Raw genomic sequence first — 72089 nt, 5'->3', positions numbered from 1 at the left:
ATTTTGTTTCAAAGGCACCTGTCAAGGGGATGGGATATATTAGGCAGCAAGTGAACAGTCGGTTCTTGAAGTTGACATGTTAGAAGCGGGTGAAAAGGCAGCAAGCATAGGGATCTTAGCGACACTAACAAGGGCTAAATTGTGCTAGCTAGGCGACTGGGTCAGAACATCTCAAAAACTATAGGTTTTGTGTAGTGCAGTGGTTAGTACCTACCAAAATTGGGTGACAAAGACTCATTGATGCACTTAAGAAGTGAAAGATAGCCTGTCTGGTTAAATCCCACAGTAGAGCTACTGTAACACAAATTGTTGAAAAAGTTAATGATAGAAAGGTGTCAGAACACACAGCGCATCACAGCTTGCTGCTTATTGGTTTAAGTAGCCGCAGAGCAGTCAGAGTGCCCATGATGACCCCTGTTCACAGCCAAAAGAGTCTACAATGGGCACATGCTTACCTGCAATTAACAGGGTATTTAAATATGTTTTCAACATTCAGCCTTTACTTGATTATTGTTCTCTGTTCCAACCTGAAACATTACCACACAGCAGTAGCAGAAAAGAAAAGTAGTGCAAGATAAAATTATCCTTCGGCCCTTCCACCCACCCTTATGTTGGATTGACAAAATATGACGAGTCGACAAGATAATGACATCCCAGGTCTTAGACCTTTCCTAAACCATATCCCTAGCCCTATAACAATACTGTCTACATTTGAATAGTAGCACTGGAGACTTTGGCACTGGAGACTGGAGAGTGACAAGAACGAGGCTACCTCTCCTGAGTCTGTGTGAGCAATGGCACTGAGCAATGACAATGGAGACTGGAGAGTGGCAAGAACAATGCTACCCCTCATGCGTCTGTGTGAGCAATGGCACCAGATCTCCTGGGGAGGGAGATACGACAAAACCTGCGAGAGTTAGCGCATCTGTAATTTTAAACAAAAGCCTCGAGCAACCCTTCTCTTCAACATTGAGAAGCTTTTTGCTCTAGTATCTGTTTTAGATGCGGACATTTAAGGATATGCAATGCTACAGTACATTGTCCTCTGTGTAACCCCCTTTCTACATGTGTAAGTAGTGCACAACTGGAGCTTGGTGCTTTAATTTAATGCCCCAAATTAGTGCTATTTTGTAACAGTGCACTTAGTTTCGGGGTACCTCTAGGTTTGCACAGTCTCTTTGCATCGCTGGGCTCTGTGAGTTTACGTTAGAGATGGTGGAATCACTCAAATTGGTTTAAAATTCTATCAAATCTGGCTGATGTGAGGGCCTCAAGCTGGTTTGATCTGCTTTGACTGCTGCTTTCCCCTCAAACATGAACTCAGTTTAGCTATTACAGTTCTTAAATATGTTAAACTGTAAAATGTTACTTGTTCTAGGATAAATGACTACATTTTATAGTATTTATTACAGTTTTTTAATTCAACCAATAAACATTACTGAGTTTGACAGTCTGCATGGAAAACTGTTAAAAAAAACAATGTAGCCATTAAACTTGACCATGTATTATCGAGAGTATCTTGTTCGAATTTCACATTTTTGAGGTAATAGTTCAAGAGTTTCCTGCAAATGTAGAACCATTATCTTACAGTTTCAGTATCTCTAGTTGGGATATGGAAAGGGCCTATGCACATGAAAAGTTCATGAACCATCTGAATTTGGGCCATCACAGGTTTGATAATACATCACTGCTGTTATAAAAATGGAGATAGACCATCTGTAAAATAAGTCCGCTCTTTTATTGAGAACCCCCAGGACAACCTTCAAATCTACAGTGTTTTAATGATGTTACACAGGAGCTGACACTCCACAGATTGGGAATAATGACTTGTGTTGTCTACATAATTAGGATTAATACTATTATTTTATATTGCTCTGTACTTAACAGAATATCAAAGTGTAAATGTAGTTCATTGCTAAATTTTTGGGTATTTAAAATGGAAATAAGATACATACAGTATACAGCAAACTATCACTGTTTAAAGTATATATAATGGGGACATTTTATTCACTAAGTTAATAAAAGGAAACAAAAGAAAGAAAGAAATGTGAGATCAGGAAGAATAAGAGGAGATGAAAAGGTATTGGATTCCTTTCTTTCCTGGAAAACCTAAAATATCCTCTTCTATTCCAGGGACATTACCACTGTCTCTATTCCAGTTGCAACTGACTGAAACTGATCTGCTGCTATGTTATCTTGGAAATTGTTGAGCAGTTTTTTTTGCTGATGTACTTTACAAATTCAATTCAGAGGTTGATGTTTGTGTGCTAAAACAATTAAAAAGAAATCCAAATTCAATGTAAAACTGTTTTCCTGAGGTGGCGTAAAATATCTATTCATGTATATTTTTGTACTATATCCTGTCTTTATTTTATAATGGGCTTGTATAAAATGTCCATCCCTCACCTCGAGTTTATCGTCACTATAAAAGCAATAATGGGCTATCACCCACCCGTGTATGGGTTATTTAATAGCTTAAACGTGTGTGTGTGTATTACTGCAAAAACTGCACCTGATATGTCAGTTGATTCTCCCACTGAATATCGGTAGTGCCGTTTTTGCAGTAATCCTGCACTTAATAGTATGTGATCATGTGGTATGTAGGTAGTTTGCCTCACCTGCAGCACTTTCACATGGTGGCCTCCATCTCACCCACACCTCCAGACCTGAAGGCAGACAAGGAGGTGGGGTTGGACTACTTCTCTCCCCACAGTGCACATATACAGTTCTACCAAATGTCCCATCACTCACGTTCACATCTTTTGAAGTACATGCTATTCGCATTTTTAATCCATTCTCCCTACATGTTGCGGTGATCTATCGTCCCCCTGGAGCACACCAACAATTTATTGAGGATTTCTCTGCATGGCTCCCTCACTTCTTATCTTCAGACATCCCCACCATCATCATGGGTGACTTCAACATCCCCATTGATAACCCACCTTCCAAAGCTGCTTCCAAACTACTCTCTCTAACATCCTCACTTGACCTCTCCCAGTGGATTGAATCATCTACTCATAAGGATGGCCACTGCCTTGATCTTGTTTTCTCTAGACTATGCTCAGTTTCTAATTTTATTAATACACCCTTCCCCCTCTCGGATCATCACCTTATCAGCTACACTCTCACCCCCACTGCTCTAACCTCTCTACTGTCTAACTCAACCAAGCCTCCTCATACTCGTAGAAATCTTAATTCTATTAATCTTCAACAATTTTCCACCTCTCTCCAACACCTTCTCTCCCCTATCTCTACATTCTCATCCCCTGAGATGGCAGTACCTCATTTTCACCTAACCTTAGCAACGGCCCTTGATCAAGTGGCTCCAGCGACACTTCATACTACACGTCGACTTCGATGTCAACCGTGGCACACCAAAGCAACACGAAATCTTCAAAAACTGTCCCGTAAAGCAGAACGTCACTGGCGTAAATCTCGAAGCTCTAATGACTTCTTCACATATACTTCTGTCTACCACTCCTATCGAAATGCTCTGGACACTGCAAAACAAACATACTTTCAATCTCTTATCTATGCTCAGGCTTCTAACCCCAAACGCCTTTTCAATACATTTAATCATCTTCTCAATCCTCCCACCCCGAACCCTCCATCTACTATCAGTGCTCAGGATCTTGCTTCCTACTTCAAGGACAAGATTGACAAGATCAGACTAGAAATGATATCCTCTTCCTCAACAAGCCATCAGCTCATTTCCTTCCCTCTACCCTCTGACACCCTTTCTTCATTTGACCCCACAAATGAAGAGGAAATTTCTACGCTCTTCTTATCTTCCTACTCTACCTCCTGTCCTCTTGATCCTATTCCCTCGCAAATTGGTAGATCCCTGTCTTCTGTGCTCATTTCACCTCTAACTCAAATCTGTAATCTCTCACTCTCTACTGGCATCTTTCCATCACTATACAAGCATGCAGTGATTACTCCTATTCTAAAAAAACAAAACTCCGACCCAAACTCTCTCTCAAATTACCGTCCCATCTCTCAGCTCCCTTGCCCCTCCAAGCTTCTAGAGAGACTTGCCTACACTCGCCTCACACGCTTTCTTTCCGCAAACAACCTGTTGGATCCTCTTCAGTCTGGCTTTCGTTCTCAACACTCCACAGAGACTGCGCTGACCAAGGTTGTTAATGATCTGATCACTGCTAAGACTGAACGCCATTACTCTCTCCTAATTCTCCTTGATCTCTCGGCTGCATTTGACACCGTTGACCACTCTCTTCTCATACAAACGCTGCAATCCCTAGGTCTTCAAGACACAGTTCTATCCTGGTTCTCATCTTACCTCTCTAATCGCTCTTTCACTGTTAATTTCTCTGGAGGCACCTCTGCTCCGCTTCCCCTATCAGTTGGAGTACCACAAGGCTCGGTGCTAGGTCCTCTGCTGTTCTCTATCTATACCGCTTCTCTTGGAAATCTAATAAGTTCCTTTGGCTTTCAGTATCATCTCTATGCGGATGATACCCAAATCTATCTATCCTCTCCTGACATCTCGACATCTGTGTTGTCCCGTGTAACTGACTGTCTTTCTGCCATTTCATCTTGGATGTCCTCTCGTCAACTCAAACTTAATCTTTCTAAAACAGAGTTAATAATATTCCCACCCGCCAACAAGAGCATACCTGACATTTCTATCTCTGTTGATAACATGACCATAAATCCCACCCCACAAGCTCGCTGCCTAGGTGTAATCCTTGATTCACGCCTATCCTTTGTTCCCCACATTGACTCTATATCTAAATCATGTTACATACATCTAAAGAACATTTCCAGAATCCGCACATATCTCACACAAGACACTGCTAAAACCTTAATTCATGCACTAATCATCTCCCGCATTGACTATTGCAATTCCCTCCTTACTGGTCTTCCCAAAAACAGACTCAAACCCCTAAAATCTATTTTGCATGCTTCGGCAAGACTGATTTTCCTTGCAAATAGCTATTCCTCTGTTGAATCACTCTGTATGTCTCTACACTGGCTGCCTGTCTTCTACCGAATCCAATATAAAATACTTTTACTAACCTACAAGGCCATCAACAAAGCTGCACCAACATACATCTCCTCTCTTGTCTCAAAATATCTCCCAACTCGGCAACTCCGTTCTGCAAAAGATCTGCGTCTCTCATCCACCCTCATTACATCCTCCCATTCCCGGTTACAGGACTTTTTTCGGGCTGCACCCACTCTATGGAACTCTCTCCCTCGCACAATAAGACTCTCCTCTGTTTTACAAACTTTCAAGCATTCTCTGAAAACCTACCTATTCAGACAAGCTTATAATATTCCTCAACCACCATCTTAACCTCACTACCTTTAGCCTGTTACAAAATTTCACACAAGACAACTACCCCCGGTCCAACATTGTTGTGTGACAGGATCATTTAGCTTATGAGTCACCCTACCTTTGCAGTCTGGCTGGGCCAAGATGCAAAATGTATACTTAACCTCATGTGTCAATCTCCCATTGTCCCCTAGATTGTAAGCTTGCGAGCAGGGCCTTCTCACCTCTTTGTCTGTTTTACCCAGTTTGTTTATTAGTTTATTATGTTTGTCCCCAATTGTAAAGCACTACGGAATATGTTGGCGCTATATAAATAAATGATGATGATGATGATGATACTGTCAAACTTCATTTTTACACCAGAAATTGAAACATTTGTTATGGAAAGAGAATGTATGATTATTACAGACATTTACACTTGATAAGTAGGCTTATTTTTTCAATATTATAGGAAATCTTTAAAAACCCGGTAAAAAAGATTAGAAATGACAGAGAAATCGAAACAATCAAATATGTTGAGACATTGTACTCCAGAGATCATTTCAATTCTATTAGTGAGAAGGCATGGGGAATTAGCTCAAATGGTAGAGCGCTTGCTTTGCATGTAAGAGGTAGCGAGATCGATGCTCACATTCTCCAAACAATCTTTTGTCTGTCTATTCAAGAACTTTTCTTTGATATTAAGACTGGTGACATTTACAATCAGGTTTATTGATTATACCAAAGGCCTTTAAAATCTCAGCTGGTAGGCAGATGACCACCGCAGCAAAATAACCAAGCCTAGGTTGAGGATTTGATATAGCTTTGAACATATCATTTATTTACTTTGAAAGTAAGGGAGAAAATCTCGATTAACATTGAACACTTTTCAGAGGTTTGATTTGTATGATATAATAGTGGTTTTACTGCATCCTTCAATTCAACACTTTTCCCATTTATAAGTCAATTATGTCACTCTTTATTTGAAGTTCTACCTGGAAAAATACATTCGAAAAGAAATTTGGAAGAATTAGCTATACTGTCAAACTTCATTTTTTCACCAGAAATTGAAACATTTGTTATGGAAAGAGAATGTATGATTATTACAGACATTTACCCTTGATAAGTAGGCTTATTTTTTCAATATTATAGAAAATTTTTAAAAACCCGGGAAAAAAGATTAGAAATGACCGAGAAATCGAAACAATCAAATATGTTGAGATATTGTTCTCCAGAGATCATTTCAATTCTATCAGTGAGAAGGCATGGGGAATTAGCTCAAATGGTAGAGCGCTCGCTTTGCATGTGAGAGGTAGCAAGATCGATGCTCGCATTCTCCAAACAATCTTTTGTCTGTCCATTCAAGAACTTTTCTTTGATATTAAGACTGGTGACATTTACAATCAGGTTTATTGATTATACCAAAGGCCTTTAAAATCTCAGCTGGTAGGCAGATGACCACCGCAGCAAAATAACCAATCCTGGGTTGAGGATTTGATATAGCTTTGAACATATCATTTATTTACTTTGAAAGTAAGGGAGAAAATCTCGATTAACATTGAACACTTTTCAGAGGTTTGATTTGTATGATATAATAGTGGTTTTACTGCATCCTTTCAATTCAACACTTTTCCCATTTATAAGTCAATTATGTCACTCTTTATTTGAAGTTCTACCTGGAAAAATACATTCGAAAAGAAATTTGGAAGAATTAGCTATACTGTCAAACTTCATTTTTTCCCCAGAAATTGAAACATTTGTTATGGAAAGAGAATGTATGATTATTACAGACATTTACCCTTGATAAGTAGGCTTATTTTTTCAATATTATAGGAAATCTTTAAAAACCCGGGAAAAAAGATTAGAAATGACAGAGAAATCGAAACAATCAAATATGTTGAGACATTGTACTCCAGAGATCATTTCAATTCTATCAGCGAGAAGGCATGGGGAATTAGCTCAAATGGTAGAGCGCTCATTTTGCATGTGAGAGGTAGCGAGATCGATGCTCGCATTCCCCAAACAATCTTTTGTCTGTCCATTCAAGAACTTTTCTTTGATATTAAGACTGGTGACATTTACAATCAGGTTTATTGATTATACCAAAGGCCTTTAAAATCTCAGCTGGTAGGCAGATGACCACCACAGCAAAATAACCAAGCCTAGGTTGAGGATTTGATATAGCTTTGAACATATCATTTATTTACTTTGAAAGTAAGGGAGAAAATCTCGATTAACATTGAACACTTTTCAGAGGTTTGATTTGTATGATATAATAGTGGTTTTACTGCATCCTTCAATTCAACACTTTTCCCATTTATAAGTCAATTATGTCACTCTTTATTTGAAGTTCTACCTGGAAAAATACATTCGAAAAGAAATTTGGAAGAATTAGCTATACTGTCACTTTTTGCTTCTACCCCTTTTATCACAATGTTTCACAAATTGCTTTTCTTAGTCTCATTTCATGGCATGATCTTTAGGACTGTGTCATCTTTCACCCCTCCACCAACACACAAATTTGTTCATATTGCACCTGCATTACTCCACTCACCTCTATTTAACACCCATGAACTGTTGTCCTATTTATTATCTCTAACAAGTACAGCCTCCACCTGTCGCCAGAAAATAAAAGGCCACACATCTTACAATCCCCTTGCCTATCTTTCGCTCACTCTGCTTCTATTAGCTGGTGATATATCACCTAATCCAGGTCCCCCACACTCCTCACACACACATACATCAGAACACTACCGTTCTATAGCAAACCTCAAACACATCACCTGTCTCCCCTCTCTTCCCAAGTCCTTTAAATGTGCCCTTTGGAATGCACGCTCTGTTTGTAACAAACTTACCTCCGTTCATGATCTCTTCCTCTCAAAAAACCTCAACCTTCTGGCAATAACAGAAACATGGCTCATGCAATCAGACACTGCCTCACCTGCAGCACTTTCACATGGTGGCCTCCATCTCACCCACACCTCCAGACCTGAAGGCAGACAAGGAGGTGGGGTTGGACTACTTCTCTCCCCACAGTGCACATATACAGTTCTACCAAATGTCCCATCACTCACGTTCACATCTTTTGAAGTACATGCTATTCGCATTTTTAATCCATTCTCCCTACGTGTTGCGGTGATCTATCGTCCCCCTGGAGCACACCAACAATTTATTCAGGATTTCTCTGCATGGCTCCCTCACTTCTTATCTTCAGACATCCCCACCATCATCATGGGTGACTTCAACATCCCCATTGATAACCCACCTTCCAAAGCTGCTTCCAAACTACTCTCTCTAACATCCTCACTTGACCTCTCCCAGTGGATTGAATCATCTACTCATAAGGATGGCCACTGCCTTGATCTTGTTTTCTCTAGACTATGCTCAGTTTCTAATTTTATTAATACACCCTTCCCCCTCTCGGATCATCACCTTATCAGCTACACTCTCACCCCCACTGCTCTAACCTCTCTACTGTCTAACTCAACCAAGCCTCCTCATACTCGTAGAAATCTTAATTCTATTAATCTTCAACAATTTTCCACCTCTCTCCAACACCTTCTCTCCCCTATCTCTACATTCTCATCCCCTGAGATGGCAGTACCTCATTTTCACCTAACCTTAGCAACGGCCCTTGATCAAGTGGCTCCAGCGACACTTCATACTACACGTCGACTTCGATGTCAACCGTGGCACACCAAAGCAACACGAAATCTTCAAAAACTGTCCCGTAAAGCAGAACGTCACTGGCGTAAATCTCGAAGCTCTAATGACTTCTTCACATATACTTCTGTCTACCACTCCTATCGAAATGCTCTGGACACTGCAAAACAAACATACTTTCAATCTCTTATCTATGCTCAGGCTTCTAACCCCAAACGCCTTTTCAATACATTTAATCATCTTCTCAATCCTCCCACCCCGAACCCTCCATCTACTATCAGTGCTCAGGATCTTGCTTCCTACTTCAAGGACAAGATTGACAAGATCAGACTAGAAATGATATCCTCTTCCTCAACAAGCCATCAGCTCATTTCCTTCCCTCTACCCTCTGACACCCTTTCTTCATTTGACCCCACAAATGAAGAGGAAATTTCTACGCTCTTCTTATCTTCCTACTCTACCTCCTGTCCTCTTGATCCTATTCCCTCGCAAATTGGTAGATCCCTGTCTTCTGTGCTCATTTCACCTCTAACTCAAATCTGTAATCTCTCACTCTCTACTGGCATCTTTCCATCACTATACAAGCATGCAGTGATTACTCCTATTCTAAAAAAACAAAACTCCGACCCAAACTCTCTCTCAAATTACCGTCCCATCTCTCAGCTCCCTTGCCCCTCCAAGCTTCTAGAGAGACTTGCCTACACTCGCCTCACACGCTTTCTTTCCGCAAACAACCTGTTGGATCCTCTTCAGTCTGGCTTTCGTTCTCAACACTCCACAGAGACTGCGCTGACCAAGGTTGTTAATGATCTGATCACTGCTAAGACTGAAAGCCATTACTCTCTCCTAATTCTCCTTGATCTCTCGGCTGCATTTGACACCGTTGACCACTCTCTTCTCATACAAACGCTGCAATCCCTAGGTCTTCAAGACACAGTTCTATCCTGGTTCTCATCTTACCTCTCTAATCGCTCTTTCACTGTTAATTTCTCTGGAGGCACCTCTGCTCCGCTTCCCCTATCAGTTGGAGTACCACAAGGCTCGGTGCTAGGTCCTCTGCTGTTCTCTATCTATACCGCTTCTCTTGGAAATCTAATAAGTTCCTTTGGCTTTCAGTATCATCTCTATGCGGATGATACCCAAATCTATCTATCCTCTCCTGACATCTCGACATCTGTGTTGTCCCGTGTAACTGACTGTCTTTCTGCCATTTCATCTTGGATGTCCTCTCGTCAACTCAAACTTAATCTTTCTAAAACAGAGTTAATAATATTCCCACCCGCCAACAAGAGCATACCTGACATTTCTATCTCTGTTGATAACATGACCATAAATCCCACCCCACAAGCTCGCTGCCTAGGTGTAATCCTTGATTCACGCCTATCCTTTGTTCCCCACATTGACTCTATATCTAAATCATGTTACATACATCTAAAGAACATTTCCAGAATCCGCACATATCTCACACAAGACACTGCTAAAACCTTAATTCATGCACTAATCATCTCCCGCATTGACTATTGCAATTCCCTCCTTACTGGTCTTCCCAAAAACAAACTCAAACCCCTAAAATCTATTTTGCATGCTTCGGCAAGACTGATTTTCCTTGCAAATAGCTATTCCTCTGTTGAATCACTCTGTATGTCTCTACACTGGCTGCCTGTCTTCTACCGAATCCAATATAAAATACTTTTACTAACCTACAAGGCCATCAACAAAGCTGCACCAACATACATCTCCTCTCTTGTCTCAAAATATCTCCCAACTCGGCAACTCCGTTCTGCAAAAGATCTGCGTCTCTCATCCACCCTCATTACATCCTCCCATTCCCGGTTACAGGACTTTTTTCGGGCTGCACCCACTCTATGGAACTCTCTCCCTCGCACAATAAGACTCTCCTCTGTTTTACAAACTTTCAAGCATTCTCTGAAAACCTACCTATTCAGACAAGCTTATAATATTCCTCAACCACCATCTTAACCTCACTACCTTTAGCCTGTTACAAAATTTCACACAAGACAACTACCCCCGGTCCAACATTGTTGTGTGACAGGATCATTTAGCTTATGAGTCACCCTACCTTTGCAGTCTGGCTGGGCCAAGATGCAAAATGTATACTTAACCTCATGTGTCAATCTCCCATTGTCCCATAGATTGTAAGCTTGCGAGCAGGGCCTTCTCACCTCTTTGTCTGTTTTACCCAGTTTGTTTATTAGTTTATTATGTTTGTCCCCAATTGTAAAGCGCTACGGAATATGTTGGCGCTATATAAATAAATGAAGATGATGATGATGATATTGTCAAACTTCATTTTTACACCAGAAATTGAAACATTTGTTATGGAAAGAGAATGTATGATTATTACAGACATTTACCCTTGATAAGTAGGCTTATTTTTTCAATATTATAGGAAATCTTTAAAAACCCGGTAAAAAAGATTAGAAATGACAGAGAAATCGAAACAATCAAATATGTTGAGACATTGTACTCCAGAGATCATTTCAATTCTATTAGTGAGAAGGCATGGGGAATTAGCTCAAATGGTAGAGCGCTCGCTTTGCATGTAAGAAGTAGCGAGATCGATACTCACATTTTCCAAACAATCTTTTGTCTGTCCATTCAAGAACTTTTCTTTGATATTAAGACTGGTGACATTTACAATCAGGTTTATTGATTATACCAAAGGCCTTTAAAATCTCAGCTGGTAGGCAGATGACCACCGCAGCAAAATAACCAAGCCTAGGTTGAGGATTTGATATAGCTTTGAACATATCATTTATTTACTTTGAAAGTAGGGGAGAAAATCTCGATTAACATTGAACACTTTTCAGAGGTTTGATTTGTATGATATAATAGTGGTTTTACTGCATCCTTCAATTCAACACTTTTCCCATTTATAAGTCAATTATGTCACTCTTTATTTGAAGTTCTACCTGGAAAAATACATTCGAAAAGAAATTTGGAAGAATCAGCTATACTGTCAAACTTCATTTTTTCACCAGAAATTGAAACATTTGTTATGGAAAGAGAATGTATGATTATTACAGACATTTACCCTTGATAAGTAGGCTTATTTTTTCAATATTATAGAAAATCTTTAAAAACCCGGGAAAAAAGATTAGAAATGACAGAGAAATCGAAACAATCAAATATGTTGAGACATTGTACTCCAGAGATCATTTCAATTCTATTAGTGAGAAGGCATGGGGAATTAGCTCAAATGGTAGAGCGCTCGCTTTGCATGTGAGAGGTAGCAAGATCGATGCTTGCATTCTCCAAACAATCTTTTGTCTGTCCATTCAAGAACTTTTCTTTGATATTAAGACTGGTGACATTTACAATCAGGTTTATTGATTATACCAAAGGCCTTTAAAATCTCAGCTGGTAGGCAGATGACCACCGCAGCAAAATAACCAAGCCTAGGTTGAGGATTTGATATAGCTTTGAACATATCATTTATTTACTTTGAAAGTAAGGGAGAAAATCTCGATTAACATTGAACACTTTTCAGAGGTTTGATTTGTATGATATAATAGTGGTTTTACTGCATCCTTCAATTCAACACTTTTCCCATTTATAAGTCAATTATGTCACTCTTTATTTGAAGTTCTACCTGGAAAAATACATTCGAAAAGAAATTTGGAAGAATCAGCTATACTGGCAAACTTCATTTTTTCACCAGAAATTGAAACATTTGTTATGGAAAGAGAATGTATGATTATTACAGACATTTACCCTTGATAAGTAGGCTTATTTTTTCAATATTATAGAAAATCTTTAAAAACCCGGGAAAAAAGATTAGAAATGACAGAGAAATCGAAACAATCAAATATGTTGAGATATTGTACTCCAGAGATCATTTCAATTCTATCAGTGAGAAGGCATGGGGAATTAGCTCAAATGGTAGAGCGCTCGCTTTGCATGTGAGAGGTAGCGAGATCGATGCTTGCATTCTCCAAACAATCTTTTGTCTGTCCATTCAAGAACTTTTCTTTGATATTAAGACTGGTGACATTTACAATCAGGTTTATTGATTATACCAAAGGCCTTTAAAATCTCAGCTGGTAGGCAGATGACCACCGCAGCAAAATAACCAAGCCTAGGTTGAGGATTTGATATAGCTTTGAACATATCATTTATTTACTTTGAAAGTAAGGGAGAAAATCTCGATTAACATTGAACACTTTTGAGAGGTTTGATTTGTATGATATAATAGTGGTTTTACTGCATCCTTCAATTCAACACTTTTCCCATTTATAAGTCAATTATGTCACTCTTTATTTGAAGTTCTACCTGGAAAAATACATTCGAAAAGAAATTTGGAAGAATCAGCTATACTGTCAAACTTCATTTTTTCACCAGAAATTGAAACATTTGTTATGGAAAGAGAATGTATGATTATTACAGACATTTACCCTTGATAAGTAGGCTTATTTTTTCAATATTATAGAAAATCTTTAAAAACCCGGGAAAAAAGATTAGAAATGACAGAGAAATCGAAACAATCAAATATGTTGAGATATTGTACTCCAGAGATCATTTCAATTCTATCAGTGAGAAGGCATGGGGAATTAGCTCAAATGGTAGAGCGCTCGCTTTGCATGTGAGAGGTAGCGAGATCGATGCTTGCATTCTCCAAACAATCTTTTGTCTGTCCATTCAAGAACTTTTCTTTGATATTAAGACTGGTGACATTTACAATCAGGTTTATTGATTATACCAAAGGCCTTTAAAATCTCAGCTGGTAGGCAGATGACCACCGCAGCAAAATAACCAAGCCTAGGTTGAGGATTTGATATAGCTTTGAACATATCATTTATTTACTTTGAAAGTAAGGGAGAAAATCTCGATTAACATTGAACACTTTTCAGAGGTTTGATTTGTATGATATAATAGTGGTTTTACTGCATCCTTCAATTCAACACTTTTCCCATTTATAAGTCAATTATGTCACTCTTTATTTGAAGTTCTACCTGGAAAAATACATTCGAAAAGAAATTTGGAAGAATCAGCTATACTGTCAAACTTCATTTTTTCACCAGAAATTTAAACATTTGTTATGGAAAGAGAATGTATGATTATTACAGACATTTACCCTTGATAAGTAGGCTTATTTTTTCAATATTATAGAAAATCTTTAAAAACCCGGGAAAAAAGATTAGAAATGACAGAGAAATCGAAACAATCAAATATGTTGAGATATTGTACTCCAGAGATCATTTCAATTCTATCAGTGAGAAGGCATGGGGACTTAGCTCAAATGGTAGAGCGCTCGCTTTGCATGTGAGAGGTAGCGAGATCGATGCTTGCATTCTCCAAACAATCTTTTGTCTGTCCATTCAAGAACTTTTCTTTGATATTAAGACTGGTGACATTTACAATCAGGTTTATTGATTATACCAAAGGCCTTTAAAATCTCAGCTGGTAGGCAGATGACCACCGCAGCAAAATAACCAAGCCTAGGTTGAGGATTTGATATAGCTTTGAACATATCATTTATTTACTTTGAAAGTAAGGGAGAAAATCTCGATTAACATTGAACACTTTTCAGAGGTTTGATTTGTATGATATAATAGTGGTTTTACTGCATCCTTCAATTCAACACTTTTCCCATTTATAAGTCAATTATGTCACTCTTTATTTGAAGTTCTACCTGGAAAAATACATTCGAAAAGAAATTTGGAAGAATCAGCTATACTGTCAAACTTCATTTTTTCACCAGAAATTTAAACATTTGTTATGGAAAGAGAATGTATGATTATTACAGACATTTACCCTTGATAAGTAGGCTTATTTTTTCAATATTATAGAAAATCTTTAAAAACCCGGGAAAAAAGATTAGAAATGACAGAGAAATCGAAACAATCAAATATGTTGAGATATTGTACTCCAGAGATCATTTCAATTCTATCAGTGAGAAGGCATGGGGAATTAGCTCAAATGGTAGAGCGCTCGCTTTGCATGTGAGAGGTAGCGAGATCGATGCTTGCATTCTCCAAACAATCTTTTGTCTGTCCATTCAAGAACTTTTCTTTGATATTAAGACTGGTGACATTTACAATCAGGTTTATTGATTATACCAAAGGCCTTTAAAATCTCAGCTGGTAGGCAGATGACCACCGCAGCAAAATAACCAAGCCTAGGTTGAGGATTTGATATAGCTTTGAACATATCATTTATTTACTTTGAAAGTAAGGGAGAAAATCTCGATTAACATTGAACACTTTTCAGAGGTTTGATTTGTATGATATAATAGTGGTTTTACTGCATCCTTCAATTCAACACTTTTCCCATTTATAAGTCAATTATGTCACTCTTTATTTGAAGTTCTACCTGGAAAAATACATTCGAAAAGAAATTTGGAAGAATCAGCTATACTGTCAAACTTCATTTTTTCACCAGAAATTTAAACATTTGTTATGGAAAGAGAATGTATGATTATTACAGACATTTACCCTTGATAAGTAGGCTTATTTTTTCAATATTATAGAAAATCTTTAAAAACCCGGGAAAAAAGATTAGAAATGACAGAGAAATCGAAACAATCAAATATGTTGAGATATTGTACTCCAGAGATCATTTCAATTCTATCAGTGAGAAGGCATGGGGAATTAGCTCAAATGGTAGAGCGCTCACTTTGCATGTGAGAGGTAGCGAGATCGATGCTTGCATTCTCCAAACAATCTTTTGTCTGTCCATTCAAGAACTTTTCTTTGATATTAAGACTGGTGACATTTACAATCAGGTTTATTGATTATACCAAAGGCCTTTAAAATCTCAGCTGGTAGGCAGATGACCACCGCAGCAAAATAACCAAGCCTAGGTTGAGGATTTGATATAGCTTTGAACATATCATTTATTTACTTTGAAAGTAGGGGAGAAAATCTCGATTAACATTGAACACTTTTCAGAGGTTTGATTTGTATGATATAATAGTGGTTTTACTGCATCCTTCAATTCAACACTTTTCCCATTTATAAGTCAATTATGTCACTCTTTATTTGAAGTTCTACCTGGAAAAATACATTCGAAAAGAAATTTGGAAGAATCAGCTATACTGTCAAACTTCATTTTTTCACCAGAAATTGAAACATTTGTTATGGAAAGAGAATGTATGATTATTACAGACATTTACCCTTGATAAGTAGGCTTATTTTTTCAATATTATAGAAAATCTTTAAAAACCCGGGAAAAAAGATTAGAAATGACAGAGAAATCGAAACAATCAAATATGTTGAGACATTGTACTCCAGAGATCATTTCAATTCTATTAGTGAGAAGGCATGGGGAATTAGCTCAAATGGTAGAGCGCTCGCTTTGCATGTGAGAGGTAGCAAGATCGATGCTTGCATTCTCCAAACAATCTTTTGTCTGTCCATTCAAGAACTTTTCTTTGATATTAAGACTGGTGACATTTACAATCAGGTTTATTGATTATACCAAAGGCCTTTAAAATCTCAGCTGGTAGGCAGATGACCACCGCAGCAAAATAACCAAGCCTAGGTTGAGGATTTGATATAGCTTTGAACATATCATTTATTTACTTTGAAAGTAAGGGAGAAAATCTCGATTAACATTGAACACTTTTCAGAGGTTTGATTTGTATGATATAATAGTGGTTTTACTGCATCCTTCAATTCAACACTTTTCCCATTTATAAGTCAATTATGTCACTCTTTATTTGAAGTTCTACCTGGAAAAATACATTCGAAAAGAAATTTGGAAGAATCAGCTATACTGGCAAACTTCATTTTTTCACCAGAAATTGAAACATTTGTTATGGAAAGAGAATGTATGATTATTACAGACATTTACCCTTGATAAGTAGGCTTATTTTTTCAATATTATAGAAAATCTTTAAAAACCCGGGAAAAAAGATTAGAAATGACAGAGAAATCGAAACAATCAAATATGTTGAGATATTGTACTCCAGAGATCATTTCAATTCTATCAGTGAGAAGGCATGGGGAATTAGCTCAAATGGTAGAGCGCTCGCTTTGCATGTGAGAGGTAGCGAGATCGATGCTTGCATTCTCCAAACAATCTTTTGTCTGTCCATTCAAGAACTTTTCTTTGATATTAAGACTGGTGACATTTACAATCAGGTTTATTGATTATACCAAAGGCCTTTAAAATCTCAGCTGGTAGGCAGATGACCACCGCAGCAAAATAACCAAGCCTAGGTTGAGGATTTGATATAGCTTTGAACATATCATTTATTTACTTTGAAAGTAAGGGAGAAAATCTCGATTAACATTGAACACTTTTCAGAGGTTTGATTTGTATGATATAATAGTGGTTTTACTGCATCCTTCAATTCAACACTTTTCCCATTTATAAGTCAATTATGTCACTCTTTATTTGAAGTTCTACCTGGAAAAATACATTCGAAAAGAAATTTGGAAGAATCAGCTATACTGTCAAACTTCATTTTTTCACCAGAAATTGAAACATTTGTTATGGAAAGAGAATGTATGATTATTACAGACATTTACCCTTGATAAGTAGGCTTATTTTTTCAATATTATAGAAAATCTTTAAAAACCCGGGAAAAAAGATTAGAAATGACAGAGAAATCGAAACAATCAAATATGTTGAGATATTGTACTCCAGAGATCATTTCAATTCTATCAGTGAGAAGGCATGGGGAATTAGCTCAAATGGTAGAGCGCTCGCTTTGCATGTGAGAGGTAGCGAGATCGATGCTTGCATTCTCCAAACAATCTTTTGTCTGTCCATTCAAGAACTTTTCTTTGATATTAAGACTGGTGACATTTACAATCAGGTTTATTGATTATACCAAAGGCCTTTAAAATCTCAGCTGGTAGGCAGATGACCACCGCAGCAAAATAACCAAGCCTAGGTTGAGGATTTGATATAGCTTTGAACATATCATTTATTTACTTTGAAAGTAAGGGAGAAAATCTCGATTAACATTGAACACTTTTCAGAGGTTTGATTTGTATGATATAATAGTGGTTTTACTGCATCCTTCAATTCAACACTTTTCCCATTTATAAGTCAATTATGTCACTCTTTATTTGAAGTTCTACCTGGAAAAATACATTCGAAAAGAAATTTGGAAGAATCAGCTATACTGTCAAACTTCATTTTTTCACCAGAAATTTAAACATTTGTTATGGAAAGAGAATGTATGATTATTACAGACATTTACCCTTGATAAGTAGGCTTATTTTTTCAATATTATAGAAAATCTTTAAAAACCCGGGAAAAAAGATTAGAAATGACAGAGAAATCGAAACAATCAAATATGTTGAGATATTGTACTCCAGAGATCATTTCAATTCTATCAGTGAGAAGGCATGGGGACTTAGCTCAAATGGTAGAGCGCTCGCTTTGCATGTGAGAGGTAGCGAGATCGATGCTTGCATTCTCCAAACAATCTTTTGTCTGTCCATTCAAGAACTTTTCTTTGATATTAAGACTGGTGACATTTACAATCAGGTTTATTGATTATACCAAAGGCCTTTAAAATCTCAGCTGGTAGGCAGATGACCACCGCAGCAAAATAACCAAGCCTAGGTTGAGGATTTGATATAGCTTTGAACATATCATTTATTTACTTTGAAAGTAAGGGAGAAAATCTCGATTAACATTGAACACTTTTCAGAGGTTTGATTTGTATGATATAATAGTGGTTTTACTGCATCCTTCAATTCAACACTTTTCCCATTTATAAGTCAATTATGTCACTCTTTATTTGAAGTTCTACCTGGAAAAATACATTCGAAAAGAAATTTGGAAGAATCAGCTATACTGTCAAACTTCATTTTTTCACCAGAAATTTAAACATTTGTTATGGAAAGAGAATGTATGATTATTACAGACATTTACCCTTGATAAGTAGGCTTATTTTTTCAATATTATAGAAAATCTTTAAAAACCCGGGAAAAAAGATTAGAAATGACAGAGAAATCGAAACAATCAAATATGTTGAGATATTGTACTCCAGAGATCATTTCAATTCTATCAGTGAGAAGGCATGGGGAATTAGCTCAAATGGTAGAGCGCTCGCTTAGCATGTGAGAGGTAGTGAGATCGATGCTCGCATTCTCCAATCATTTTTGTCTTTCCATTCAAGAACTTTTCTTTGATATTAAGACTGGTGACATTTACAATCAGGTTTATTGATTATACCAAAGGCCTTTAAAATCTCAGCTGGTAGGCAGATGACCACCGCAGCAAAATAACCAAGCCTAGGTTGAGGATTTGATATAGCTTTGAACATATCATTTATTTACTTTGAAAGTAAGGGAGAAAATCTCGATTAACATTGAACACTTTTCAGAGGTTTGATTTGTATGATATAATAGTGGTTTTACTGCATCCTTCAATTCAACACTTTTCCCATTTATAAGTCAATTATGTCACTCTTTATTTGAAGTTCTACCTGGAAAAATACATTCGAAAAGAAATTTGGAAGAATTAGCTATACTGTCAAACTTCATTTTTACACCAGAAATTGAAACATTTGTTATGGAAAGAGAATGTATGATTATTACAGACATTTACCCTTGATAAGTAGGCTTATTTTTTCAATATTTTAGGAAATCTTTAAAAACCCGGTAAAAAAGATTAGAAATGACAGAGAAATCGAAACAATCAAATATGTTGAGACATTGTACTCCAGAGATCATTTCAATTCTATTAGTGAGAAGGCATGGGGAATTAGCTCAAATGGTAGAGCGCTCGCTTTGCATGTAAGAAGTAGCGAGATCGATACTCACATTTTCCAAACAATCTTTTGTCTGTCCATTCAAGAACTTTTCTTTGATATTAAGACTGGTGACATTTACAATCAGGTTTATTGATTATACCAAAGGCCTTTAAAATCTCAGCTGGTAGGCAGATGACCACCGCAGCAAAATAACCAAGCCTAGGTTGAGGATTTGATATAGCTTTGAACATATCATTTATTTACTTTGAAAGTAAGGGAGAAAATCTCGATTAACATTGAACACTTTTCAGAGGTTTGATTTGTATGATATAATAGTGGTTTTACTGCATCCTTCAATTCAACACTTTTCCCATTTATAAGTCAATTATGTCACTCTTTATTTGAAGTTCTACCTGGAAAAATACATTCGAAAAGAAATTTGGAAGAATCAGCTATACTGTCAAACTTCATTTTTTCACCAGAAATTGAAACATTTGTTATGGAAAGAGAATGTATGATTATTACAGACATTTACCCTTGATAAGTAGGCTTATTTTTTCAATATTATAGAAAATCTTTAAAAACCCGGGAAAAAAGATTAGAAATGACAGAGAAATCGAAACAATCAAATATGTTGAGATATTGTACTCCAGAGATCATTTCAATTCTATCAGTGAGAAGGCATGGGGAATTAGCTCAAATGGTAGAGCGCTCGCTTTGCATGTGAGAGGTAGCGAGATCGATGCTTGCATTCTCCAAACAATCTTTTGTCTGTCCATTCAAGAACTTTTCTTTGATATTAAGACTGGTGACATTTACAATCAGGTTTATTGATTATACCAAAGGCCTTTAAAATCTCAGCTGGTAGGCAGATGACCACCGCAGCAAAATAACCAAGCCTAGGTTGAGGATTTGATATAGCTTTGAACATATCATTTATTTACTTTGAAAGTAAGGGAGAAAATCTCGATTAACATTGAACACTTTTCAGAGGTTTGATTTGTATGATATAATAGTGGTTTTACTGCATCCTTCAATTCAACACTTTTCCCATTTATAAGTCAATTATGTCACTCTTTATTTGAAGTTCTACCTGGAAAAATACATTCGAAAAGAAATTTGGAAGAATCAGCTATACTGTCAAACTTCATTTTTTCACCAGAAATTTAAACATTTGTTATGGAAAGAGAATGTATGATTATTACAGACATTTACCCTTGATAAGTAGGCTTATTTTTTCAATATTATAGAAAATCTTTAAAAACCCGGGAAAAAAGATTAGAAATGACAGAGAAATCGAAACAATCAAATATGTTGAGATATTGTACTCCAGAGATCATTTCAATTCTATCAGTGAGAAGGCATGGGGAATTAGCTCAAATGGTAGAGCGCTCGCTTTGCATGTGAGAGGTAGCGAGATCGATGCTTGCATTCTCCAACCAATCTTTTGTCTGTCCATTCAAGAACTTTTCTTTGATATTAAGACTGGTGACATTTACAATCAGGTTTATTGATTATACCAAAGGCCTTTAAAATCTCAGCTGGTAGGCAGATGACCACCGCAGCAAAATAACCAAGCCTAGGTTGAGGATTTGATATAGCTTTGAACATATCATTTATTTACTTTGAAAGTAAGGGAGAAAATCTCGATTAACATTGAACACTTTTCAGAGGTTTGATTTGTATGATATAATAGTGGTTTTACTGCATCCTTCAATTCAACACTTTTCCCATTTATAAGTCAATTATGTCACTCTTTATTTGAAGTTCTACCTGGAAAAATACATTCGAAAAGAAATTTGGAAGAATCAGCTATACTGTCAAACTTCATTTTTTCACCAGAAATTTAAACATTTGTTATGGAAAGAGAATGTATGATTATTACAGACATTTACCCTTGATAAGTAGGCTTATTTTTTCAATATTATAGAAAATCTTTAAAAACCCGGGAAAAAAGATTAGAAATGACAGAGAAATCGAAACAATCAAATATGTTGAGATATTGTACTCCAGAGATCATTTCAATTCTATCAGTGAGAAGGCATGGGGAATTAGCTCAAATGGTAGAGCGCTCGCTTTGCATGTGAGAGGTAGCGAGATCGATGCTTGCATTCTCCAAACAATCTTTTGTCTGTCCATTCAAGAACTTTTCTTTGATATTAAGACTGGTGACATTTACAATCAGGTTTATTGATTATACCAAAGGCCTTTAAAATCTCAGCTGGTAGGCAGATGACCACCGCAGCAAAATAACCAAGCCTAGGTTGAGGATTTGATATAGCTTTGAACATATCATTTATTTACTTTGAAAGTAAGGGAGAAAATCTCGATTAACATTGAACACTTTTCAGAGGTTTGATTTGTATGATATAATAGTGGTTTTACTGCATCCTTCAATTCAACATTTTTCCCATTTATAAGTCAATTATGTCACTCTTTATTTGAAGTTCTACCTGGAAAAATACATTCGAAAAGAAATTTGGAAGAATCAGCTATACTGTCAAACTTCATTTTTTCACCAGAAATTTAAACATTTGTTATGGAAAGAGAATGTATGATTATTACAGACATTTACCCTTGATAAGTAGGCTTATTTTTTCAATATTATAGAAAATCTTTAAAAACCCGGGAAAAAAGATTAGAAATGACAGAGAAATCGAAACAATCAAATATGTTGAGATATTGTACTCCAGAGATCATTTCAATTCTATCAGTGAGAAGGCATGGGGAATTAGCTCAAATGGTAGAGCGCTCGCTTTGCATGTGAGAGGTAGCGAGATCGATGCTTGCATTCTCCAAACAATCTTTTGTCTGTCCATTCAAGAACTTTTCTTTGATATTAAGACTGGTGACATTTACAATCTGGTTTATTGATTATACCAAAGGCCTTTAAAATCTCAGCTGGTAGGCAGATGACCACCGCAGCAAAATAACCAAGCCTAGGTTGAGGATTTGATATAGCTTTGAACATATCATTTATTTACTTTGAAAGTAAGGGAGAAAATCTCGATTAACATTGAACACTTTTCAGAGGTTTGATTTGTATGATATAATAGTGGTTTTACTGCATCCTTCAATTCAACACTTTTCCCATTTATAAGTCAATTATGTCACTCTTTATTTGAAGTTCTACCTGGAAAAATACATTCGAAAAGAAATTTGGAAGAATCAGCTATACTGTCAAACTTCATTTTTTCACCAGAAATTGAAACATTTGTTATGGAAAGAGAATGTATGATTATTACAGACAATTACCCTTGATAAGTAGGCTTATTTTTTCAATATTATAGAAAATCTTTAAAAACCCGGGAAAAAAGATTAGAAATGACAGAGAAATCGAAACAATCAAATATGTTGAGATATTGTACTCCAGAGATCATTTCAATTCTATCAGTGAGAAGGCATGGGGAATTAGCTCAAATGGTAGAGCGCTCGCTTTGCATGTGAGAGGTAGCGAGATCGATGCTTGCATTCTCCAAACAATCTTTTGTCTGTCCATTCAAGAACTTTTCTTTGATATTAAGACTGGTGACATTTACAATCAGGTTTATTGATTATACCAAAGGCCTTTAAAATCTCAGCTGGTAGGCAGATGACCACCGCAGCAAAATAACCAAGCCTAGGTTGAGGATTTGATATAGCTTTGAACATATCATTTATTTACTTTGAAAGTAAGGGAGAAAATCTCGATTAACATTGAACACTTTTCAGAGGTTTGATTTGTATGATATAATAGTGGTTTTACTGCATCCTTCAATTCAACACTTTTCCCATTTATAAGTCAATTATGTCACTCTTTATTTGAAGTTCTACCTGGAAAAATACATTCGAAAAGAAATTTGGAAGAATCAGCTATACTGTCAAACTTCATTTTTTCACCAGAAATTTAAACATTTGTTATGGAAAGAGAATGTATGATTATTACAGACATTTACCCTTGATAAGTAGGCTTATTTTTTCAATATTATAGAAAATCTTTAAAAACCCGGGAAAAAAGATTAGAAATGACAGAGAAATCGAAACAATCAAATATGTTGAGATATTGTACTCCAGAGATCATTTCAATTCTATCAGTGAGAAGGCATGGGGAATTAGCTCAAATGGTAGAGTGCTCGCTTTGCATGTGAGAGGTAGCGAGATCGATGCTTGCATTCTCCAAACAATCTTTTGTCTGTCCATTCAAGAACTTTTCTTTGATATTAAGACTGGTGACATTTACAATCAGGTTTATTGATTATACCAAAGGCTTTTAAAATCTCAGCTGGTAGGCAGATGACCACCGCAGCAAAATAACCAAGCCTAGGTTGAGGATTTGATATAGCTTTGAACATATCATTTATTTACTTTGAAAGTAAGGGAGAAAATCTCGATTAACATTGAACACTTTTCAGAGGTTTGATTTGTATGATATAATAGTGGTTTTACTGCATCCTTCAATTCAACACTTTTCCCATTTATAAGTCAATTATGTCACTCTTTATTTGAAGTTCTACCTGGAAAAATACATTCGAAAAGAAATTTGGAAGAATCAGCTATACTGTCAAACTTCATTTTTTCACCAGAAATTTAAACATTTGTTATGGAAAGAGAATGTATGATTATTACAGACATTTACCCTTGATAAGTAGGCTTATTTTTTCAATATTATAGAAAATCTTTAAAAACCCGGGAAAAAAGATTAGAAATGACAGAGAAATCGAAACAATCAAATATGTTGAGATATTGTACTCCAGAGATCATTTCAATTCTATCAGTGAGAAGGCATGGGGAATTAGCTCAAATGGTAGAGCGCTCGCTTTGCATGTGAGAGGTAGTGAGATCGATGCTCGCATTCTCCAATCATTTTTGTCTTTCCATTCAAGAACTTTTCTTTGATATTAAGACTGGTGACATTTACAATCAGGTTTATTGATTATACCAAAGGCCTTTAAAATCTCAGCTGGTAGGCACCTGACCACCGCAGCAAAATAACCAAGCCTAGGTTGAGGATTTGATATAGCTTTGAACATATCATTTATTTACTTTGAAAGTAAGGGAGAAAATCTCGATTAACATTGAACACTTTTCAGAGGTTTGATTTGTATGATATAATAGTGGTTTTACTGCATCCTTCAATTCAACACTTTTCCCATTTATAAGTCAATTATGTCACTCTTTATTTGAAGTTCTACCTGGAAAAATACATTCGAAAAGAAATTTGGAAGAATTAGCTATACTGTCAAACTTCATTTTTACACCAGAAATTGAAACATTTGTTATGGAAAGAGAATGTATGATTATTACAGACATTTACCCTTGATAAGTAGGCTTATTTTTTCAATATTATAGGAAATCTTTAAAAACCCGGTAAAAAAGATTAGAAATGACAGAGAAATCGAAACAATCAAATATGTTGAGACATTGTACTCCAGAGATCATTTCAATTCTATTAGTGAGAAGGCATGGGGAATTAGCTCAAATGGTAGAGCGCTCGCTTTGCATGTAAGAAGTAGCGAGATCGATACTCACATTTTCCAAACAATCTTTTGTCTGTCCATTCAAGAACTTTTCTTTGATATTAAGACTGGTGACATTTACAATCAGGTTTATTGATTATACCAAAGGCCTTTAAAATCTCAGCTGGTAGGCAGATGACCACCGCAGCAAAATAACCAAGCCTAGGTTGAGGATTTGATATAGCTTTGAACATATCATTTATTTACTTTGAAAGTAAGGGAGAAAATCTCGATTAACATTGAACACTTTTCAGAGGTTTGATTTGTATGATATAATAGTGGTTTTACTGCATCCTTCAATTCAACACTTTTCCCATTTATAAGTCAATAATGTCACTCTTTATTTGAAGTTCTACCTGGAAAAATACATTCGAAAAGAAATTTGGAAGAATCAGCTATACTGTCAAACTTCATTTTTTCACCAGAAATTTAAACATTTGTTATGGAAAGAGAATGTATGATTATTACAGACATTTACCCTTGATAAGTAGGCTTATTTTTTCAATATTATAGAAAATCTTTAAAAACCCGGGAAAAAAGATTAGAAATGACAGAGAAATCGAAACAATCAAATATGTTGAGATATTGTACTCCAGAGATCATTTCAATTCTATCAGTGAGAAGGCATGGGGAATTAGCTCAAATGGTAGAGCGCTCGCTTTGCATGTGAGAGGTAGCGAGATCGATGCTTGCATTCTCCAAACAATCTTTTGTCTGTCCATTCAAGAACTTTTCTTTGATATTAAGACTGGTGACATTTACAATCAGGTTTATTGATTATACCAAAGGCCTTTAAAATCTCAGCTGGTAGGCAGATGACCACCGCAGCAAAATAACCAAGCCTAGGTTGAGGATTTGATATAGCTTTGAACATATCATTTATTTACTTTGAAAGTAAGGGAGAAAATCTCGATTAACATTGAACACTTTTCAGAGGTTTGATTTGTATGATATAATAGTGGTTTTACTGCATCCTTCAATTCAACACTTTTCCCATTTATAAGTCAATTATGTCACTCTTTATTTGAAGTTCTACCTGGAAAAATACATTCGAAAAGAAATTTGGAAGAATCAGCTATACTGTCAAACTTCATTTTTTCACCAGAAATTTAAACATTTGTTATGGAAAGAGAATGTATGATTATTACAGACATTTACCCTTGATAAGTAGGCTTATTTTTTCAATATTATAGAAAATCTTTAAAAACCCGGGAAAAAAGATTAGAAATGACAGAGAAATCGAAACAATCAAATATGTTGAGATATTGTACTCCAGAGATCATTTCAATTCTATCAGTGAGAAGGCATGGGGAATTAGCTCAAATGGTAGAGCGCTCGCTTTGCATGTGAGAGGTAGCGAGATCGATGCTTGCATTCTCCAAACAATCTTTTGTCTGTCCATTCAAGAACTTTTCTTTGATATTAAGACTGGTGACATTTACAATCAGGTTTATTGATTATACCAAAGGCCTTTAAAATCTCAGCTGGTAGGCAGATGACCACCGCAGCAAAATAACCAAGCCTAGGTTGAGGATTTGATATAGCTTTGAACATATCATTTATTTACTTTGAAAGTAAGGGAGAAAATCTCGATTAACATTGAACACTTTTCAGAGGTTTGATTTGTATGATATAATAGTGGTTTTACGGCATCCTTCAATTCAACACTTTTCCCATTTATAAGTCAATTATGTCACTCTTTATTTGAAGTTCTACCTGGAAAAATACATTCGAAAAGAAATTTGGAAGAATCAGCTATACTGTCAAACTTCATTTTTTCACCAGAAATTTAAACATTTGTTATGGAAAGAGAATGTATGATTATTACAGACATTTACCCTTGATAAGTAGGCTTATTTTTTCAATATTATAGAAAATCTTTAAAAACCCGGGAAAAAAGATTAGAAATGACAGAGAAATCGAAACAATCAAATATGTTGAGATATTGTACTCCAGAGATCATTTCAATTCTATCAGTGAGAAGGCATGGGGAATTAGCTCAAATGGTAGAGCGCTCGCTTTGCATGTGAGAGGTAGCGAGATCGATGCTTGCATTCTCCAAACAATCTTTTGTCTGTCCATTCAAGAACTTTTCTTTGATATTAAGACTGGTGACATTTACAATCAGGTTTATTGATTATACCAAAGGCCTTTAAAATCTCAGCTGGTAGGCAGATGACCACCGCAGCAAAATAACCAAGCCTAGGTTGAGGATTTGATATAGCTTTGAACATATCATTTATTTACTTTGAAAGTAAGGGAGAAAATCTCGATTAACATTGAACACTTTTCAGAGGTTTGATTTGTATGATATAATAGTGGTTTTACTGCATCCTTCAATTCAACACTTTTCCCATTTATAAGTCAATAATGTCACTCTTTATTTGAAGTTCTACCTGGAAAAATACATTCGAAAAGAAATTTGGAAGAATCAGCTATACTGTCAAACTTCATTTTTTCACCAGAAATTTAAACATTTGTTATGGAAAGAGAATGTATGATTATTACAGACATTTACCCTTGATAAGTAGGCTTATTTTTTCAATATTATAGAAAATCTTTAAAAACCCGGGAAAAAAGATTAGAAATGACAGAGAAATCGAAACAATCAAATATGTTGAGATATTGTACTCCAGAGATCATTTCAATTCTATCAGTGAGAAGGCATGGGGAATTAGCTCAAATGGTAGAGCGCTCGCTTTGCATGTGAGAGGTAGCGAGATCGATGCTTGCATTCTCCAAACAATCTTTTGTCTGTCCATTCAAGAACTTTTCTTTGATATTAAGACTGGTGACATTTACAATCAGGTTTATTGATTATACCAAAGGCCTTTAAAATCTCAGCTGGTAGGCAGATGACCACCGCAGCAAAATAACCAAGCCTAGGTTGAGGATTTGATATAGCTTTGAACATATCATTTATTTACTTTGAAAGTAAGGGAGAAAATCTCGATTAACATTGAACACTTTTCAGAGGTTTGATTTGTATGATATAATAGTGGTTTTACTGCATCCTTCAATTCAACACTTTTCCCATTTATAAGTCAATAATGTCACTCTTTATTTGAAGTTCTACCTGGAAAAATACATTCGAAAAGAAATTTGGAAGAATCAGCTATACTGTCAAACTTCATTTTTTCACCAGAAATTTAAACATTTGTTATGGAAAGAGAATGTATGATTATTACAGACATTTACCCTTGATAAGTAGGCTTATTTTTTCAATATTATAGAAAATCTTTAAAAACCCGGGAAAAAAGATTAGAAATGACAGAGAAATCGAAACAATCAAATATGTTGAGATATTGTACTCCAGAGATCATTTCAATTCTATCAGTGAGAAGGCATGGGGAATTAGCTCAAATGGTAGAGCGCTCGCTTTGCATGTGAGAGGTAGCGAGATCGATGCTTGCATTCTCCAAACAATCTTTTGTCTGTCCATTCAAGAACTTTTCTTTGATATTAAGACTGGTGACATTTACAATCAGGTTTATTGATTATACCAAAGGCCTTTAAAATCTCAGCTGGTAGGCAGATGACCACCGCAGCAAAATAACCAAGCCTAGGTTGAGGATTTGATATAGCTTTGAACATATCATTTATTTACTTTGAAAGTAAGGGAGAAAATCTCGATTAACATTGAACACTTTTCAGAGGTTTGATTTGTATGATATAATAGTGGTTTTACTGCATCCTTCAATTCAACACTTTTCCCATTTATAAGTCAATTATGTCACTCTTTATTTGAAGTTCTACCTGGAAAAATACATTCGAAAAGAAATTTGGAAGAATCAGCTATACTGTCAAACTTCATTTTTTCACCAGAAATTTAAACATTTGTTATGGAAAGAGAATGTATGATTATTACAGACATTTACCCTTGATAAGTAGGCTTATTTTTTCAATATTATAGAAAATCTTTAAAAACCCGGGAAAAAAGATTAGAAATGACAGAGAAATCGAAACAATCAAATATGTTGAGATATTGTACTCCAGAGATCATTTCAATTCTATCAGTGAGAAGGCATGGGGAATTAGCTCAAATGGTAGAGCACTCGCTTTGCATGTGAGAGGTAGCGAGATCGATGCTTGCATTCTCCAAACAATCTTTTGTCTGTCCATTCAAGAACTTTTCTTTGATATTAAGACTGGTGACATTTACAATCAGGTTTATTGATTATACCAAAGGCCTTTAAAATCTCAGCTGGTAGGCAGATGACCACCGCAGCAAAATAACCAAGCCTAGGTTGAGGATTTGATATAGCTTTGAACATATCATTTATTTACTTTGAAAGTAAGGGAGAAAATCTCGATTAACATTGAACACTTTTCAGAGGTTTGATTTGTATGATATAATAGTGGTTTTACTGCATCCTTCAATTCAACACTTTTCCCATTTATAAGTCAATAATGTCACTCTTTATTTGAAGTTCTACCTGGAAAAATACATTCGAAAAGAAATTTGGAAGAATCAGCTATACTGTCAAACTTCATTTTTTCACCAGAAATTTAAACATTTGTTATGGAAAGAGAATGTATGATTATTACAGACATTTACCCTTGATAAGTAGGCTTATTTTTTCAATATTATAGAAAATCTTTAAAAACCCGGGAAAAAAGATTAGAAATGACAGAGAAATCGAAACAATCAAATATGTTGAGATATTGTACTCCAGAGATCATTTCAATTCTATCAGTGAGAAGGCATGGGGAATTAGCTCAAATGGTAGAGCGCTCGCTTTGCATGTGAGAGGTAGCGAGATCGATGCTTGCATTCTCCAAACAATCTTTTGTCTGTCCATTCAAGAACTTTTCTTTGATATTAAGACTGGTGACATTTACAATCAGGTTTATTGATTATACCAAAGGCCTTTAAAATCTCAGCTGGTAGGCAGATGACCACCGCAGCAAAATAACCAAGCCTAGGTTGAGGATTTGATATAGCTTTGAACATATCATTTATTTACTTTGAAAGTAAGGGAGAAAATCTCGATTAACATTGAACACTTTTCAGAGGTTTGATTTGTATGATATAATAGTGGTTTTACTGCATCCTTCAATTCAACACTTTTCCCATTTATAAGTCAATTATGTCACTCTTTATTTGAAGTTCTACCTGGAAAAATACATTCGAAAAGAAATTTGGAAGAATCAGCTATACTGTCAAACTTCATTTTTTCACCAGAAATTGAAACATTTGTTATGGAAAGAGAATGTATGATTATTACAGACATTTACCCTTGATAAATAGGCTTATTTTTTCAATATTATAGAAAATCTTTAAAAACCCGGGAAAAAAGATTAGAAATGACAGAGAAATCGAAACAATCAAATATGTTGAGATATTGTACTCCAGAGATCATTTCAATTCTATCAGTGAGAAGGCATGGGGAATTAGCTCAAATGGTAGAGCGCTCGCTTTGCATGTGAGAGGTAGCGAGATCGATGCTTGCATTCTCCAAACAATCTTTTGTCTGTCCATTCAAGAACTTTTCTTTGATATTAAGACTGGTGACATTTACAATCAGGTTTATTGATTATACCAAAGGCCTTTAAAATCTCAGCTGGTAGGCAGATGACCACCGCAGCAAAATAACCAAGCCTAGGTTGAGGATTTGATATAGCTTTGAACATATCATTTATTTACTTTGAAAGTAAGGGAGAAAATCTCGATTAACATTGAACACTTTTCAGAGGTTTGATTTGTATGATATAATAGTGGTTTTACTGCATCCTTCAATTCAACACTTTTCCCATTTATAAGTCAATTATGTCACTCTTTATTTGAAGTTCTACCTGGAAAAATACATTCGAAAAGAAATTTGGAAGAATCAGCTATACTGTCAAACTTCATTTTTTCACCAGAAATTGAAACATTTGTTATGGAAAGAGAATGTATGATTATTACAGACATTTACCCTTGATAAATAGGCTTATTTTTTCAATATTATAGAAAATCTTTAAAAACCCGGGAAAAAAGATTAGAAATGACAGAGAAATCGAAACAATCAAATATGTTGAGATATTGTACTCCAGAGATCATTTCAATTCTATCAGTGAGAAGGCGTGGGGAATTAGCTCAAATGGTAGAGCGCTCGCTTTGCATGTGAGAGGTAGCGAGATCGATGCTTGCATTCTCCAAACAATCTTTTGTCTGTCCATTCAAGAACTTTTCTTTGATATTAAGACTGGTGACATTTACAATCAGGTTTATTGATTATACCAAAGGCCTTTAAAATCTCAGCTGGTAGGCAGATGACCACCGCAGCAAAATAACCAAGCCTAGGTTGAGGATTTGATATAGCTTTGAACATATCATTTATTTACTTTGAAAGTAAGGGAGAAAATCTCGATTAACATTGAACACTTTTCAGAGGTTTGATTTGTATGATATAATAGTGGTATTACTGCATCCTTCAATTCAACACTTTTCCCATTTATAAGTCAATTATGTCACTCTTTATTTGAAGTTCTACCTGGAAAAATACATTCGAAAAGAAATTTGGAAGAATCAGCTATACTGTCAAACTTCATTTTTTCACCAGAAATTTAAACATTTGTTATGGAAAGAGAATGTATGATTATTACAGACATTTACCCTTGATAAGTAGGCTTATTTTTTCAATATTATAGAAAATCTTTAAAAACCCGGGAAAAAAGATTAGAAATGACAGAGAAATCAAAACAATCAAATATGTTGAGATATTGTACTCCAGAGATCATTTCAATTCTATCAGTGAGAAGGCATGGGGAATTAGCTCAAATGGTAGAGCGCTCGCTTTGCATGTGAGAGGTAGCGAGATCGATGCTTGCATTCTCCAAACAATCTTTTGTCTGTCCATTCAAGAACTTTTCTTTGATATTAAGACTGGTGACATTTACAATCAGGTTTATTGATTATACCAAAGGCCTTTAAAATCTCAGCTGGTAGGCAGATGACCACCGCAGCAAAATAACCAAGCCTAGGTTGAGGATTTGATATAGCTTTGAACATATCATTTATTTACTTTGAAAGTAAGGGAGAAAATCTCGATTAACATTGAACACTTTTCAGAGGTTTGATTTGTATGATATAATAGTGGTTTTACTGCATCCTTCAATTCAACACTTTTCCCATTTATAAGTCAATTATGTCACTCTTTATTTGAAGTTCTACCTGGAAAAATACATTCGAAAAGAAATTTGGAAGAATCAGCTATACTGTCAAACTTCATTTTTTCACCAGAAATTGAAACATTTGTTATGGAAAGAGAATGTATGATTATTACAGACATTTACCCTTGATAAATAGGCTTATTTTTTCAATATTATAGAAAATCTTTAAAAACCCGGGAAAAAAGATTAGAAATGACAGAGAAATCGAAACAATCAAATATGTTGAGATATTGTACTCCAGAGATCATTTCAATTCTATCAGTGAGAAGGCATGGGGAATTAGCTCAAATGGTAGAGCGCTCGCTTTGCATGTGAGAGGTAGCAAGATCGATGCTTGCATTCTCCAAACAATCTTTTGTCTGTCCATTCAAGAACTTTTCTTTGATATTAAGACTGGTGACATTTACAATCAGGTTTATTGATTATACCAAAGGCCTTTAAAATCTCAGCTGGTAGGCAGATGACCACCGCAGCAAAATAACCAAGCCTAGGTTGAGGATTTGATATAGCTTTGAACATATCATTTATTTACTTTGAAAGTAAGGGAGAAAATCTCGATTAACATTGAACACTTTTCAGAGGTTTGATTTGTATGATATAATAGTGGTTTTACTGCATCCTTCAATTCAACACTTTTCCCATTTATAAGTCAATTATGTCACTCTTTATTTGAAGTTCTACCTGGAAAAATACATTCGAAAAGAAATTTGGAAGAATCAGCTATACTGTCAAACTTCATTTTTTCACCAGAAATTTAAACATTTGTTATGGAAAGAGAATGTATGATTATTACAGACATTTACCCTTGATAAGTAGGCTTATTTTTTCAATATTATAGAAAATCTTTAAAAACCCGGGAAAAAAGATTAGAAATGACAGAGAAATCGAAACAATCAAATATGTTGAGATATTGTACTCCAGAGATCATTTCAATTCTATCAGTGAGAAGGCATGGGGAATTAGCTCAAATGGTAGAGCGCTCGCTTTGCATGTGAGAGGTAGCGAGATCGATGCTTGCATTCTCCAAACAATCTTTTGTCTGTCCATTCAAGAACTTTTCTTTGATATTAAGACTGGTGACATTTACAATCAGGTTTATTGATTATACCAAAGGCCTTTAAAATCTCAGCTGGTAGGCAGATGACCACCGCAGCAAAATAACCAAGCCTAGGTTGAGGATTTGATATAGCTTTGAACATATCATTTATTTACTTTGAAAGTAAGGGAGAAAATCTCGATTAACATTGAACACTTTTCAGAGGTTTGATTTGTATGATATAATAGTGGTTTTACTGCATCCTTCAATTCAACACTTTTCCCATTTATAAGTCAATTATGTCACTCTTTATTTGAAGTTCTACCTGGAAAAATACATTCGAAAAGAAATTTGGAAGAATCAGCTATACTGTCAAACTTCATTTTTTCACCAGAAATTTAAACATTTGTTATGGAAAGAGAATGTATGATTATTACAGACATTTACCCTTGATAAGTAGGCTTATTTTTTCAATATTATAGAAAAGCTTTAAAAACCCGGGAAAAAAGATTAGAAATGACAGAGAAATCGAAACAATCAAATATGTTGAGATATTGTACTCCAGAGATCATTTCAACTCTATAAGTGAGAAGGCATGGGGAATTAGCTCAAATGGTAGAGCGCTCGCTTTGCATGTGAGAGGTAGCGAGATCGATGCTTGCATTCTCCAAACAATCTTTTGTCTGTCCATTCAAGAACTTTTCTTTGATATTAAGACTGGTGACATTTACAATCAGGTTTATTGATTATACCAAAGGCCTTTAAAATCTCAGCTGGTAGGCAGATGACCACTGCAGCAAAATAACCAAGCCTAGGTTGAGGATTTGATATAGCTTTGAACATATCATTTATTTACTTTGAAAGTAAGGGAGAAAATCTCAATTAACATTGAACACTTTTCAGAGGTTTGATTTGTATGATATAATAGTGGTTTTACTGCATCCTTCAATTCAACACTTTTCCCATTTATAAGTCAATTATGTCACTCTTTATTTGAAGTTCTACCTGGAAAAATACATTCGAAAAGAAATTTGGAAGAATCAGCTATACTGTCAAACTTCATTTTTTCACCAGAAATTTAAACATTTGTTATGGAAAGAGAATGTATGATTATTACAGACATTTACCCTTGATAAGTAGGCTTATTTTTTCAATATTATAGAAAATCTTTAAAAACCCGGGAAAAAAGATTAGAAATGACAGAGAAATCGAAACAATCAAATATGTTGAGATATTGTACTCCAGAGATCATTTCAATTCTATCAGTGAGAAGGCATGGGGAATTAGCTCAAATGGTAGAGCGCTCGCTTTGCATGTGAGAGGTAGCGAGATCGATGCTTGCATTCTCCAAACAATCTTTTGTCTGTCCATTCAAGAACTTTTCTTTGATATTAAGACTGGTGACATTTACAATCAGGTTTATTGATTATACCAAAGGCCTTTAAAATCTCAGCTGGTAGGCAGATGACCACCGCAGCAAAATAACCAAGCCTAGGTTGAGGATTTGATATAGCTTTGAACATATCATTTATTTACTTTGAAAGTAAGGGAGAAAATCTCGATTAACATTGAACACTTTTCAGAGGTTTGATTTGTATGATATAATAGTGGTTTTACTGCATCCTTCAATTCAACACTTTTCCCATTTATAAGTCAATTATGTCACTCTTTATTTGAAGTTCTACCTGGAAAAATACATTCGAAAAGAAATTTGGAAGAATCAGCTATACTGTCAAACTTCATTTTTTCACCAGAAATTTAAACATTTGTTATGGAAAGAGAATGTATGATTATTACAGACATTTACCCTTGATAAGTAGGCTTATTTTTTCAATATTATAGAAAATCTTTAAAAACCCGGGAAAAAAGATTAGAAATGACAGAGAAATCGAAACAATCAAATATGTTGAGATATTGTACTCCAGAGATCATTTCAATTCTATTAGTGAGAAGGCATGGGGAATTAGCTCAAATGGTAGAGCGCTCGCTTTGCATGTGAGAGGTAGCGAGATCGATGCTTGCATTCTCCAAACAATCTTTTGTCTGTCCATTCAAGAACTTTTCTTTGATATTAAGACTGGTGACATTTACAATCAGGTTTATTGATTATACCAAAGGCCTTTAAAATCTCAGCTGGTAGGCAGATGACCACCGCAGCAAAATAACCAAGCCTAGGTTGAGGATTTGATATAGCTTTGAACATATCATTTATTTACTTTGAAAGTAAGGGAGAAAATCTCGATTAACATTGAACACTTTTCAGAGGTTTGATTTGTATGATATAATAGTGGTTTTACTGCATCCTTCAATTCAACACTTTTCCCATTTATAAGTCAATTATGTCACTCTTTATTTGAAGTTCTACCTGGAAAAATACATTCGAAAAGAAATTTGGAAGAATCAGCTATACTGTCAAACTTCATTTTTTCACCAGAAATTTAAACATTTGTTATGGAAAGAGAATGTATGATTATTACAGACATTTACCCTTGATAAGTAGGCTTATTTTTTCAATATTATAGAAAATCTTTAAAAACCCGGGAAAAAAGATTAGAAATGACAGAGAAATCGAAACAATCAAATATGTTGAGATATTGTACTCCAGAGATCATTTCAATTCTATCAGTGAGAAGGCATGGGGAATTAGCTCAAATGGTAGAGCGCTCGCTTTGCATGTGAGAGGTAGCGAGATCGATGCTTGCATTCTCCAAACAATCTTTTGTCTGTCCATTCAAGAACTTTTCTTTGATATTAAGACTGGTGACATTTACAATCAGGTTTATTGATTATACCAAAGGCCTTTAAAATCTCAGCTGGTAGGCAGATGACCACCGCAGCAAAATAACCAAGCCTAGGTTGAGGATTTGATATAGCTTTGAACATATCATTTATTTACTTTGAAAGTAAGGGAGAAAATCTCGATTAACATTGAACACTTTTCAGAGGTTTGATTTGTATGATATAATAGTGGTTTTACTGCATCCTTCAATTCAACACTTTTCCCATTTATAAGTCAATTATGTCACTCTTTATTTGAAGTTCTACCTGGAAAAATACATTCGAAAAGAAATTTGGAAGAATCAGCTATACTGTCAAACTTCATTTTTTCACCAGAAATTTAAACATTTGTTATGGAAAGAGAATGTATGATTATTACAGACATTTACCCTTGATAAGTAGGCTTATTTTTTCAATATTATAGAAAATCTTTAAAAACCCGGGAAAAAAGATTAGAAATGACAGAGAAATCGAAACAATCAAATATGTTGAGATATTGTACTCCAGAGATCATTTCAATTCTATCAGTGAGAAGGCATGGGGAATTAGCTCAAATGGTAGAGCGCTCGCTTAGCATGTGAGAGGTAGTGAGATCGATGCTCGCATTCTCCAATCATTTTTGTCTTTCCATTCAAGAACTTTTCTTTGATATTAAGACTGGTGACATTTACAATCAGGTTTATTGATTATACCAAAGGCCTTTAAAATCTCAGCTGGTAGGCAGATGACCACCGCAGCAAAATAACCAAGCCTAGGTTGAGGATTTGATATAGCTTTGAACATATCATTTATTTACTTTGAAAGTAAGGGAGAAAATCTCGATTAACATTGAACACTTTTCAGAGGTTTGATTTGTATGATATAATAGTGGTTTTACTGCATCCTTCAATTCAACACTTTTCCCATTTATAAGTCAATTATGTCACTCTTTATTTGAAGTTCTACCTGGAAAAATACATTCGAAAAGAAATTTGGAAGAATTAGCTATACTGTCAAACTTCATTTTTACACCAGAAATTGAAACATTTGTTATGGAAAGAGAATGTATGATTATTACAGACATTTACCCTTGATAAGTAGGCTTATTTTTTCAATATTATAGGAAATCTTTAAAAACCCGGTAAAAAAGATTAGAAATGACAGAGAAATCGAAACAATCAAATATGTTGAGACATTGTACTCCAGAGATCATTTCAATTCTATTAGTGAGAAGGCATGGGGAATTAGCTGAAATGGTAGAGCGCTCGCTTTGCATGTAAGAAGTAGCGAGATCGATACTCACATTTTCCAAACAATCTTTTGTCTGTCCATTCAAGAACTTTTCTTTGATATTAAGACTGGTGACATTTACAATCAGGTTTATTGATTATACCAAAGGCCTTTAAAATCTCAGCTGGTAGGCAGATGACCACCGCAGCAAAATAACCAAGCCTAGGTTGAGGATTTGATATAGCTTTGAACATATCATTTATTTACTTTGAAAGTAGGGGAGAAAATCTCGATTAACATTGAACACTTTTCAGAGGTTTGATTTGTATGATATAATAGTGGTTTTACTGCATCCTTCAATTCAACACTTTTCCCATTTATAAGTCAATTTTGTCACTCTTTATTTGAAGTTCTACCTGGAAAAATACATTCGAAAAGAAATTTGGAAGAATCAGCTATACTGTCAAACTTCATTTTTTCACCAGAAATTTAAACATTTGTTATGGAAAGAGAATGTATGATTATTACAGACATTTACCCTTGATAAGTAGGCTTATTTTTTCAATATTATAGAAAATCTTTAAAAACCCGGGAAAAAAGATTAGAAATGACAGAGAAATCGAAACAATCAAATATGTTGAGATATTGTACTCCAGAGATCATTTCAATTCTATCAGTGAGAAGGCATGGGGAATTAGCTCAAATGGTAGAGCGCTCGCTTTGCATGTGAGAGGTAGCGAGATCGATGCTTGCATTCTCCAAACAATCTTTTGTCTGTCCATTCAAGAACTTTTCTTTGATATTAAGACTGGTGACATTTACAATCAGGTTTATTGATTATACCAAAGGCCTTTAAAATCTCAGCTGGTAGGCAGATGACCACCGCAGCAAAATAACCAAGCCTAGGTTGAGGATTTGATATAGCTTTGAACATATCATTTATTTACTTTGAAAGTAAGGGAGAAAATCTCGATTAACATTGAACACTTTTCAGAGGTTTGATTTGTATGATATAATAGTGGTTTTACTGCATCCTTCAATTCAACACTTTTCCCATTTATAAGTCAATTATGTCACTCTTTATTTGAAGTTCTACCTGGAAAAATACATTCGAAAAGAAATTTGGAAGAATCAGCTATACTGTCAAACTTCATTTTTTCACCAGAAATTTAAACATTTGTTATGGAAAGAGAATGTATGATTATTACAGACATTTACCCTTGATAAGTAGGCTTATTTTTTCAATATTATAGAAAATCTTTAAAAACCCGGGAAAAAAGATTAGAAATGACAGAGAAATCGAAACAATCAAATATGTTGAGATATTGTACTCCAGAGATCATTTCAATTCTATCAGTGAGAAGGCATGGGGAATTAGCTCAAATGGTAGAGCGCTCGCTTTGCATGTGAGAGGTAGCGAGATCGATGCTTGCATTCTCCAAACAATCTTTTGTCTGTCCATTCAAGAACTTTTCTTTGATATTAAGACTGGTGACATTTACAATCAGGTTTATTGATTATACCAAAGGCCTTTAAAATCTCAGCTGGTAGGCAGATGACCACCGCAGCAAAATAACCAAGCCTAGGTTGAGGATTTGATATAGCTTTGAACATATCATTTATTTACTTTGAAAGTAAGGGAGAAAATCTCGATTAACATTGAACACTTTTCAGAGGTTTGATTTGTATGATATAATAGTGGTTTTACTGCATCCTTCAATTCAACACTTTTCCCATTTATAAGTCAATTATGTCACTCTTTATTTGAAGTTCTACCTGGAAAAATACATTCGAAAAGAAATTTGGAAGAATCAGCTATACTGTCAAACTTCATTTTTTCACCAGAAATTTAAACATTTGTTATGGAAAGAGAATGTATGATTATTACAGACATTTACCCTTGATAAGTAGGCTTATTTTTTCAATATTATAGAAAATCTTTAAAAACCCGGGAAAAAAGATTAGAAATGACAGAGAAATCGAAACAATCAAATATGTTGAGATATTGTACTCCAGAGATCATTTCAATTCTATCAGTGAGAAGGCATGGGGAATTAGCTCAAATGGTAGAGCACTCGCTTTGCATGTGAGAGGTAGCGAGATCGATGCTTGCATTCTCCAAACAATCTTTTGTCTGTCCATTCAAGAACTTTTCTTTGATATTAAGACTGGTGACATTTACAATCAGGTTTATTGATTATACCAAAGGCCTTTAAAATCTCAGCTGGTAGGCAGATGAGCACCGCAGCAAAATAACCAAGCCTAGGTTGAGGATTTGATATAGCTTTGAACATATCATTTATTTACTTTGAAAGTAAGGGAGAAAATCTCGATTAACATTGAACACTTTTCAGAGGTTTGATTTGTATGATATAATAGTGGTTTTACTGCATCCTTCAATTCAACACTTTTCCCATTTATAAGTCAATTATGTCACTCTTTATTTGAAGTTCTACCTGGAAAAATACATTCGAAAAGAAATTTGGAAGAATCAGCTATACTGTCAAACTTCATTTTTTCACCAGAAATTTAAACATTTGTTATGGAAAGAGAATGTATGATTATTACAGACATTTACCCTTGATAAGTAGGCTTATTTTTTCAATATTATAGAAAATCTTTAAAAACCCGGGAAAAAAGATTAGAAATGACAGAGAAATCGAAACAATCAAATATGTTGAGATATTGTACTCCAGAGATCATTTCAATTCTATCAGTGAGAAGGCATGGGGAATTAGCTCAAATGGTAGAGCGCTCGCTTTGCATGTGAGAGGTAGCGAGATCGATGCTTGCATTCTCCAAACAATCTTTTGTCTGTCCATTCAAGAACTTTTCTTTGATATTAAGACTGGTGACATTTACAATCAGGTTTATTGATTATACCAAAGGCCTTTAAAATCTCAGCTGGTAGGCAGATGACCACCGCAGCAAAATAACCAAGCCTAGGTTGAGGATTTGATATAGCTTTGAACATATCATTTATTTACTTTGAAAGTAAGGGAGAAAATCTCGATTAACATTGAACACTTTTCAGAGGTTTGATTTGTATGATATAATAGTGGTTTTACTGCATCCTTCAATTCAACACTTTTCCCATTTATAAGTCAATTATGTCACTCTTTATTTGAAGTTCTACCTGGAAAAATACATTCGAAAAGAAATTTGGAAGAATCAGCTATACTGTCAAACTTCATTTTTTCACCAGAAATTTAAACATTTGTTATGGAAAGAGAATGTATGATTATTACAGACATTTACCCTTGATAAGTAGGCTTATTTTTTCAATATTATAGAAAAGCTTTAAAAACCCGGGAAAAAAGATTAGAAATGACAGAGAAATCGAAACAATCAAATATGTTGAGATATTGTACTCCAGAGATCATTTCAACTCTATAAGTGAGAAGGCATGGGGAATTAGCTCAAATGGTAGAGCGCTCGCTTTGCATGTGAGAGGTAGCGAGATCGATGCTTGCATTCTCCAAACAATCTTTTGTCTGTCCATTCAAGAACTTTTCTTTGATATTAAGACTGGTGACATTTACAATCAGGTTTATTGATTATACCAAAGGCCTTTAAAATCTCAGCTGGTAGGCAGATGACCACTGCAGCAAAATAACCAAGCCTAGGTTGAGGATTTGATATAGCTTTGAACATATCATTTATTTACTTTGAAAGTAAGGGAGAAAATCTCAATTAACATTGAACACTTTTCAGAGGTTTGATTTGTATGATATAATAGTGGTTTTACTGCATCCTTCAATTCAACACTTTTCCCATTTATAAGTCAATTATGTCACTCTTTATTTGAAGTTCTACCTGGAAAAATACATTCGAAAAGAAATTTGGAAGAATCAGCTATACTGTCAAACTTCATTTTTTCACCAGAAATTTAAACATTTGTTATGGAAAGAGAATGTATGATTATTACAGACATTTACCCTTGATAAGTAGGCTTATTTTTTCAATATTATAGAAAATCTTTAAAAACCCGGGAAAAAAGATTAGAAATGACAGAGAAATCGAAACAATCAAATATGTTGAGATATTGTACTCCAGAGATCATTTCAATTCTATCAGTGAGAAGGCATGGGGAATTAGCTCAAATGGTAGAGCGCTCGCTTTGCATGTGAGAGGTAGCGAGATCGATGCTTGCATTCTCCAAACAATCTTTTGTCTGTCCATTCAAGAACTTTTCTTTGATATTAAGACTGGTGACATTTACAATCAGGTTTATTGATTATACCAAAGGCCTTTAAAATCTCAGCTGGTAGGCAGATGACCACCGCAGCAAAATAACCAAGCCTAGGTTGAGGATTTGATATAGCTTTGAACATATCATTTATTTACTTTGAAAGTAAGGGAGAAAATCTCGATTAACATTGAACACTTTTCAGAGGTTTGATTTGTATGATATAATAGTGGTTTTACTGCATCCTTCAATTCAACACTTTTCCCATTTATAAGTCAATTATGTCACTCTTTATTTGAAGTTCTACCTGGAAAAATACATTCGAAAAGAAATTTGGAAGAATCAGCTATACTGTCAAACTTCATTTTTTCACCAGAAATTTAAACATTTGTTATGGAAAGAGAATGTATGATTATTACAGACATTTACCCTTGATAAGTAGGCTTATTTTTTCAATATTATAGAAAATCTTTAAAAACCCGGGAAAAAAGATTAGAAATGACAGAGAAATCGAAACAATCAAATATGTTGAGATATTGTACTCCAGAGATCATTTCAATTCTATCAGTGAGAAGGCATGGGGAATTAGCTCAAATGGTAGAGCGCTCGCTTAGCATGTGAGAGGTAGTGAGATCGATGCTCGCATTCTCCAATCATTTTTGTCTTTCCATTCAAGAACTTTTCTTTGATATTAAGACTGGTGACATTTACAATCAGGTTTATTGATTATACCAAAGGCCTTTAAAATCTCAGCTGGTAGGCAGATGACCACCGCAGCAAAATAACCAAGCCTAGGTTGAGGATTTGATATAGCTTTGAACATATCATTTATTTACTTTGAAAGTAAGGGAGAAAATCTCGATTAACATTGAACACTTTTCAGAGGTTTGATTTGTATGATATAATAGTGGTTTTACTGCATCCTTCAATTCAACACTTTTCCCATTTATAAGTCAATTATGTCACTCTTTATTTGAAGTTCTACCTGGAAAAATACATTCGAAAAGAAATTTGGAAGAATCAGCTATACTGTCAAACTTCATTTTTTCACCAGAAATTTAAACATTTGTTATGGAAAGAGAATGTATGATTATTACAGACATTTACCCTTGATAAGTAGGCTTATTTTTTCAATATTATAGAAAATCTTTAAAAACCCGGGAAAAAAGATTAGAAATGACAGAGAAATCGAAACAATCAAATATGTTGAGATATTGTACTCCAGAGATCATTTCAATTCTATCAGTGAGAAGGCATGGGGAATTAGCTCAAATGGTAGAGCGCTTGCTTTGCATGTGAGAGGTAGGGAGATCGATGCTTGCATTCTCCAAACAATCTTTTGTCTGTCCATTCAAGAACTTTTCTTTGATATTAAGACTGGTGACATTTACAATCAGGTTTATTGATTATACCAAAGGCCTTTAAAATCTCAGCTGGTAGGCAGATGACCACCGCAGCAAAATAACCAAGCCTAGGTTGAGGATTTGATATAGCTTTGAACATATCATTTATTTACTTTGAAAGTAAGGGAGAAAATCTCGATTAACATTGAACACTTTTCAGAGGTTTGATTTGTATGATATAATAGTGGTTTTACTGCATCCTTCAATTCAACACTTTTCCCATTTATAAGTCAATTATGTCACTCTTTATTTGAAGTTCTACCTGGAAAAATACATTCGAAAAGAAATTTGGAAGAATCAGCTATACTGTCAAACTTCATTTTTTCACCAGAAATTTAAACATTTGTTATGGAAAGAGAATGTATGATTATTACAGACATTTACCCTTGATAAGTAGGCTTATTTTTTCAATATTATAGAAAATCTTTAAAAACCCGGGAAAAAAGATTAGAAATGACAGAGAAATCGAAACAATCAAATATGTTGAGATATTGTACTCCAGAGATCATTTCAATTCTATCAGTGAGAAGGCATGGGGAATTAGCTCAAATGGTAGAGCACTCGCTTTGCATGTGAGAGGTAGCGAGATCGATGCTTGCATTCTCCAAACAATCTTTTGTCTGTCCATTCAAGAACTTTTCTTTGATATTAAGACTGGTGACATTTACAATCAGGTTTATTGATTATACCAAAGGCCTTTAAAATCTCAGCTGGTAGGCAGATGAGCACCGCAGCAAAATAACCAAGCCTAGGTTGAGGATTTGATATAGCTTTGAACATATCATTTATTTACTTTGAAAGTAAGGGAGAAAATCTCGATTAACATTGAACACTTTTCAGAGGTTTGATTTGTATGATATAATAGTGGTTTTACTGCATCCTTCAATTCAACACTTTTCCCATTTATAAGTCAATTATGTCACTCTTTATTTGAAGTTCTACCTGGAAAAATACATTCGAAAAGAAATTTGGAAGAATCAGCTATACTGTCAAACTTCATTTTTTCACCAGAAATTTAAACATTTGTTATGGAAAGAGAATGTATGATTATTACAGACATTTACCCTTGATAAGTAGGCTTATTTTTTCAATATTATAGAAAATCTTTAAAAACCCGGGAAAAAAGATTAGAAATGACAGAGAAATCGAAACAATCAAATATGTTGAGATATTGTACTCCAGAGATCATTTCAATTCTATCAGTGAGAAGGCATGGGGAATTAGCTCAAATGGTAGAGCGCTCGCTTTGCATGTGAGAGGTAGCGAGATCGATGCTTGTATTCTCCAAACAATCTTTTGTCTGTCCATTCAAGAACTTTTCTTTGATATTAAGACTGGTGACATTTACAATCAGGTTTATTGATTATACCAAAGGCCTTTAAAATCTCAGCTGGTAGGCAGATGAGCACCGCAGCAAAATAACCAAGCCTGGGTTGAGGATTTGATATAGCTTTGAACATATCATTTATTTACTTTGAAAGTAAGGGAGAAAATCTCGATTAACATTGAACACTTTTCAGAGGTTTGATTTGTATGATATAATAGTGGTTTTACTGCATCCTTCAATTCAACACTTTTCCCATTTATAAGTCAATTATGTCACTCTTTATTTGAAGTTCTACCTGGAAAAATACATTCGAAAAGAAATTTGGAAGAATCAGCTATACTGTCAAACTTCATTTTTTCACCAGAAATTTAAACATTTGTTATGGAAAGAGAATGTATGATTATTACAGACATTTACCCTTGATAAGTAGGCTTATTTTTTCAATATTATAGAAAATCTTTAAAAACCCGGGAAAAAAGATTAGAAATGACAGAGAAATCGAAACAATCAAATATGTTGAGATATTGTACTCCAGAGATCATTTCAATTCTATCAGTGAGAAGGCATGGGGAATTAGCTCAAATGGTAGAGCGCTCGCTTTGCATGTGAGAGGTAGCGAGATCGATGCTTGCATTCTCCAAACAATCTTTTGTCTGTCCATTCAAGAACTTTTCTTTGATATTAAGACTGGTGACATTTACAATCAGGTTTATTGATTATACCAAAGGCCTTTAAAATCTCAGCTGGTAGGCAGATGAGCACCGCAGCAAAATAACCAAGCCTGGGTTGAGGATTTGATATAGCTTTGAACATATCATTTATTTACTTTGAAAGTAAGGGAGAAAATCTCGATTAACATTGAACACTTTTCAGAGGTTTGATTTGTATGATATAATAGTGGTTTTACTGCATCCTTCAATTCAACACTTTTCCCATTTATAAGTCAATTATGTCACTCTTTATTTGAAGTTCTACCTGGAAAAATACATTCGAAAAGAAATTTGGAAGAATCAGCTATACTGTCAAACTTCATTTTTTCACCAGAAATTTAAACATTTGTTATGGAAAGAGAATGTATGATTATTACAGACATTTACCCTTGATAAGTAGGCTTATTTTTTCAATATTATAGAAAATCTTTAAAAACCCGGGAAAAAAGATTAGAAATGACAGAGAAATCGAAACAATCAAATATGTTGAGATATTGTACTCCAGAGATCATTTCAATTCTATCAGTGAGAAGGCATGGGGAATTAGATCAAATGGTAGAGCGCTCGCTTTGCATGTGAGAGGTAGCGAGATCGATGCTTGCATTCTCCAAACAATCTTTTGTCTGTCCATTCAAGAACTTTTCTTTGATATTAAGACTGGTGACATTTACAATCAGGTTTATTGATTATACCAAAGGCCTTTAAAATCTCAGCTGGTAGGCAGATGACCACCGCAGCAAAATAACCAAGCCTAGGTTGAGGATTTGATATAGCTTTGAACATATCATTTATTTACTTTGAAAGTAAGGGAGAAAATCTCGATTAACATTGAACACTTTTCAGAGGTTTGATTTGTATGATATAATAGTGGTTTTACTGCATCCTTCAATTCAACACTTTTCCCATTTATAAGTCAATTATGTCACTCTTTATTTGAAGTTCTACCTGGAAAAATACATTCGAAAAGAAATTTGGAAGAATCAGCTATACTGTCAAACTTCATTTTTTCACCAGAAATTTAAACATTTGTTATGGAAAGAGAATGTATGATTATTACAGACATTTACCCTTGATAAGTAGGCTTATTTTTTCAATATTATAGAAAATCTTTAAAAACCCGGGAAAAAAGATTAGAAATGACAGAGAAATCGAAACAATCAAATATGTTGAGATATTGTACTCCAGAGATCATTTCAATTCTATCAGTGAGAAGGCATGGGGAATTAGCTCAAATGGTAGAGCGCTCGCTTTGCATGTGAGAGGTAGCGAGATCGATGCTTGCATTCTCCAAACAATCTTTTGTCTGTCCATTCAAGAACTTTTCTTTGATATTAAGACTGGTGACATTTACAATCAGGTTTATTGATTATACCAAAGGCCTTTAAAATCTCAGCTGGTAGGCAGATGACCACCGCAGCAAAATAACCAAGCCTAGGTTGAGGATTTGATATAGCTTTGAACATATCATTTATTTACTTTGAAAGTAAGGGAGAAAATCTCGATTAACATTGAACACTTTTCAGAGGTTTGATTTGTATGATATAATAGTGGTTTTACTGCATCCTTCAATTCAACACTTTTCCCATTTATAAGTCAATTATGTCACTCTTTATTTGAAGTTCTACCTGGAAAAATACATTCGAAAAGAAATTTGGAAGAATCAGCTATACTGTCAAACTTCATTTTTTCACCAGAAATTTAAACATTTGTTATGGAAAGAGAATGTATGATTATTACAGACATTTACCCTTGATAAGTAGGCTTATTTTTTCAATATTATAGAAAATCTTTAAAAACCCGGGAAAAAAGATTAGAAATGACAGAGAAATCGAAACAATCAAATATGTTGAGATATTGTACTCCAGAGATCATTTCAATTCTATTAGTGAGAAGGCATTGGGAATTAGCTCAAATGGTAGAGCGCTCGCTTTGCATGTGAGAGGTAGCGAGATCGATGCTTGCATTCTCCAAACAATCTTTTGTCTGTCCATTCAAGAACTTTTCTTTGATATTAAGACTGGTGACATTTACAATCAGGTTTATTGATTATACCAAAGGCCTTTAAAATCTCAGCTGGTAGGCAGATGACCACCGCAGCAAAATAACCAAGCCTAGGTTGAGGATTTGATATAGCTTTGAACATATCATTTATTTACTTTGAAAGTAAGGGAGAAAATCTCGATTAACATTGAACACTTTTCAGAGGTTTGATTTGTATGATATAATAGTGGTTTTACTGCATCCTTCAATTCAACACTTTTCCCATTTATAAGTCAATTATGTCACTCTTTATTTGAAGTTCTACCTGGAAAAATACATTCGAAAAGAAATTTGGAAGAATCAGCTATACTGTCAAACTTCATTTTTTCACCAGAAATTTAAACATTTGTTATGGAAAGAGAATGTATGATTATTACAGACATTTACCCTTGATAAGTAGGCTTATTTTTTCAATATTATAGAAAATCTTTAAAAACCCGGGAAAAAAGATTAGAAATGACAGAGAAATCGAAACAATCAAATATGTTGAGATATTGTACTCCAGAGATCATTTCAATTCTATCAGTGAGAAGGCATGGGGAATTAGCTCAAATGGTAGAGCGCTCGCTTTGCATGTGAGAGGTAGCGAGATCGATGCTTGCATTCTCCAAACAATCTTTTGTCTGTCCATTCAAGAACTTTTCTTTGATATTAAGACTGGTGACATTTACAATCAGGTTTATTGATTATACCAAAGGCCTTTAAAATCTCAGCTGGTAGGCAGATGACCACCGCAGCAAAATAACCAAGCCTAGGTTGAGGATTTGATATAGCTTTGAACATATCATTTATTTACTTTGAAAGTAAGGGAGAAAATCTCGATTAACATTGAACACTTTTCAGAGGTTTGATTTGTATGATATAATAGTGGTTTTACTGCATCCTTCAATTCAACACTTTTCCCATTTATAAGTCAATTATGTCACTCTTTATTTGAAGTTCTACCTGGAAAAATACATTCGAAAAGAAATTTGGAAGAATCAGCTATACTGTCAAACTTCATTTTTTCACCAGAAATTTAAACATTTGTTATGGAAAGAGAATGTATGATTATTACAGACATTTACCCTTGATAAGTAGGCTTATTTTTTCAATATTATAGAAAATCTTTAAAAACCCGGGAAAAAAGATTAGAAATGACAGAGAAATCGAAACAATCAAATATGTTGAGATATTGTACTCCAGAGATCATTTCAATTCTATCAGTGAGAAGGCATGGGGAATTAGCTCAAATTGTAGAGCACTCGCTTTGCATGTGAGAGGTAGCGAGATCGATGCTTGCATTCTCCAAACAATCTTTTGTCTGTCCATTCAAGAACTTTTCTTTGATATTAAGACTGGTGACATTTACAATCAGGTTTATTGATTATACCAAAGGCCTTTAAAATCTCAGCTGGTAGGCAGATGACCACCGCAGCAAAATAACCAAGCCTAGGTTGAGGATTTGATATAGCTTTGAACATATCATTTATTTACTTTGAAAGTAAGGGAGAAAATCTCGATTAACATTGAACACTTTTCAGAGGTTTGATTTGTATGATATAATAGTGGTTTTACTGCATCCTTCAATTCAACACTTTTCCCATTTATAAGTCAATTATGTCACTCTTTATTTGAAGTTCTACCTGGAAAAATACATTCGAAAAGAAATTTGGAAGAATCAGCTATACTGTCAAACTTCATTTTTTCACCAGAAATTTAAACATTTGTTATGGAAAGAGAATGTATGATTATTACAGACATTTACCCTTGATAAGTAGGCTTATTTTTTCAATATTATAGAAAATCTTTAAAAACCCGGGAAAAAAGATTAGAAATGACAGAGAAATCGAAACAATCAAATATGTTGAGATATTGTACTCCAGAGATCATTTCAATTCTATCAGTGAGAAGGCATGGGGAATTAGCTCAAATGGTAGAGCGCTCGCTTTGCATGTGAGAGGTAGCGAGATTGATGCTTGCATTCTCCAAACAATCTTTTGTCTGTCCATTCAAGAACTTTTCTTTGATATTAAGACTGGTGACATTTACAATCAGGTTTATTGATTATACCAAAGGCCTTTAAAATCTCAGCTGGTAGGCAGATGACCACCGCAGCAAAATAACCAAGCCTAGGTTGAGGAATTGATATAGCTTTGAACATATCATTTATTTACTTTGAAAGTAAGGGAGAAAATCTCGATTAACATTGAACACTTTTCAGAGGTTTGATTTGTATGATATAATAGTGGTTTTACTGCATCCTTCAATTCAACACTTTTCCCATTTATAAGTCAATTATGTCACTCTTTATTTGAAGTTCTACCTGGAAAAATACATTCGAAAAGAAATTTGGAAGAATCAGCTATACTGTCAAACTTCATTTTTTCACCAGAAATTTAAACATTTGTTATGGAAAGAGAATGTATGATTATTACAGACATTTACCCTTGATAAGTAGGCTTATTTTTTCAATATTATAGAAAATCTTTAAAAACCCAGGAAAAAAGATTAGAAATGACAGAGAAATCGAAACAATCAAATATGTTGAGATATTGTACTCCAGAGATCATTTCAATTCTATCAGTGAGAAGGCATGGGGAATTAGCTCAAATGGTAGAGCGCTCGCTTTGCATGTGAGAGGTAGCGAGATCGATGCTTGCATTCTCCAAACAATCTTTTGTCTGTCCATTCAAGAACTTTTCTTTGATATTAAGACTGGTGACATTTACAATCAGGTTTATTGATTATACCAAAGGCCTTTAAAATCTCAGCTGGTAGGCAGATGAGCACCGCAGCAAAATAACCAAGCCTGGGTTGAGGATTTGATATAGCTTTGAACATATCATTTATTTACTTTGAAAGTAAGGGAGAAAATCTCGATTAACATTGAACACTTTTCAGAGGTTTGATTTGTATGATATAATAGTGGTTTTACTGCATCCTTCAATTCAACACTTTTCCCATTTATAAGTCAATTATGTCACTCTTTATTTGAAGTTCTACCTGGAAAAATACATTCGAAAAGAAATTTGGAAGAATCAGCTATACTGTCAAACTTCATTTTTTCACCAGAAATTTAAACATTTGTTATGGAAAGAGAATGTATGATTATTACAGACATTTACCCTTGATAAGTAGGCTTATTTTTTCAATATTATAGAAAATCTTTAAAAACCCGGGAAAAAAGATTAGAAATGACAGAGAAATCGAAACAATCAAATATGTTGAGATATTGTACTCCAGAGATCATTTCAATTCTATCAGTGAGAAGGCATGGGGAATTAGCTCAAATGGTAGAGCGCTCGCTTTGCATGTGAGAGGTAGCGAGATCGATGCTTGCATTCTCCAAACAATCTTTTGTCTGTCCATTCAAGAACTTTTCTTTGATATTAAGACTGGTGACATTTACAATCAGGTTTATTGATTATACCAAAGGCCTTTAAAATCTCAGCTGGTAGGCAGATGACCACCGCAGCAAAATAACCAAGCCTAGGTTGAGGATTTGATATAGCTTTGAACATATCATTTATTTACTTTGAAAGTAAGGGAGAAAATCTCGATTAACATTGAACACTTTTCAGAGGTTTGATTTGTATGATATAATAGTGGTTTTACTGCATCCTTCAATTCAACACTTTTCCCATTTATAAGTCAATTATGTCACTCTTTATTTGAAGTTCTACCTGGAAAAATACATTCGAAAAGAAATTTGGAAGAATCAGCTATACTGTCAAACTTCATTTTTTCACCAGAAATTTAAACATTTGTTATGGAAAGAGAATGTATGATTATTACAGACATTTACCCTTGATAAGTAGGCTTATTTTTTCAATATTATAGAAAATCTTTAAAAACCCGGGAAAAAAGATTAGAAATGACAGAGAAATCGAAACAATCAAATATGTTGAGATATTGTACTCCAGAGATCATTTCAATTCTATCAGTGAGAAGGCATGGGGAATTAGCTCAAATGGTAGAGCACTCGCTTTGCATGTGAGAGGTAGCGAGATCGATGCTTGCATTCTCCAAACAATCTTTTGTCTGTCCATTCAAGAACTTTTCTTTGATATTAAGACTGGTGACATTTACAATCAGGTTTATTGATTATACCAAAGGCCTTTAAAATCTCAGCTGGTAGGCAGATGACCACCGCAGCAAAATAACCAAGCCTAGGTTGAGGATTTGATATAGCTTTGAACATATCATTTATTTACTTTGAAAGTAAGGGAGAAAATCTCGATTAACATTGAACACTTTTCAGAGGTTTGATTTGTATGATATAATAGTGGTTTTACTGCATCCTTCAATTCAACACTTTTCCCATTTATAAGTCAATTATGTCACTCTTTATTTGAAGTTCTACCTGGAAAAATACATTCGAAAAGAAATTTGGAAGAATCAGCTATACTGTCAAACTTCATTTTTTCACCAGAAATTTAAACATTTGTTATGGAAAGAGAATGTATGATTATTACAGACATTTACCCTTGATAAGTAGGCTTATTTTTTCAATATTATAGAAAATCTTTAAAAACCCGGGAAAAAAGATTAGAAATGACAGAGAAATCGAAACAATCAAATATGTTGAGATATTGTACTCCAGAGATCATTTCAATTCTATCAGTGAGAAGGCATGGGGAATTAGCTCAAATGGTAGAGCGCTCGCTTTGCATGTGAGAGGTAGCAAGATTGATGCTTGCATTCTCCAAACAATCTTTTGTCTGTCCATTCAAGAACTTTTCTTTGATATTAAGACTGGTGACATTTACAATCAGGTTTATTGATTATACCAAAGGCCTTTAAAATCTCAGCTGGTAGGCAGATGACCACCGCAGCAAAATAACCAAGCCTAGGTTGAGGAATTGATATAGCTTTGAACATATCATTTATTTACTTTGAAAGTAAGGGAGAAAATCTCGATTAACATTGAACACTTTTCAGAGGTTTGATTTGTATGATATAATAGTGGTTTTACTGCATCCTTCAATTCAACACTTTTCCCATTTATAAGTCAATTATGTCACTCTTTATTTGAAGTTCTACCTGGAAAAATACATTCGAAAAGAAATTTGGAAGAATCAGCTATACTGTCAAACTTCATTTTTTCACCAGAAATTTAAACATTTGTTATGGAAAGAGAATGTATGATTATTACAGACATTTACCCTTGATAAGTAGGCTTATTTTTTCAATATTATAGAAAATCTTTAAAAACCCAGGAAAAAAGATTAGAAATGACAGAGAAATCGAAACAATCAAATATGTTGAGATATTGTACTCCAGAGATCATTTCAATTCTATCAGTGAGAAGGCATGGGGAATTAGCTCAAATGGTAGAGCGCTCGCTTTGCATGTGAGAGGTAGCGAGATCGATGCTTGCATTCTCCAAACAATCTTTTGTCTGTCCATTCAAGAACTTTTCTTTGATATTAAGACTGGTGACATTTACAATCAGGTTTATTGATTATACCAAAGGCCTTTAAAATCTCAGCTGGTAGGCAGATGAGCACCGCAGCAAAATAACCAAGCCTGGGTTGAGGATTTGATATAGCTTTGAACATATCATTTATTTACTTTGAAAGTAAGGGAGAAAATCTCGATTAACATTGAACACTTTTCAGAGGTTTGATTTGTATGATATAATAGTGGTTTTACTGCATCCTTCAATTCAACACTTTTCCCATTTATAAGTCAATTATGTCACTCTTTATTTGAAGTTCTACCTGGAAAAATACATTCGAAAAGAAATTTGGAAGAATCAGCTATACTGTCAAACTTCATTTTTTCACCAGAAATTTAAACATTTGTTATGGAAAGAGAATGTATGATTATTACAGACATTTACCCTTGATAAGTAGGCTTATTTTTTCAATATTATAGAAAATCTTTAAAAACCCGGGAAAAAAGATTAGAAATGACAGAGAAATCGAAACAATCAAATATGTTGAGATATTGTACTCCAGAGATCATTTCAATTCTATCAGTGAGAAGGCATGGGGAATTAGCTCAAATGGTAGAGCGCTTGCTTTGCATGTGAGAGGTAGCGAGATCGATGCTTGCATTCTCCAAACAATCTTTTGTCTGTCCATTCAAGAACTTTTCTTTGATATTAAGACTGGTGACATTTACAATCAGGTTTATTGATTATACCAAAGGCCTTTAAAATCTCAGCTGGTAGGCAGATGACCACCGCAGCAAAATAACCAAGCCTAGGTTGAGGATTTGATATAGCTTTGAACATATCATTTATTTACTTTGAAAGTAAGGGAGAAAATCTCGATTAACATTGAACACTTTTCAGAGGTTTGATTTGTATGATATAATAGTGGTTTTACTGCATCCTTCAATTCAACACTTTTCCCATTTATAAGTCAATTATGTCACTCTTTATTTGAAGTTCTACCTGGAAAAATACATTCGAAAAGAAATTTGGAAGAATCAGCTATACTGTCAAACTTCATTTTTTCACCAGAAATTTAAACATTTGTTATGGAAAGAGAATGTATGATTATTACAGACATTTACCCTTGATAAGTAGGCTTATTTTTTCAATATTATAGAAAATCTTTAAAAACCCGGGAAAAAAGATTAGAAATGACAGAGAAATCGAAACAATCAAATATGTTGAGATATTGTACTCCAGAGATCATTTCAATTCTATCAGTGAGAAGGCATGGGGAATTAGCTCAAATGGTAGAGCGCTCGCTTTGCATGTGAGAGGTAGCGAGATCGATGCTTGCATTCTCCAAACAATCTTTTGTCTGTCCATTCAAGAACTTTTCTTTGATATTAAGACTGGTGACATTTACAATCAGGTTTATTGATTATACCAAAGGCCTTTAAAATCTCAGCTGGTAGGCAGATGACCACCGCAGCAAAATAACCAAGCCTAGGTTGAGGATTTGATATAGCTTTGAACATATCATTTATTTACTTTGAAAGTAAGGGAGAAAATCTCGATTAACATTGAACACTTTTCAGAGGTTTGATTTGTATGATATAATAGTGGTTTTACTGCATCCTTCAATTCAACACTTTTCCCATTTATAAGTCAATTATGTCACTCTTTATTTGAAGTTCTACCTGGAAAAATACATTCGAAAAGAAATTTGGAAGAATCAGCTATACTGTCAAACTTCATTCTTTCACCAGAAATTTAAACATTTGTTATGGAAAGAGAATGTATGATTATTACAGACATTTACCCTTGATAAGTAGGCTTATTTTTTCAATATTATAGAAAATCTTTAAAAACCCGGGAAAAAAGATTAGAAATGACAGAGAAATCGAAACAATCAAATATGTTGAGATATTGTACTCCAGAGATCATTTCAATTCTATCAGTGAGAAGGCATGGGGAATTAGCTCAAATGGTAGAGCGCTCGCTTTGCATGTGAGAGGTAGCGAGATCGATGCTTGCATTCTCCAAACAATCTTTTGTCTGTCCATTCAAGAACTTTTCTTTGATATTAAGACTGGTGACATTTACAATCAGGTTTATTGATTATACCAAAGGCCTTTAAAATCTCAGCTGGTAGGCAGATGACCACCGCAGCAAAATAACCAAGCCTAGGTTGAGGATTTGATATAGCTTTGAACATATCATTTATTTACTTTGAAAGTAAGGGAGAAAATCTCGATTAACATTGAACACTTTTCAGAGGTTTGATTTGTATGATATAATAGTGGTTTTACTGCATCCTTCAATTCAACACTTTTCCCATTTATAAGTCAATTATGTCACTCTTTATTTGAAGTTCTACCTGGAAAAATACATTCGAAAAGAAATTTGGAAGAATCAGCTATACTGTCAAACTTCATTTTTTCACCAGAAATTTAAACATTTGTTATGGAAAGAGAATGTATGATTATTACAGACATTTACCCTTGATAAGTAGGCTTATTTTTTCAATATTATAGAAAATCTTTAAAAACCCGGGAAAAAAGATTAGAAATGACAGAGAAATCGAAACAATCAAATATGTTGAGATATTGTACTCCAGAGATCATTTCAATTCTATTAGTGAGAAGGCATTGGGAATTAGCTCAAATGGTAGAGCGCTCGCTTTGCATGTGAGAGGTAGCGAGATCGATGCTTGCATTCTCCAAACAATCTTTTGTCTGTCCATTCAAGAACTTTTCTTTGATATTAAGACTGGTGACATTTACAATCAGGTTTATTGATTATACCAAAGGCCTTTAAAATCTCAGCTGGTAGGCAGATGACCACCGCAGCAAAATAACCAAGCCTAGGTTGAGGATTTGATATAGCTTTGAACATATCATTTATTTACTTTGAAAGTAAGGGAGAAAATCTCGATTAACATTGAACACTTTTCAGAGGTTTGATTTGTATGATATAATAGTGGTTTTACTGCATCCTTCAATTCAACACTTTTCCCATTTATAAGTCAATTATGTCACTCTTTATTTGAAGTTCTACCTGGAAAAATACATTCGAAAAGAAATTTGGAAGAATCAGCTATACTGTCAAACTTCATTTTTTCACCAGAAATTTAAACATTTGTTATGGAAAGAGAATGTATGATTATTACAGACATTTACCCTTGATAAGTAGGCTTATTTTTTCAATATTATAGAAAATCTTTAAAAACCCGGGAAAAAAGATTAGAAATGACAGAGAAATCGAAACAATCAAATATGTTGAGATATTGTACTCCAGAGATCATTTCAATTCTATCAGTGAGAAGGCATGGGGAATTAGCTCAAATGGTACAGCGCTCGCTTTGCATGTGAGAGGTAGCGAGATCGATGCTTGCATTCTCCAAACAATCTTTTGTCTGTCCATTCAAGAACTTTTCTTTGATATTAAGACTGGTGACATTTACAATCAGGTTTATTGATTATACCAAAGGCCTTTAAAATCTCAGCTGGTAGGCAGATGACCACCGCAGCAAAATAACCAAGCCTAGGTTGAGGATTTGATATAGCTTTGAACATATCATTTATTTACTTTGAAAGTAAGGGAGAAAATCTCGATTAACATTGAACACTTTTCAGAGGTTTGATTTGTATGATATAATAGTGGTTTTACTGCATCCTTCAATTCAACACTTTTCCCATTTATAAGTCAATTATGTCACTCTTTATTTGAAGTTCTACCTGGAAAAATACATTCGAAAAGAAATTTGGAAGAATCAGCTATACTGTCAAACTTCATTTTTTCACCAGAAATTTAAACATTTGTTATGGAAAGAGAATGTATGATTATTACAGACATTTACCCTTGATAAGTAGGCTTATTTTTTCAATATTATAGAAAATCTTTAAAAACCCGGGAAAAAAGATTAGAAATGACAGAGAAATCGAAACAATCAAATATGTTGAGATATTGTACTCCAGAGATCATTTCAATTCTATCAGTGAGAAGGCATGGGGAATTAGCTCAAATGGTAGAGCACTCGCTTTGCATGTGAGAGGTAGCGAGATCGATGCTTGCATTCTCCAAACAATCTTTTGTCTGTCCATTCAAGAACTTTTCTTTGATATTAAGACTGGTGACATTTACAATCAGGTTTATTGATTATACCAAAGGCCTTTAAAATCTCAGCTGGTAGGCAGATGACCACCGCAGCAAAATAACCAAGCCTAGGTTGAGGATTTGATATAGCTTTGAACATATCATTTATTTACTTTGAAAGTAAGGGAGAAAATCTCGATTAACATTGAACACTTTTCAGAGGTTTGATTTGTATGATATAATAGTGGTTTTACTGCATCCTTCAATTCAACACTTTTCCCATTTATAAGTCAATTATGTCACTCTTTATTTGAAGTTCTACCTGGAAAAATACATTCGAAAAGAAATTTGGAAGAATCAGCTATACTGTCAAACTTCATTTTTTCACCAGAAATTTAAACATTTGTTATGGAAAGAGAATGTATGATTATTACAGACATTTACCCTTGATAAGTAGGCTTATTTTTTCAATATTATAGAAAATCTTTAAAAACCCGGGAAAAAAGATTAGAAATGACAGAGAAATCAAAACAATCAAATATGTTGAGACATTGTACTCCAGAGATCATTTCAATTCTATTAGTGAGAAGGCATGGGGAATTAGCTCAAATGGTAGAGCGCTCGCTTTGCATGTAAGAAGTAGCGAGATCGATACTCACATTTTCCAAACAATCTTTTGTCTGTCCATTCAAGAACTTTTCTTTGATATTAAGACTGGTGACATTTACAATCAGGTTTATTGATTATACCAAAGGCCTTTAAAATCTCAGCTGGTAGGCAGATGACCACCGCAGCAAAATAACCAAGCCTAGGTTGAGGATTTGATATAGCTTTGAACATATCATTTATTTACTTTGAAAGTAGGGGAGAAAATCTCGATTAACATTGAACACTTTTCAGAGGTTTGATTTGTATGATATAATAGTGGTTTTACTGCATCCTTCAATTCAACACTTTTCCCATTTATAAGTCAATTATGTCACTCTTTATTTGAAGTTCTACCTGGAAAAATACATTCGAAAAGAAATTTGGAAGAATCAGCTATACTGTCAAACTTCATTTTTTCACCAGAAATTTAAACATTTGTTATGGAAAGAGAATGTATGATTATTACAGACATTTACCCTTGATAAGTAGGCTTATTTTTTCAATATTATAGAAAATCTTTAAAAACCCGGGAAAAAAGATTAGAAATGACAGAGAAATCGAAACAATCAAATATGTTGAGATATTGTACTCCAGAGATCATTTCAATTCTATCAGTGAGAAGGCATGGGGAATTAGCTCAAATGGTAGAGCGCTCGCTTTGCATGTGAGAGGTAGCGAGATCGATGCTTGCATTCTCCAAACAATCTTTTGTCTGTCCATTCAAGAACTTTTCTTTGATATTAAGACTGGTGACATTTACAATCAGGTTTATTGATTATACCAAAGGCCTTTAAAATCTCAGCTGGTAGGCAGATGAGCACCGCAGCAAAATAACCAAGCCTAGGTTGAGGATTTGATATAGCTTTGAACATATCATTTATTTACTTTGAAAGTAAGGGAGAAAATCTCGATTAACATTGAACACTTTTCAGAGGTTTGATTTGTATGATATAATAGTGGTTTTACTGCATCCTTCAATTCAACACTTTTCCCATTTATAAGTCAATTATGTCACTCTTTATTTGAAGTTCTACCTGGAAAAATACATTCGAAAAGAAATTTGGAAGAATTAGCTATACTGTCAAACTTCATTTTTACACCAGAAATTGAAACATTTGTTATGGAAAGAGAGTGTATGATTATTACAGACATTTACCCTTGATAAGTAGGCTTATTTTTTCAATATTATAGGAAATCTTTAAAAACCCGGTAAAAAAGATTAGAAATGACAGAGAAATCGAAACAATCAAATATGTTGAGACATTGTACTCCAGAGATCATTTCAATTCTATTAGTGAGAAGGCATGGGGAATTAGCTCAAATGATAGAGCGCTCGCTTTGCATGTAAGAAGTAGCGAGATCGATACTCACATTTTCCAAACAATCTTTTGTCTGTCCATTCAAGAACTTTTCTTTGATATTAAGACTGGTGACATTTACAATCAGGTTTATTGATTATACCAAAGGCCTTTAAAATCTCAGCTGGTAGGCAGATGACCACCGCAGCAAAATAACCAAGCCTAGGTTGAGGATTTGATATAGCTTTGAACATATCATTTATTTACTTTGAAAGTAGGGGAGAAAATCTCGATTAACATTGAACACTTTTCAGAGGTTTGATTTGTATGATATAATAGTGGTTTTACTGCATCCTTCAATTCAACACTTTTCCCATTTATAAGTCAATTATGTCACTCTTTATTTGAAGTTCTACCTGGAAAAATACATTCGAAAAGAAATTTGGAAGAATCAGCTATACTGTCAAACTTCATTTTTTCACCAGAAATGTAAACATTTGTTATGGAAAGAGAATGTATGATTATTACAGACATTTACCCTTGATAAGTAGGCTTATTTTTTCAATATTATAGAAAATCTTTAAAAACCCGGGAAAAAAGATTAGAAATGACAGAGAAATCGAAACAATCAAATATGTTGAGATATTGTACTCCAGAGATCATTTCAATTCTATCAGTGAGAAGGCATGGGGAATTAGCTCAAATGGTAGAGCGCTCGCTTTGCATGTGAGAGGTAGCGAGATCGATGCTTGCATTCTCCAAACAATCTTTTGTCTGTCCATTCAAGAACTTTTCTTTGATATTAAGACTGGTGACATTTACAATCAGGTTTATTGATTATACCAAAGGCCTTTAAAATCTCAGCTGGTAGGCAGATGACCACCGCAGCAAAATAACCAAGCCTAGGTTGAGGATTTGATATAGCTTTGAACATATCATTTATTTACTTTGAAAGTAAGGGAGAAAATCTCGATTAACATTGAACACTTTTCAGAGGTTTGATTTGTATGATATAATAGTGGTTTTACTGCATCCTTCAATTCAACACTTTTCCCATTTATAAGTCAATTATGTCACTCTTTATTTGAAGTTCTACCTGGAAAAATACATTCGAAAAGAAATTTGGAAGAATCAGCTATACTGTCAAACTTCATTTTTTCACCAGAAATTTAAACATTTGTTATGGAAAGAGAATGTATGATTATTACAGACATTTACCCTTGATAAGTAGGCTTATTTTTTCAATATTATAGAAAATCTTTAAAAACCCGGGAAAAAAGATTAGAAATGACAGAGAAATCGAAACAATCAAATATGTTGAGATATTGTACTCCAGAGATCATTTCAATTCTATCAGTGAGAAGGCATGGGGAATTAGCTCAAATGGTAGAGCGCTCGCTTTGCATGTGAGAGGTAGCGAGATCGATGCTTGCATTCTCCAAACAATCTTTTGTCTGTCCATTCAAGAACTTTTCTTTGATATTAAGACTGGTGACATTTACAATCAGGTTTATTGATTATACCAAAGGCCTTTAAAATCTCAGCTGGTAGGCAGATGACCACCGCAGCAAAATAACCAAGCCTAGGTTGAGGATTTGATATAGCTTTGAACATATCATTTATTTACTTTGAAAGTAAGGGAGAAAATCTCGATTAACATTGAACACTTTTCAGAGGTTTGATTTGTATGATATAATAGTGGTTTTACTGCATCCTTCAATTCAACACTTTTCCCATTTATAAGTCAATTATGTCACTCTTTATTTGAAGTTCTACCTGGAAAAATACATTCGAAAAGAAATTTGGAAGAATCAGCTATACTGTCAAACTTCATTTTTTCACCAGAAATTTAAACATTTGTTATGGAAAGAGAATGTATGATTATTACAGACATTTACCCTTGATAAGTAGGCTTATTTTTTCAATATTATAGAAAATCTTTAAAAACCCGGGAAATAAGATTAGAAATGACAGAGAAATCGAAACAATCAAATATGTTGAGATATTGTACTCCAGAGATCATTTCAATGCTATCAGTGAGAAGGCATGGGGAATTAGCTCAAATGGTAGAGCGCTCGCTTTGCATGTGAGAGGTAGCGAGATCGATGCTTGCATTCTCCAAACAATCTTTTGTCTGTCCATTCAAGAACTTTTCTTTGATATTAAGACTGGTGACATTTACAATCAGGTTTATTGATTATACCAAAGGCCTTTAAAATCTCAGCTGGTAGGCAGATGACCACCACAGCAAAATAACCAAGCCTAGGTTGAGGATTTGATATAGCTTTGAACATATCATTTATTTACTTTGAAAGTAAGGGAGAAAATCTCGATTAACATTGAACACTTTTCAGAGGTTTGATTTGTATGATATAATAGTGGTTTTACTGCATCCTTCAATTCAACACTTTTCCCATTTATAAGTCAATTATGTCACTCTTTTTTTGAAGTTCTACCTGGAAAAATACATTCGAAAAGAAATTTGGAAGAATCAGCTATACTGTCAAACTTCATTTTTTCACCAGAAATTTAAACATTTGTTATGGAAAGAGAATGTATGATTATTACAGACATTTACCCTTGATAAGTAGGCTTATTTTTTCAATATTATAGAAAATCTTTAAAAACCCAGGAAAAAAAATTAGAAATGACAGAGAAATCGAAACAATCAAATATGTTGAGATATTGTACTCCAGAGATCATTTCAATTCTATCAGTGAGAAGGCATGGGGAATTAGCTCAAATGGTAGAGCGCTCGCTTTGCATGTGAGAGGTAGCGAGATCGATGCTTGCATTCTCCAAACAATCTTTTGTCTGTCCATTCAAGAACTTTTCTTTGATATTAAGACTGGTGACATTTACAATCAGGTTTATTGATTATACCAAAGGCCTTTAAAATCTCAGCTGGTAGGCAGATGACCACCGCAGCAAAATAACCAAGCCTAGGTTGAGGATTTGATATAGCTTTGAACATATCATTTATTTACTTTGAAAGTAAGGGAGAAAATCTCGATTAACATTGAACACTTTTCAGAGGTTTGATTTGTATGATATAATAGAGGTTTTACTGCATCCTTCAATTCAACACTTTTCCCATTTATAAGTCAATTATGTCACTCTTTATTTGAAGTTCTACCTGGAAAAATACATTCGAAAAGAAATTTGGAAGAATCAGCTATACTGTCAAACTTCATTTTTTCACCAGAAATTTAAACATTTGTTATGGAAAGAGAATGTATGATTATTACAGACATTTACCCTTGATAAGTAGGCTTATTTTTTCAATATTATAGAAAATCTTTAAAAACCCGGGAAAAAAGATTAGAAATGACAGAGAAATCGAAACAATCAAATATGTTGAGATATTGTACTCCAGAGATCATTTCAATTCTATCAGTGAGAAGGCATGGGGAATTAGCTCAAATGGTAGAGCGCTCGCTTAGCATGTGAGAGGTAGTGAGATCGATGCTCGCATTCTCCAATCATTTTTGTCTTTCCATTCAAGAACTTTTCTTTGATATTAAGACTGGTGACATTTACAATCAGGTTTATTGATTATACCAAAGGCCTTTAAAATCTCAGCTGGTAGGCAGATGACCACCGCAGCAAAATAACCAAGCCTAGGTTGAGGATTTGATATAGCTTTGAACATATCATTTATTTACTTTGAAAGTAAGGGAGAAAATCTCGATTAACATTGAACACTTTTCAGAGGTTTGATTTGTATGATATAATAGTGGTTTTACTGCATCCTTCAATTCAACACTTTTCCCATTTATAAGTCAATTATGTCACTCTTTATTTGAAGTTCTACCTGGAAAAATACATTCGAAAAGAAATTTGGAAGAATTAGCTATACTGTCAAACTTCATTTTTACACCAGAAATTGAAACATTTGTTATGGAAAGAGAATGTATGATTATTACAGACATTTACCCTTGATAAGTAGGCTTATTTTTTCAATATTATAGGAAATCTTTAAAAACCCGGTAAAAAAGATTAGAAATGACAGAGAAATCGAAACAATCAAATATGTTGAGACATTGTACTCCAGAGATCATTTCAATTCTATTAGTGAGAAGGCATGGGGAATTAGCTGAAATGGTAGAGCGCTCGCTTTGCAAGTAAGAAGTAGCGAGATCGATACTCACATTTTCCAAACAATCTTTTGTCTGTCCATTCAAGAACTTTTCTTTGATATTAAGACTGGTGACATTTACAATCAGGTTTATTGATTATACCAAAGGCCTTTAAAATCTCAGCTGGTAGGCAGATGACCACCGCAGCAAAATAACCAAGCCTAGGTTGAGGATTTGATATAGCTTTGAACATATCATTTATTTACTTTGAAAGTAGGGGAGAAAATCTCGATTAACATTGAACACTTTTCAGAGGTTTGATTTGTATGATATAATAGTGGTTTTACTGCATCCTTCAATTCAACACTTTTCCCATTTATAAGTCAATTATGTCACTCTTTATTTGAAGTTCTACCTGGAAAAATACATTCGAAAAGAAATTTGGAAGAATCAGCTATACTGTCAAACTTCATTTTTTCACCAGAAATTTAAACATTTGTTATGGAAAGAGAATGTATGATTATTACAGACATTTACCCTTGATAAGTAGGCTTATTTTTTCAATATTATAGAAAATCTTTAAAAACCCGGGAAAAAAGATTAGAAATGACAGAGAAATCGAAACAATCAAATATGTTGAGATATTGTACTCCAGAGATCATTTCAATTCTATCAGTGAGAAGGCATGGGGAATTAGCTCAAATGGTAGAGCGCTCGCTTTGCATGTGAGAGGTAGCGAGATCGATGCTTGCATTCTCCAAACAATCTTTTGTCTGTCCATTCAAGAACTTTTCTTTGATATTAAGACTGGTGACATTTACAATCAGGTTTATTGATTATACCAAAGGCCTTTAAAATCTCAGCTGGTAGGCAGATGACCACCGCAGCAAAATAACCAAGCCTAGGTTGAGGATTTGATATAGCTTTGAACATATCATTTATTTACTTTGAAAGTAAGGGAGAAAATCTCGATTAACATTGAACACTTTTCAGAGGTTTGATTTGTATGATATAATAGTGGTTTTACTGCATCCTTCAATTCAACACTTTTCCCATTTATAAGTCAATTATGTCACTCTTTATTTGAAGTTCTACCTGGAAAAATACATTCGAAAAGAAATTTGGAAGAATCAGCTATACTGTCAAACTTCATTTTTTCACCAGAAATTTAAACATTTGTTATGGAAAGAGAATGTATGATTATTACAGACATTTACCCTTGATAAGTAGGCTTATTTTTTCAATATTATAGAAAATCTTTAAAAACCCGGGAAAAAAGATTAGAAATGACAGAGAAATCGAAACAATCAAATATGTTGAGATATTGTACTCCAGAGATCATTTCAATTCTATCAGTGAGAAGGCATGGGGAATTAGCTCAAATGGTAGAGCGCTCGCTTTGCATGTGAGAGGTAGCGAGATCGATGCTTGCATTCTCCAAACAATCTTTTGTCTGTCCATTCAAGAACTTTTCTTTGATATTAAGACTGGTGACATTTACAATCAGGTTTATTGATTATACCAAAGGCCTTTAAAATCTCAGCTGGTAGGCAGATGACCACCGCAGCAAAATAACCAAGCCTAGGTTGAGGATTTGATATAGCTTTGAACATATCATTTATTTACTTTGAAAGTAAGGGAGAAAATCTCGATTAACATTGAACACTTTTCAGAGGTTTGATTTGTATGATATAATAGTGGTTTTACTGCATCCTTCAATTCAACACTTTTCCCATTTATAAGTCAATTATGTCACTCTTTATTTGAAGTTCTACCTGGAAAAATACATTCGAAAAGAAATTTGGAAGAATCAGCTATACTGTCAAACTTCATTTTTTCACCAGAAATTTAAACATTTGTTATGGAAAGAGAATGTATGATTATTACAGACATTTACCCTTGATAAGTAGGCTTATTTTTTCAATATTATAGAAAATCTTTAAAAACCCGGGAAAAAAGATTAGAAATGACAGAGAAATCGAAACAATCAAATATGTTGAGATATTGTACTCCAGAGATCATTTCAATTCTATCAGTGAGAAGGCATGGTGAATTAGCTCAAATGGTAGAGCGTTCGCTTTGCATGTGAGAGGTAGCGAGATCGATGCTTGCATTCTCCAAACAATCTTTTGTCTGTCCATTCAAGAACTTTTCTTTGATATTAAGACTGGTGACATTTACAATCAGGTTTATTGATTATACCAAAGGCCTTTAAAATCTCAGCTGGTAGGCAGATGACCACCGCAGCAAAATAACCAAGCCTAGGTTGAGGATTTGATATAGCTTTGAACATATCATTTATTTACTTTGAAAGTAAGGGAGAAAATCTCGATTAACATTGAACACTTTTCAGAGGTTTGATTTGTATGATATAATAGTGGTTTTACTGCATCCTTCAATTCAACACTTTTCCCATTTATAAGTCAATTATGTCACTCTTTATTTGAAGTTCTACCTGGAAAAATACATTCGAAAAGAAATTTGGAAGAATCAGCTATACTGTCAAACTTCATTTTTTCACCAGAAATTTAAACATTTGTTATGGAAAGAGAATGTATGATTATTACAGACATTTACCCTTGATAAGTAGGCTTATTTTTTCAATATTATAGAAAATCTTTAAAAACCCGGGAAAAAAGATTAGAAATGACAGAGAAATCGAAACAATCAAATATGTTGAGATATTGTACTCCAGAGATCATTTCAATTCTATCAGTGAAAAGGCATGGGGAATTAGCTCAAATGGTAGAGCGCTCGCTTCGCATGTGAGAGGTAGTGAGATCGATGCTCGCATTCTCCAATCATTTTTGTCTTTCCATTCAAGAACTTTTCTTTGATATTAAGACTGGTGACATTTACAATCAGGTTTATTGATTATACCAAAGGCCTTTAAAATCTCAGCTGGTAGGCAGATGACCACCGCAGCAAAATAACCAAGCCTAGGTTGAGGATTTGATATAGCTTTGAACATATCATTTATTTACTTTGAAAGTAAGGGAGAAAATCTCGATTAACATTGAACACTTTTCAGAGGTTTGATTTGTATGATATAATAGTGGTTTTACTGCATCCTTCAATTCAACACTTTTCCCATTTATAAGTCAATTATGTCACTCTTTATTTGAAGTTCTACCTGGAAAAATACATTCGAAAAGAAATTTGGAAGAATCAGCTATACTGTCAAACTTCATTTTTTCACCAGAAATTTAAACATTTGTTATGGAAAGAGAATGTATGATTATTACAGACATTTACCCTTGATAAGTAGGCTTATTTTTTCAATATTATAGAAAATCTTTAAAAACCCGGGAAAAAAGATTAGAAATGACAGAGAAATCGAAACAATCAAATATGTTGAGATATTGTACTCCAGAGATCATTTCAATTCTATCAGTGAGAAGGCATGGGGAATTAGCTCAAATGGTAGAGCGCTCGCTTTGCATGTGAGAGGTAGCGAGATCGATGCTTGCATTCTCCAAACAATCTTTTGTCTGTCCATTCAAGAACTTTTCTTTGATATTAAGACTGGTGACATTTACAATCAGGTTTATTGATTATACCAAAGGCCTTTAAAATCTCAGCTGGTAGGCAGATGACCACCGCAGCAAAATAACCAAGCCTAGGTTGAGGATTTGATATAGCTTTGAACATATCATTTATTTACTTTGAAAGTAGGGGAGAAAATCTCGATTAACATTGAACACTTTTCAGAGGTTTGATTTGTATGATATAATAGTGGTTTTACTGCATCCTTCAATTCAACACTTTTCCCATTTATAAGTCAATTATGTCACTCTTTATTTGAAGTTCTACCTGGAAAAATACATTCGAAAAGAAATTTGGAAGAATCAGCTATACTGTCAAACTTCATTTTTTCACCAGAAATTTAAACATTTGTTATGGAAAGAGAATGTATGATTATTACAGACATTTACCCTTGATAAGTAGGCTTATTTTTTCAATATTATAGAAAATCTTTAAAAACCCGGGAAAAAAGATTAGAAATGACAGAGAAATCGAAACAATCAAATATGTTGAGATATTGTACTCCAGAGATCATTTCAATTCTATCAGTGAGAAGGCATGGGGAATTAGCTCAAATGGTAGAGCGCTCGCTTAGCATGTGAGAGGTAGTGAGATCGATGCTCGCATTCTCCAATCATTTTTGTCTTTCCATTCAAGAACTTTTCTTTGATATTAAGACTGGTGACATTTACAATCAGGTTTATTGATTATACCAAAGGCCTTTAAAATCTCAGCTGGTAGGCAGATGACCACCGCAGCAAAATAACCAAGCCTAGGTTGAGGATTTGATATAGCTTTGAACATATCATTTATTTACTTTGAAAGTAAGGGAGAAAATCTCGATTAACATTGAACACTTTTCAGAGGTTTGATTTGTATGATATAATAGTGGTTTTACTGCATCCTTCAATTCAACACTTTTCCCATTTATAAGTCAATTATGTCACTCTTTATTTGAAGTTCTACCTGGAAAAATACATTCGAAAAGAAATTTGGAAGAATCAGCTATACTGTCAAACTTCATTTTTTCACCAGAAATTTAAACATTTGTTATGGAAAGAGAATGTATGATTATTACAGACATTTACCCTTGATAAGTAGGCTTATTTTTTCAATATTATAGAAAATCTTTAAAAACCCGGGAAAAAAGATTAGAAATGACAGAGAAATCGAAACAATCAAATATGTTGAGATATTGTACTCCAGAGATCATTTCAATTCTATCAGTGAGAAGGCATGGGGAATTAGCTCAAATGGTAGAGCGCTCGCTTAGCATGTGAGAGGTAGTGAGATCGATGCTCGCATTCTCCAATCATTTTTGTCTTTCCATTCAAGAACTTTTCTTTGATATTAAGACTGGTGACATTTACAATCAGGTTTATTGATTATACCAAAGGCCTTTAAAATCTCAGCTGGTAGGCAGATGACCACCGCAGCAAAATAACCAAGCCTAGGTTGAGGATTTGATATAGCTTTGAACATATCATTTATTTACTTTGAAAGTAAGGGAGAAAATCTCGATTAACATTGAACACTTTTCAGAGGTTTGATTTGTATGATATAATAGTGGTTTTACTGCATCCTTCAATTCAACACTTTTCCCATTTATAAGTCAATTATGTCACTCTTTATTTGAAGTTCTACCTGGAAAAATACATTCGAAAAGAAATTTGGAAGAATCAGCTATACTGTCAAACTTCATTTTTTCACCAGAAATTTAAACATTTGTTATGGAAAGAGAATGTATGATTATTACAGACATTTACCCTTGATAAGTAGGCTTATTTTTTCAATATTATAGAAAATCTTTAAAAACCCGGGAAAAAAGATTAGAAATGACAGAGAAATCGAAACAATCAAATATGTTGAGATATTGTACTCCAGAGATCATTTCAATTCTATCAGTGAGAAGGCATGGGGAATTAGCTCAAATGGTAGAGCGCTCGCTTTGCATGTGAGAGGTAGCGAGATCGATGCTTGCATTCTCCAAACAATCTTTTGTCTGTCCATTCAAGAACTTTTCTTTGATATTAAGACTGGTGACATTTACAATCAGGTTTATTGATTATACCAAAGGCCTTTAAAATCTCAGCTGGTAGGCAGATGACCACCGCAGCAAAATAACCAAGCCTAGGTTGAGGATTTGATATAGCTTTGAACATATCATTTATTTACTTTGAAAGTAGGGGAGAAAATCTCGATTAACATTGAACACTTTTCAGAGGTTTGATTTGTATGATATAATAGTGGTTTTACTGCATCCTTCAATTCAACACTTTTCCCATTTATAAGTCAATTATGTCACTCTTTATTTGAAGTTCTACCTGGAAAAATACATTCGAAAAGAAATTTGGAAGAATCAGCTATACTGTCAAACTTCATTTTTTCACCAGAAATTGAAACATTTGTTATGGAAAGAGAATGTATGATTATTACAGACATTTACCCTTGATAAGTAGGCTTATTTTTTCAATATTATAGAAAATCTTTAAAAACCCGGGAAAAAAGATTAGAAATGACAGAGAAATCGAAACAATCAAATATGTTGAGATATTGTACTCCAGAGATCATTTCAATTCTATCAGTGAGAAGGCATGGGGAATTAGCTCAAATGGTAGAGCGCTCGCTTTGCATGTGAGAGGTAGCGAGATCGATGCTTGCATTCTCCAAACAATCTTTTGTCTGTCCATTCAAGAACTTTTCTTTGATATTAAGACTGGTGACATTTACAATCAGGTTTATTGATTATACCAAAGGCCTTTAAAATCTCAGCTGGTAGGCAGATGACCACCGCAGCAAAATAACCAAGCCTAGGTTGAGGATTTGATATAGCTTTGAACATATCATTTATTTACTTTGAAAGTAAGGGAGAAAATCTCGATTAACATTGAACACTTTTCAGAGGTTTGATTTGTATGATATAATAGTGGTTTTACTGCATCCTTCAATTCAACACTTTTCCCATTTATAAGTCAATTATGTCACTCTTTATTTGAAGTTCTACCTGGAAAAATACATTCGAAAAGAAATTTGGAAGAATCAGCTATACTGTCAAACTTCATTTTTTCACCAGAAATTTAAACATTTCTTATGGAAAGAGAATGTATGATTATTACAGACATTTACCCTTGATAAGTAGGCTTATTTTTTCAATATTATAGAAAATCTTTAAAAACCCGGGAAAAAAGATTAGAAATGACAGAGAAATCGAAACAATCAAATATGTTGAGATATTGTACTCCAGAGATCATTTCAATTCTATCAGTGAGAAGGCATGGGGAATTAGCTCAAATGGTAGAGCGCTCGCTTTGCATGTGAGAGGTAGCGAGATCGATGCTTGCATTCTCCAAACAATCTTTTGTCTGTCCATTCAAGAACTTTTCTTTGATATTAAGACTGGTGACATTTACAATCAGGTTTATTGATTATACCAAAGGCCTTTAAAATCTCAGCTGGTAGGCAGATGACCACCGCAGCAAAATAACCAAGCCTAGGTTGAGGATTTGATATAGCTTTGAACATATCATTTATTTACTTTGAAAGTAAGGGAGAAAATCTCGATTAACATTGAACACTTTTCAGAGGTTTGATTTGTATGATATAATAGAGGTTTTACTGCATCCTTCAATTCAACACTTTTCCCATTTATAAGTCAATTATGTCACTCTTTATTTGAAGTTCTACCTGGAAAAATACATTCGAAAAGAAATTTGGAAGAATCAGCTATACTGTCAAACTTCATTTTTTCACCAGAAATTTAAACATTTGTTATGGAAAGAGAATGTATGATTATTACAGACATTTACCCTTGATAAGTATGCTTATTTTTTCAATATTATAGAAAATCTTTAAAAACCCGGGAAAAAAGATTAGAAATGACAGAGAAATCGAAACAATCAAATATGTTGAGATATTGTACTCCAGAGATCATTTCAATTCTATCAGTGAGAAGGCATGGGGAATTAGCTCAAATGGTAGAGCGCTCGCTTAGCATGTGAGAGGTAGTGAGATCGATGCTCGCATTCTCCAATCATTTTTGTCTTTCCATTCAAGAACTTTTCTTTAATATTAAGACTGGTGACATTTACAATCAGGTTTATTGATTATACCAAAGGCCTTTAAAATCTCAGCTGGTAGGCAGATGACCACCGCAGCAAAATAACCAAGCCTAGGTTGAGGATTTGATATAGCTTTGAACATATCATTTATTTACTTTGAAAGTAAGGGAGAAAATCTCGATTAACATTGAACACTTTTCAGAGGTTTGATTTGTATGATATAATAGTGGTTTTACTGCATCCTTCAATTCAACACTTTTCCCATTTATAAGTCAATTATGTCACTCTTTATTTGAAGTTCTACCTGGAAAAATACATTCGAAAAGAAATTTGGAAGAATTAGCTATACTGTCAAACTTCATTTTTACACCAGAAATTGAAACATTTGTTATGGAAAGAGAATGTATGATTATTACAGACATTTACCCTTGATAAGTAGGCTTATTTTTTCAATATTATAGGAAATCTTTAAAAACCCGGTAAAAAAGATTAGAAATGACAGAGAAATCGAAACAATCAAATATGTTGAGACATTGTACTCCAGAGATCATTTCAATTCTATTAGTGAGAAGGCATGGGGAATTAGCTCAAATGGTAGAGCGCTCGCTTTGCATGTAAGAAGTAGCGAGATCGATACTCACATTTTCCAAACAATCTTTTGTCTGTCCATTCAAGAACTTTTCTTTGATATTAAGACTGGTGACATTTACAATCAGGTTTATTGATTATACCAAAGGCCTTTAAAATCTCAGCTGGTAGGCAGATGACCACCGCAGCAAAATAACCAAGCCTAGGTTGAGGATTTGATATAGCTTTGAACATATCATTTATTTACTTTGAAAGTAGGGGAGAAAATCTCGATTAACATTGAACACTTTTCAGAGGTTTGATTTGTATGATATAATAGTGGTTTTACTGCATCCTTCAATTCAACACTTTTCCCATTTATAAGTCAATTATGTCACTCTTTATTTGAAGTTCTACCTGGAAAAATACATTCGAAAAGAAATTTGGAAGAATCAGCTATACTGTCAAACTTCATTTTTTCACCAGAAATTTAAACATTTGTTATGGAAAGAGAATGTATGATTATTACAGACATTTACCCTTGATAAGTAGGCTTATTTTTTCAATATTATAGAAAATCTTTAAAAACCCGGGAAAAAAGATTAGAAATGACAGAGAAATCGAAACAATCAAATATGTTGAGATATTGTACTCCAGAGATCATTTCAATTCTATCAGTGAGAAGGCATGGGGAATTAGCTCAAATGGTAGAGCGCTCGCTTTGCATGTGAGAGGTAGCGAGATCGATGCTTGCATTCTCCAAACAATCTTTTGTCTGTCCATTCAAGAACTTTTCTTTGATATTAAGACTGGTGACATTTACAATCAGGTTTATTGATTATACCAAAGGCCTTTAAAATCTCAGCTGGTAGGCAGATGACCACCGCTGCAAAATAACCAAGCCTAGGTTGAGGATTTGATATAGCTTTGAACATATCATTTATTTACTTTGAAAGTAAGGGAGAAAATCTCGATTAACATTGAACACTTTTCAGAGGTTTGATTTGTATGATATAATAGTGGTTTTACTGCATCCTTCAATTCAACACTTTTCCCATTTATAAGTCAATTATGTCACTCTTTATTTGAAGTTCTACCTGGAAAAATACATTCGAAAAGAAATTTGGAAGAATCAGCTATACTGTCAAACTTCATTTTTTCACCAGAAATTTAAACATTTGTTATGGAAAGAGAATGTATGATTATTACAGACATTTACCCTTGATAAGTAGGCTTATTTTTTCAATATTATAGAAAATCTTTAAAAACCCGGGAAAAAAGATTAGAAATGACAGAGAAATCGAAACAATCAAATATGTTGAGATATTGTACTCCAGAGATCATTTCAATTCTATCAGTGAGAAGGCATGGGGAATTAGCTCAAATGGTAGAGCGCTCGCTTTGCATGTGAGAGGTAGCGAGATCGATGCTTGCATTCTCCAAACAATCTTTTGTCTGTCCATTCAAGAACTTTTCTTTGATATTAAGAC

Source organism: Mixophyes fleayi, unplaced genomic scaffold (assembly GCF_038048845.1).
Source record: "Mixophyes fleayi isolate aMixFle1 unplaced genomic scaffold, aMixFle1.hap1 Scaffold_29, whole genome shotgun sequence".
Taxonomy (NCBI): domain Eukaryota; kingdom Metazoa; phylum Chordata; class Amphibia; order Anura; family Limnodynastidae; genus Mixophyes; species Mixophyes fleayi.
Note: the sequence above shows the minus strand (reverse complement) of the source record.